This window comes from Cynocephalus volans, chromosome 10 (genome assembly GCF_027409185.1).
Source record: "Cynocephalus volans isolate mCynVol1 chromosome 10, mCynVol1.pri, whole genome shotgun sequence".
NCBI classification, from domain to species: Eukaryota; Metazoa; Chordata; class Mammalia; order Dermoptera; family Cynocephalidae; genus Cynocephalus; species Cynocephalus volans.
Genome location: NC_084469.1, coordinates 106794453 through 106866541, shown reverse-complemented (window position 1 = coordinate 106866541; position 72089 = coordinate 106794453). Strand labels below are relative to the sequence as shown.

At 38.6% G+C, this 72089-nt stretch overlaps 4 protein-coding genes and 2 pseudogenes across 4 annotated transcripts; 3 read left to right on the top strand and 3 right to left on the bottom strand.

Moving 5' to 3' along the window:
* Positions 1-6098: 6098 nt before the first annotated feature.
* LOC134387629 (olfactory receptor 7C1-like) lies at positions 6099-7037 on the bottom strand. The gene has a single exon (XM_063110042.1). It carries the CDS (start codon positions 7035-7037, stop codon positions 6099-6101), a length of 939 nt encoding a protein of 312 aa, XP_062966112.1.
* Positions 7038-22933: 15896 nt separating this feature from the next.
* On the top strand, positions 22934-23857 carry LOC134386899 (olfactory receptor 7A17-like). The gene has a single exon (XM_063109039.1). It carries the CDS (start codon positions 22934-22936, stop codon positions 23855-23857), a length of 924 nt encoding a protein of 307 aa, XP_062965109.1.
* An 11474-nt stretch (positions 23858-35331) lies between these two features.
* Positions 35332-36261, bottom strand: LOC134386829 (olfactory receptor 7A10-like). The gene has a single exon (XM_063108951.1). It carries the CDS (start codon positions 36259-36261, stop codon positions 35332-35334), a length of 930 nt encoding a protein of 309 aa, XP_062965021.1.
* A 686-nt stretch (positions 36262-36947) lies between these two features.
* Positions 36948-43455, top strand: LOC134387628 (olfactory receptor 7A10-like; annotated as a pseudogene).
* A 10329-nt stretch (positions 43456-53784) lies between these two features.
* On the top strand, positions 53785-54714 carry LOC134387627 (olfactory receptor 7A17-like). Its single transcript, XM_063110041.1, has one exon. It carries the CDS (start codon positions 53785-53787, stop codon positions 54712-54714), a length of 930 nt encoding a protein of 309 aa, XP_062966111.1.
* Positions 54715-63019: 8305 nt separating this feature from the next.
* Positions 63020-63962, bottom strand: LOC134387626 (olfactory receptor 7A17-like; annotated as a pseudogene).
* Positions 63963-72089: the final 8127 nt, after the last annotated feature.

The following is a 72089-nucleotide window of genomic DNA, read 5'->3' as shown; positions in this document are numbered from 1 at the left end:
GCACTGTGAGTTTGGACATTGCTTGTTACTGCAGCAAATGTGATTAATACACTCTTTCATGATGTTTAAAAATATCTACAGGGTTCTGGTCAAGATGGCAGAATAAACAGTTCCCAGCATCAGTCTCTCCCACAAATCAACCAATTTACAACTATAAAAATGTAACATCAACCAAGCTGGGGCCATTGGAGCTCAGGGAAAGAGGAGGAGAGACCTACAGAGTTCAAGAAGGTAGGAGAAACCACAATGAGAGAAAGGAAAAGCTGCTCTGAGCATTTCAGGCCATGGCTGTTTTAAGGCTTGAGCTGATGAGCACATGGAGCAGGAGCTGTCAGAAGCCACAACTGTGCCCTTCAGATGGAGTTACTTGGAGGCAGCAAGAGAGAAGAGAGCCTTGGTGGTCCCGAGGACAGCAAGACCACTAATAGGGTTCCCATGGACCCATGCAGGAGCGAGGAGCCAGAACAACTGAGAAAAGGGAGCCATTCAGAGACCAATGAGTCATTGCAAGGGACCAGCACAAGGCCCATCCCATGGGAAGTGTTTGGAGCATGGGCAGTGGGCAAGATGGGAACACCAGGAGGACACTGGGACACAGCAAGGACAGACAACCTGCCCCCAGTCAACACAGGACCACTCAGAGGAGAATGGTCAGGAATGCAGAAATGCATGGGGTTCAGTTTGATTAAAAAAACTCAGGCCCAGATCAGAGATTCTACAGAACACAGATCCACTGGGTCTCTGGAGAGCTGGAAGTACCTATAAGATCAACCATTAAACCCTAAGCTGCACAAAAAGTCTTCCCTAGGGAAACAGCAGCAAAGCAGCAATTTAGCTCAACCACACAGCTCAAGTACTGGTTCCCACAGGAAGTTCCCCCATGTTAGAAGCAAAGGACAAAAAATTAGTTCCAGCCAAAGGCAAACCACCAGCACATTGGGGCCTGCCTGGGAACTAGAGGCTTGGATCTGGGGACTGGACCCCATTCCCACTTCCAGGCAAACTGTGCCAGTGCCTCGGGTCCAGCATGGGGACCTGAGGCATGGAGAAAGGGACTGGACCCTCCTCCCACAACCAGGCACACCACACCAGCACCTTGGGACCCACCCAGTGACCCAAGGCATGGAGAAGGGTACTAGACCTCTCTCCCACAACCAAGCACACAATGCCCACACCTCAAGGCCTGCCCATGGACCTGAGGTATGGAGAAGGGGACCAGACCCTCTTTCCACAACCAGGCACACCACACCAGCACCTCGGGGCCTGCCCAGGGTCCTGAAGCATGAAGAAGGGAACTGGACCTCTGTCCCACGAGTAGGCACACCAGGCCAGTGCCTCAGGGCCTGCCTGGGGACCCGGGGCATGGAGAAGGGGACCATACCACCCTCCCACAACCAGGCACACTGTGCCAGTGCTTCACGGCCCACCCAGTGACTTGAGGCATGGAGAAGGGGAATGGACCTCTCTCTCACAACCAGGCACACTGTTCCAGTGCCTTGGAGACCACCCAGGGACCCGAGGCATGGAGAAGGGGACTAGACTGCCCTTCCACAATGAGGCACACCATGCCAGTGCCTCAGGTCCAACCTAGGGCATGGAGAAGGGAACTGGACCCTCCTCCCACAACCAGGCACACCAAGCCAGCTCCTTGGGTCTCACCCAGTGGCCCAAGGCATGGAGAAGGGGAATGGACACACCTCTCACAACCAGGCACATGGCACCAGTGACTTGCAGCCTGTTCAGGGACCAAAGGCATGGAGAAGGGGACCAGACACACCCCACAACCAGGCATATCACCAATGCCAAGGAGCATACCAAAAACAGCACCTCCATGTGGGTGGCCCACCACAGCCACCACAATAACCATGGCTGCCGTGAAAGTGACTAGACACCACAACCAGCAGGCAAATGGTCCTCCAACCACGGGAGTGCATTCACACAAGGAGAGTCACCAGCAGAGACAAAGAAAAGAAGAGGATGTCTCTTTCCACAAAACCCATTTCAGAGTGACAGAAGCAGCATCTGCTCTATGATAATATTGGGGGACCCAATCACATCTCTCAGCATTGAACAGATCACCTGGGCAACAAGTTAACACAGTAACCGTCATTCTTTCAGAAGGAGAGAAGAAATCTAGGGAAATTAGAGGGGGGAGAGGGAGGGAATGGGTGAAGGGGAGAGATTGGACAGGTGGCATAAAGGATAATTGTGATTTGTAACAATATATATGCTAGTAATATTGATTTAATCAACATATCTCAATGTTCACCCTCCAAAATATGTATAATCGATTTTGATTCAATAAATAAAATAAATTTTAAAAAATATCAATAAGTAACTACCAGCTGGTCCGATACTGCAGGATAGAAATGTGTTCAAATCTCTATTCCCAGATGACTTATACATGGGAATTAAAAACTCTAAAATAAACACTAAAGCTTGAGTCTTTAAATATATATCTTTAAGTTCTGGTGTTCTAGATTGACAATAGCTATTAACACTGTATAGTATATTTCAAAGGGATACCTGTGCCCCAATGTTTTTTGCAGCACTATTTACAATAGCCAAGAGTTAAAATCAGCCAAAATGTCCATCACCAGATGAATGGATATGGAAAATGTGGTGTATCTACACAATGGAATACTACTCCGCTATAAAAAAGAATGAAATACTACCATTTTCAGTAACATGGATGGACTTAGAAAAAATTATATTAAGTGAAATAAGTCAAGCACATAAAGAGAAATACTACATGTTCTCACTTATTTGTGGGAGCTAAAAATAAATAAATAAATACACAGACAAATGGGGGGTGGGGAAGAAGACACAACAATCACAATTCCTTGAACTTGTTAAGATAAGTGAATAGATACAATGTTGATGGGTGGGAGGGGGGAGGGAGAGGGAGGAATCAGTAAAGGGACACAAAAATCATCTACATTGTATATTGATAAAATAATAAAATGTGGATCTAGAATGTTATAACCACAAAGAAATGATAAATAATAAGGTGACAGCTATACTAACTATTCTGATTGGATCATTATAAAATATATGCATGTATTGAAGTAACAAACTGTATCCCATAGATATGTACAATGAATATATATATATTTATATATATATTTAAATAAATAAATAAATAGATAGATAGATATAGATATAGATATAGATATTAATGTAGCCATGACCACTACCTTCTATTTTTCACTGGTTTGTTTACAAATTCTTGAGAATGAAAATCAAAATAATTACATATTACTTGCTTTCTGAACTCAAATGTTTCTTTCTATCCAAAATTCAGGAGTGAATTAGATTTGGATAGTAAAGAGTTATGCATAATATTTTTTCTACTAGAAATTAGGGAAATCTTCATTCTCTCTCTGTCTCTGTCTCTGTTTCTCCTCACAAATCACATTGAAGAAAGTTGTAAATACCAGTTTCTGCATAGAATGTTAAATGCTGAAAAGCATATCACTACCACCCTAACAAGAAAAAGCCAGATAATCTACAAAGTCATAAATTTTCTTAAACCTATCACAAAGTTGAGGTTACAGAACAAACAAATAACCTGAAATCCAAGGAGAGTCAGATGTCTCCCGAAGGAGACTGAGTTGTGAGCAATAGCTGTCCTGGTGCTGAGCATGGGAGGGCAGAAGGGGCAGTGTTCAAGCAGACAATATTTACGCTAAAATACTAATGAATTCCTAAAGGCTAAGCATAGACTGGCTACCAGGAGCACATAGAATTCCTGGGGAGTGGGGGGAGTATTATTTTATACAACTCACAGATAAACATGCAAGTGAGCAGAGAGGGTTCCGTTGGCCAAATGATGCTCTCAGGTGGAAAGCCAGAAGCTGGCATTGGATATTGAGCTGGGAAAGCTCAAAAATGGTAATAGTTAGGAGATATGGATGGGAAACAAATAGCATCTAATATAGATATGAATCTGGCATTTCTTCCCCTGGGGATGTTGTTGTAAGCCTACTATTCCTGAATTTATTGATGTGGGAAGAGCACATTTGGATGGTATGAGCATTGTGGGTGAGATGAGCACACGATAGCCAATTTGAACAATATCAGAGATTGTTATCAAGGAAGAAAAGGCACAATTAGGGACATTAGGTAGTCACCAAAGTGACCAATAGAGTCAATCAGTGCGTGGACTTTCTGTTATACCTGATTAAAAATCATTTAAGTTGTTTATTCCTTAGCATATCACAATTACATTCACATGTAAGATCCAGTTTAATTCACTTCATGTATTGTGTGATATAAGAGTACGGTTTTAACTATAACTATTTTTTCATATAAATATTTAGTTATTGCACCTTTCACTGGATAGACTTTCATCCTCTTTAAATTGCCTTGGTGACTTCATCAAAAATCTATTAACCATATATATATACATATATATATGTATATGGGTTCATTTCTGGACTCAGTTCTGTTTCATTGATCTCTGTCTATATTTACACTACTAACATAATTCATTGGCTATTGTACCTTTAGACTAAGTCTTGAAATCAGGTAGTGTGAGACTTCCAACTTCATTGTCTTTCAAAACTCTTCGGGCTATTGTAGGTTCTTTGCATTTCCATGAAATATTACAAATGGTTGTCAATTTATATCAAAAGATAAACCTTGTGGGAATTTTTGGTTGGGTTTCAGTGCATCACATCACATCAGTTTAAGGAGAATTGGCATTTTAACAATCGTGTAGTTCATTAACACACGGTGAAGCAGAATTCTGAGAGGACCCCACGACTCCTATTCCTGTTATATGCATCCTGGATACACCTCCCCTTGAATGTGGGTTTTTGGATTTAACTCTCATAAAGAGTGTACATTATGTTCAAAAAAGGAAGCAACTCCACAGATGTAATTAAAGTCTCAATTTAATCCCTTTGAGTTAATAAAAATGGGGTTCACCCTGGTTGACCTGACCTCATCAGGTGAGCACTTACAAGAGACCACACTCTCCATCCGGGAAGAGATTCACAGTGTGGGAGAGATTCTGCTGCTGTTTTTACAAAGTTTTTTTTTTTTTTTCCACATAGTTGAAGTTTTCATGTTGTGAGAGATCCCATGTCCTACTTATCTCAGGCTTCTATAAAAAAAATACTGTAGGCTGGGTAGTTCATCAACTACAGAAATTGATTTCTCACAGATCTGGAGGCTGGAAGTCTGAAATCCTATTGCTAGCATGGGTGGGTTCTGGTGAGGACCCTTTTCTGAGTTGCAGACAACTGACTTCTTGTATCAACCTATGGTTGAAAAGGAGCAAGCTATCTTTAAGGCCTTTATTATTAGGATCACTAACCCCATCATGGGGTCTCCACCCTCATGACATAGCTGCCTCCCAAAGGCCCCAACTCTAAACATCTACACATTGGGAATTAGATTTCAACATATGATTTTGGGGGGAGGGACACAAACACTCAGTTCATAACCACACGTGTAGAACCTGACGTAGCCCCTGGGATCTGAGAATGAGCCTCATCCAACAGCTGGCAAGATAATGGGGACTCATTCCTCCAAATACAAAGAACTAAATCCTGCCAAAACCTGAGTGTGGACAAGAATCCTGAGCTGTCACTGAGGACACAGCCTGGGTGACCACTTGATTTCAGCCTCGTGAGACCCCGAGCAGAGAACCTGGTGACACCATGGCTAGACTTCTATTCTACAGAAAGGAATGATAATAATAAGAAGAAAGAAAAATTGTATGCCATCTAAATTTTAAATGATCTATTTATCAAAAGACCCCATGAATAAAATGGAAAGGAAAGACAATGATTATTTAAAAAAAAAAATATATATATATATATATATATATAAAGTACAGCTCTCATATATATGTAACAGACATATCTGAAAAATAATTTAATTTCTCCAAAAAATAAAAAAATTAAAAGTACAAAATGGGCAATAGACTTGAAGATACTCCTAATAAAATGATATTTACTAATTGCCAATAAGCACGATTATGAAAACAGCAGCATTGAACCCAGTCACAGAAACCTCAGCATCTACACGAAGTGCTCTATTCCACTGTCCTTGATCACACTTGTCCAGGCACAGAGTCAATGTTGCTGTCACTGAGAGGTCAACACGCTGCATACAATGTTTCTCAGGGCCCTCTTCATGTCCCTGTTCCTCAGGCTGTAGATGAAGGGGTTCATCATGGGAGTGATCACAGTGTATAGGACAGAGGTAAACACTGCTGTCTGAGAGGTATGTGTCCCTGTGGAACTGAGGTAGACTCCCAGGCAGGTTCCATAGAACAAGGAGACAACTGAGAGGTGAGACCCACAGGTGGAAAACACTTTATACTTCCCTCCTGCTGCTGAGATCCTCAGGACAGAAGCCACTATTTGAGAATAAGAGAAGAGGATCCCAGCAAGAGGGAAAAAGCCCATAACACCTGTCACAATATATAATACAATGGTATTGATGAAGGTATCAGAGCAGGCGAGCTTGAGAACCTCAGGGAGTTCACAGAAATACTGTGGGATTTCAGTGACCGCACAGAAGGAAACCCGCATCATGGTCAAACTCTCAGGAAGGGCCCCCAGCACACTGAAGAGCCAGGTCAGGAGAAGTAACTGGGCACAGAACCTGGGGTTCATGATGACTGTGTAATGCAGAGGGTGACAGATGGCCACAAACCTGTCATAGGCCATCACCGTCAGAAGTAAATTGTCCAAAAGTCCAAAAACAGTGAAAAAGTACATTTGGGTGACGCAGCCTGAGTAGGTAATGACTTTTCTCTGTGTCTGGATGTTCAGCAGCATCTTTGGGACGGTGGTGGAGGTGAAGCAGATGTCTGAGAAGGACAGGTTGGAGAGGAAGAAGTACATGGGTGTTTGGAGGTGGGAGTCAGAGCTGATGGCCAGGATGATGAACAGGTTCCCAAAGACAGTCACCAGGTACATGGACAGGAACAGCCCATAGAGAACAGACTGAATCTCTAGCTTCTCAGAAATTCCCAGGAGGAGAAATACTGGAAGTCCCGTGTGGTTTTCTGGTTCCATGTATGTAAAGGAAATATCTGCAAGAGAGAGGCAGAAGCAAGAATAATCATTCACCAACAGGCATCTCAGAAATGTGGTCACCTTTAGCTCAAACCCAATGTATTGATGAGATGATGCGTTTGTTTAGTGGTCTCTTCTCTTCTGTCTGTCAATCTGGGGTTTCCAAATTGTGCCATCTTCTCCTGGGTTGCCTCCACTAGATGGAAACCTACACCCCAATCCTAATTTAGCTCCCAAAGCTGGTTTTATCTGTTCAACTCCCCTGACACCTGGTCAGCCAGAAGTTGTCATCTCAGACATCTTTTGAATTACTTCTGTAACTTACTTTTTAAAAAAGAATGTAATTCTGCCATTCGTGGGAACATGGATGAGCTTGGAGAAAATTACATTAAGTGAAATAAGCCAGGCAGAGAAAGGGAAATACAGTATGTGCCTTCTCATAAGTGGGAGGTAGAAAAGAAAGAAAGAAAGAAAGAAAGAAAGAAAGAAAGAAAGAAAGAAAGAAAGAAAGAAAGAAAGAAAGAAAGAAAGAAAGAAAGAAAGAAAGAAAGAAAGAAAGAAAGAAAGAAAGAAAGAAAGAAAGCAGGAAGGAAGGAAGGAAGGAAGGAAGGAAGGAAGGAAGGAAGGAAGAAAGAAAGAAAGAAAGAAAGAAAGAAAGAAAGAAAGAAAGAAAGAAAGAAAGAAAGAAAGAAAGAAAGAAAGAAAGAAAGAAGATAGTAAAATGAACTTTCAGAAGGAAAGAGCAGACCTATCTACTAGAGATGAGAGGGGGGGAGGGGGAGAGGGCTTAGGGAGTAACTGGGTAAGGGACACAAGGAGAAATTAAGACTTGTATTGAACATGCTATTAATATTGATTTGATCATCATATACTGTACACCAATACTGATAGTCAACTCTGTACCCCATAGTATAATCAATTACGTTTCCCTCAAAAATGCTTTTATAATAATAATAATAATATTAATTTTAATAATAATTGCAACAGTCATGGGTCCATGTTTAATCTCCATAAATGATGAGAATGCCATGATATTATCTACACACTTGATAAAATTTTAATTAAAGAGAATGATGGGCCAATCGTTGAAGAAAAAAATTGCATCATTAACAAAATTTATCTCCCATGAAAGGAAAAATGTCAAATTATTAATTTGAAATCTCACCTATTTGTAATATTTTTTTGCAAAATAATGTATTTATTTTCATAATTCATTTTCATAATTGTATATAATACAATAATTATATAATTGATAACATATGTATTTCGTAGTCTTTAAATATATTTGCAAAAATTATTTGGAGCAAGATGAAAATAAATATCCCAGTGAATGTTCTGAATTTATTATAACCCTGATCCCAAAAGACAGCAGCCTGCTACCTAGTAGCAGCATTTAAAAAACCCACTCATTACTTTCATTAATTAGCTAAATGGAAAAAACTCAAAGTACCTATAAAGTATATTTATCAATTTGTCAAGCATATTAAAGATAAGACCAGGTAGCATTCAACACATAAAGCAATGAACATTTCGTATTGGTAATTCCTTTATTATGGTACAGCAAATGAATAGAAAAAATCCTCTCTATATAATTGGATCATCTTAATGATGCAAAAGATACTGCATGGAAATAGCTCTGTGAAAATGTAAATAGAAGAGTACTTAAGTGTAATAAAAATAGCTTCGTTGGTTATCAGCTAATATCAGCTTTGACACCAAATCGTTTGACAAATCTCCATGATGCTTACACAGAAAACAAACATACCTGCCCTGCCTGCCTCTACCCAATACTGTTCTGAAATTTCAAAGCAATGTTACTAAAGAAGAAGCAATCACAGCTTCCCACCTTGGGTAAGAGCATATTGATCACATTTGATAAAACTGATAAAATTTTACATACGTATTGTATATTTCATATTTAGATTGATAAAATTGCCAATCTAAAGTTAGTTTGAAAGCTCATCTTGGTAAGGCTAAGGAGAAAATAATCAAACGTCGTTTTCTTTCCTATTTCCAGGAATCAACAAATGCATCATATAGGAAAAATATCCTGTTCAAAATGTTACAAAAATGTAACATACATGGACCAGGGTCTGGCTCATTAAAGGTGATCAGGAGATGATATGAACAGGAAATCACATTTATTAATACGGTTGCAGAAACTGTGCTTGTCTTTTCTGTTGAATGGCCTTATTTTGTCTCCCTAGAAGCCCATGGGATGAGAGCGCACATCCACACACATTGCAGAGACAGCTCAAGGTGGCCATGGATGCCTGTTGCATGTGTAAGTAAATGAGGAGCCAGGTCCCCTGATGTGCAAGGGCCAGACGGTGAGCAGGAGACTCGGGCACTGGCTAAGATGCTAGGGAAAGCCCAACATCACCTGGGAGAGAAGCAGGAAAGAAACAGCTCCTGATGAAGAAGGAGGCGGCTGGAGGAATGATGTCAGAATGAACAGAAGACAAGAGAAATGAGGAGAAAGAAAAGGCTGCAGTTAAATCTGAGGCTTCATTCTTGGTTATACACAAACTATTTTGAAATATTTTTTGAATCAATAGACGTTTTTGCATTTCCTCTCCCCATGCTGTACCTCTAGGGGAATGGCCTCTCTGTCCTCTAATTTAATTTTCCGCAAAATTACTGTGCTCTTATTGCTCACTCAGGTGTGGTCATCAACAGGATGTGTCTTGTGATTCTTCTCTTCATGGGCAGATGAACAGTGGGGGTGACAGCTGTGTCCTCGATATCAGGAAGATGGTGTCAGGCATAGATTCCTGGACCATGGTGATGTTTGAGAAGCAAGAGTCTCCTACTTTTCTTGGATTGGTGAACTGAGAGTGAGGGCAAGAGGTGTAATGTCTATTAAGTTATAGAACAGGAATTCTCATAGCTTCTCATAAAAATAGAATTTCCTAATCTCTATGCAACATAACTGCTAGGAATCTGGGGACCATAAATGAATAGAAGCATTTCATTCAATTTTGTCCTCTTGGGCATGTCACTGATGTCAGAAAATATGTCCCCTCCCACTGGGACCATTAAAAACCTCTTTATTATGGAAAACCCAAACATATGCAAAAGTAGAGAGAAGTCTGCTGATCTCTTTTCCATGGGTTCAACAATTACAGATTATTACCCATCTTGCTTCATCTACACCTTGGCCAGTTTCTCTCCTCCCCACAAGTGAAAAATTTTTAAGCAAATCTCTGAAATGATATCATTTTATCCACAAATATTTCAACAACTTTAGGATATGCATTTTTCAAAGGATGCCCCTTTTGAAAAGCATGACCACATTACCACACACACACACAGCTGCCAAATTAAAACAATCCTGGAATACCATGAATACCCCAAGTCTATGAGGCACCTTAAAAGACAATGCCCTGTCTGCAGTGTCTCTTCCACTATGAATCGTGGCTTCTGAGGAGCATTACATTTGCCCGTAAGTGAGGTTTTCTCCCTCCTCGGGTACATGATGGACCATTTGATCCTCCTCATTCCGGTCCTTAGTTCCTGACTGACAGATGTGGGGGGTCCCCTGAAAACACCAACTGCAAAGTTGACCACCCCAGTGTCTTCACTGTAACTTCTCTCTTCAGCATCATTGCAGGAACCTGTAGACAACTAAAGTCATTGTGTTGAGAGGACTTAGAGATCAGCTGTCCACACAGAATCCTGGGGTAGATGCACACTCATGGTAGATGCACCCCTGCTCCAGGGCATGGTCCCAAGTCTCAGGGAGCAATAATATTCTCAATCTGATGAGACTGGCTGATAAAGCAGAAGAATCATTATTGCCCAAGTGTCTTAAAAACCAGGCGAGTGTAAAAAGGTACCTCTATAAGTGCATTCGTGGTGAAGGAAACCAGGTAAAAGAAAATGTTGTCAAAGTGACGATTGTTTGTGACCTACTGCTTTAAATTAAGTAAAAAGTAGTGGGGTCAGTGTGCACTAGACACTCAGTGAAGTATCGCATATTTCATCATGTCCAGAGTTTGACTCCACCACACATATCAGGGGCACGGTGTGTTGGGTTGCACGGCTGTTTGAATTCGGAAGTGCGCTGGGAAATATCTCTTTAGTGCTCGACACACTCACAACCCGAGCATTGTTGAGGACATTTTTCATCACCGCCCTTAGTAATCCTCCTGTAGGAATCATGGGGATATATGTATTATTTTTGCCTTTCCATTAGGAATGAGTGGTAGTTCTGTGGCGCTGCTGAGACATTGTTTTAGGTGTGAATGTTATGATAAATTTCAATTTTATACATTATTGTCCTAATGCCTCACACAATTATAGGATGCATAGATGCAAAATTGTCCCCAAATTTTAGGAATAATGATAAGAGCTGTAAGCATAATTCCTGGCTCCATTTTATTTTTTTCCCCATATTTTTCTTTGCTATTATTTTTCTCCAGCTCCGGTTTTTACCTATTGTTGGGAAAATGGAATAGTTTGGTCAGGCTCCCCTCTCCTCGGAGCCAGTTCAGGGTCCTTTGGTAACATTGTGTGTGTGTGGGTGGAGTACCTGCGCCTGCAAGGCGGGGCTACTTTGGCTGGTATTTTACTGCCTTGGGCCCCCGCCCTGCATGGCCACGTTTTTCCAGACGTGCAGCTTCCAAGGACTGTGTGGCTGGCTGCCTAACTCATAGACCTGCGTGAAGGGGTCTGGTTACCCAGCCTGGCGTGGAGGGGTCTGGTGACCCAGCCTGACATGTGAAGGGTTTGTGACCCAGTCTGTGAATGGGTTTGAGGGGTCTGGGAGCTCCAGACCCAGCCCTACCTCAGCCATTGGCCCAGTTGGGGCAGTATTACCGGCAGGTAAAAAAGCCCGACAGTTAGCATGGTCACCTAGCTTTACAATTGGCATCAGGAACAGGATTAAGAGCTAGACAATTGGTGCTGTGCGCAGGATACACGACATCAGCCTTAGCCTTGCAGTAGCCCTTGTCGTAGCCAGAAAGCTATGCACACATTTCTACAAATTGTTAGAAGTATTTACTGGCTTTGGGTAATTAGAATATATATTCAACGCACACGCTGCTGATGAATAATGTCCAAAGCAGAGTTCGAGAGTAACAGACATACGTGTATGTGTGTTTGTATGACCTCCTGCATTTTATGATGTTAGTTTCATTTATGTTCTCATCTTTTATGTTTAAAGGGAATTTCAGAAAAAGTTCGAGAGGCTAACATGAAAGGAATGGTCGTTTGAATTAAAATGAGATTGAAAGAATGTAGAATTTCGGGCATGAAGATTTTAAAGTAGAATGGGTGACTTTCATCTTACTAAAAATCGACTTTTCCTTTTCTAGTACTTTATGGAGGTTTTTCAAACAACTACAGATAGATCTTCCATACGATCCAGCTATCCCATTTCTGAGTATACACCAAGAGGGATAGAAATCATCATGTCAAAGGGATACCTGCACTTCCATGTTCATTGCAGCTCTGTTCACAATAGACAAAACACTCTTAACCCACAGAAGCTAACTGCATAAAGTGAGACACTTAATTTCAGGTCTCTTGTATAAGATGTTATTGAATAAATGTCTGTATTAGTTTCCTGTTGCTTTGACAAATTTCTACAAACTAGCATAAAGCAATTTATTCTCTTACATTTCTGTAGGTCAGAAGTCCAGAGTAGGTCTCACTGGGCTAGAATAAAAATGTCTGCAGAGATAGGTTCCTTCCAGAGGCTCTAGGGGAGAATCCATTTCCCTGCCTATTCCAGCTTCTACAGGTCATCTGCATTCCTGGACTCATGGACATGCTTCCATCCTCAAATCGAGCATAGCATCTTCAAATCTCTTTGACTCCTACTCTTCCTCTTCTCTCTCACACATTTAGGGGATCCTTATGATTACACTTGGCCCACCTGGATCACCCAGGATGGTCTTACTATAAGGTCAGCTGATTAACAACCTGAATTTTATCTTCCTCCTCAATTCCTCCCTTGTCATGTAACAAAACATATTCAAAGGTTCTGGGAATTAGGATATGAACACATTTGGGGGGTCATTATGCTGCATACTGCAAAGTCATTTTCAGAAATATATTATTTGATGTCACCTGTGTCAGTGAAGTTCTCGAGAGAGACTGAACCAATAGCACATGTACATAAATATATGACAGAAGATTTATTACAGGGATTAGCTCATGTGATTGTGAAGGCTGAAGAGTTCCATGACAGGCCATCTGCATACTGGGTGCTGGAAGCATGGCTCAGTCCAAGCCTGAAAGCCAAAGGTGTGATTCTCCAGAAGCTTCAGAACCAGGGAAGCCAATGGTGTGATTCTCAGTCCAAGGCCAAGGGCCTGAGAGCAAGAAATGCAGCAGGTATAAATCCTGGAACTGAAAGGCTGAAGATTCTTGAGTTTGGACACCCATGGACAGGAGAGAAGAGTATATCCCAGCTCCAGCGGATAGAAAGAGAGATTCACTTTTTCCTCTGTTTTTATCCTCTCCAGGCCCTCAGTGGATTAGATGGTGCCTGCCCATATTGAGGGCGGATCTTTCCCACTGACTCCACTCAGGCCCACGTGCTAATCTCCTCCAGAAACACCCTCATAGACACACCTGAAAAGATAGCTTTACCAGGTTTCTAGGTATTCCTTAATCTAATCGACACCTGAAATTAACCATCACATCAACTGAGGGCTCTTATATTAAAGAATCAAACACGGTATTTATCAGACTCTTCAGTGAGTGAGTACACATTTCTTTCTGACTTATGTACAAAAAGGATCACATGGATTTTTCATTAAACTCAATTTTCAGCTATCCATGATAAAGTAAAACTTCAATTGAGCCAACTCACCTTACCAGGAATCTCAAATTACAGGACTTCTCCTGTCCTAAACTTCTGAAACCCCCTAGAATGTGGTTTCAAAACCTTCTCACTGTTTACATTTACACCAGATAATTCTTTTTGGTGGAGGTTGTCCTTGCATTGGAGAATATTGATAAGCATCCGTGGTCTCAGCCCACAAGATGCCAGAAGCACCTCCCTAGTTGTGACAATCAAAATTCTCCAGATATTTCCATGTGTCCACTAGAGGCAACATTTTCTTAGGATGAGGACCATTCTTATCTAGAATGTGAGAACTGGAGTTATCTTGACAGAGTTTCAGTCAAAGCCCATGCCTTACATGGTTTATAAATTTGGCCAGATCACTTAATCCTTCTGGGCTCCATTTCTGCAAATGTAGAATGAGAGTCATAACAGTAGAGACTACAAAGAATGGACTTTTATAAAAATTAAATAAGATAATATTTATAAGTTGCTAATTTCAGGGCAATGTGCTTTTTTAAAAATCCAAACATATCTCTTTTACTTAACAAACAGGACTCAATGATAGCTCTTAACATGTGTTACAATTATAAAATTTCTACTTGTTTTGGTAAAAGCATCATAAACCCTAGAAATGTAATACCTGTGGTTTTATATCAAGGGAACTCAGTTCTCCTTGCTGAAGAGGGGAATAGCAATTTTCTTGAGATATCAAGGGTTGTGTTCCCACCATAAGTCAGGATGTTGGAGATCTAAGGGACATAGTCATGATAGAGTCCTTAGTCTTAGACTTTCGAGAAAACTTTATCTCAGGGTTAGGATAAAGTATTAGGATGTTAGATCTCTGGAAGTCAGGGGATTTCATGTTGAAGGAGTAATAAAGACTGGGTTTCTCTGAAGTTTAACTTCATGTCTTGGGAACAGAGAATCTGACAGAAAAATTCCCTTTTGGTGCAGAGCAGTGTCCCACAGGAAAATGATGTGCTCAGAGCTGGAAAAACAAGGGAAAGATGCCTAATAAGCAGACACACAAAGCTGTAAATATCTCCTCTGCTGTTGTCCCTCAGTCTGTACAACCTTGTCCTGAACAGGACATGGTTGTTTCTTCTGGAGTCCTAAGTCTGTCTCAGGGACTGATGCTTGACTATTTTCTGCTGTCTTGTCTGGGACAGAGGTTCAGTCTCCATCACCAACCATCTGGGAAAAACTTCAGACTTCTACACAGAGACCTTCCTTTTAGAAAACCCATGTAGGTGAGTCCCAGAGCCCAGCAGGTACTGCGGGAAAGTTACGGAGAGAATGGAAGTTGTGAACATATACCCGAGGTCACTTGAGAGCCAACCCTACCTAGCCTGGAGCTGAGAGATGGCTGTGGTTGTTTATTCTATTGCTTGATTAGTTGATGTATTTCTTTATGATGCTAAAAATAGAACTGAAGATTGAACTCAACAATGTGGATTTATTGTTGACCATTAAATGATGGTCATGTAAGAAGGAGTGGGAGGTGTGAGGTGGTTTCAGTAAAAGTAGAATACATGGCCATGGATCTTTGCAGTTAGGTGGAGAGAAGAAATGGGGCTTTAGCTATGGGAGGATATACAGTCAAGTGTGGGAATTTCTTTCTTATTTCATATCTAATATGTTTCTTTGTTGATGAGAAAGAAAGCATTGGTTGCAAACACAGCCTTGCAACAACAGTTCACGAGGCTTACATTTTGCAATGTTGTCTCTCACTGTGGGTATTCACGTGAAAAATAAATCAATAGATTAAAAGTGGTTATACTAACAAGCTTTAGTATGCAATTATTTCCTGACTCATGAGCCTGAATATATTTGTTACTCTATTATAAATTGTGCAATATATTTGCTTTTTTAATAGTGAGTATCTGTATTTTTATTCCCATTTCTGATCACATTCTTTTAAAAAAATGTAACAATTGAGCTTTAAAAAAATTGAGCTCATAGAGAAGTAGAGAGTAGAATTGTGGCTATTGGAGTCTGAGAAGGGGAGGGGGGAGAAGGGGATAGTGACAGGTTGGTTAATGGATACAAAATTACAGTTAGAAAGGAAAGATAAGTTCTAGTGCTCTACAGTAGTGCTGTTTATGCACAATTAACAACAATGTATTATAAATTCTTAAAGGCTAGAAGGGAGGAGCTCAAATGTCCACATCACATAGAAATGGTATGTTTTTCTGAGAGGAATGTGCTAATTACCCTATCTGGGTCAGAAAATATTGTGTATGTGTATTGAAATATGACCCTGTACCCCACAAATATATATAATTAACACATGTCAATTAAAAATCATACAAGCTTTAAAAAAGAAGTTGGAGTTTTTCACTCACTTTAATGTTTGTCTTTTTTAAAAAAATGTAAGTATGAATGTATTTGGAAGGAATGTGTGAAAGTTTATATATTTTGTGTAGCCAAATCCACCAGTTGGTCATATTGTGTTCCTGTCATATCTCTTAAAATGTGGAAAAGTCTTCTGCATGACTTGAGTAAATAGATCACCCTTTGAATACATTTCCAATGTTATTTCATACCTCCGTTATTCCTTATTGTGCCTTTTACCTTTTTTTATTAGATCTATTTCTGGACGTCCCAACACCTTTAGCCATCATGTGAAAAGAATTCTTCACCATGTGACTAAAGATCACATCTATTGTTCATAAACATATTTGAATCCTTGCATCTTTAGCTAAGATTAAATGGTAAGTTTAGATACTGCTCCCTCCCCACATTTAAAATAAATGTCCTGTTATATTTTATTATTCCGAAGCTTTTGGCAATTTAATCTTGAATTAGTGACCCTTGCTGATGTCATGAAGTTCTTACTATTGTATATCATTATATAAAGTAAGTTTCATATTTTCATTCTGTTCCATTTCATACGGTGGTATTGAAACCATACTACGTGATCTAACTGCATTCAAACCGCCATTCTCTGTTCCCTAAGTTCTTAGCTTCTTTTAAAGATTCTCTTTCTATATTATGCACACGTACATACTCATACAACTTTATACAAATGCATGAATAGATTACTGCGCACATCGCAAATGCTCTTTATATTTTAGTGATGTCTCCTTTTCTAACACACCCCCTCCCCTTTTTTTCTCACTGACTTGTACCTTAAGGAAGTTACTAAAATCATCTTCTGTAACACTGATTCATTATTCCAATTGCTACATGATATCTCATGGTGTCTCTGTGCCATTTACAGTATTGATGGTCTTTCATATTTTTTCTTAATAAACTGCTGTTATATCAATGCTACAAACTTTTGAATTATTATACTAAAATGCCATGCTCAATCAGGATTGATTTTGTCCTCCAGGGCATGTTGAGTAAGGCCCAGAGACATTTTTGGTTTTCATACTGGGGAGGGGTTTTTAGAGGTCAAGTTGCTTCTTAACTTAATACAGTGCACAGGACAGACCCCACCACATAGAATGATCTGGCCCAGGATTTCAGTAGTGCCACGGCTAAGAAACTCTGTGTTTCAGATGATGTGCATTTTTTTATATTTGTAGCCGTCTGCAGATTTTTTTCCCCCAAGGCCTTGTAACACTGCACATTCCTCCCAGCAAAATTGGAGAATACCCCTTTGGCTACCAATTTAAAAGTTCCAAACCTAATGATGTGACACTGTTTACTTTTTCTCCCCATGCTGATGAGTTTGAAAGAGGTTTCTTGTTTTCTTACACTGTCTCTGGGTTTGAGAAAATATTCATATATTGATCATCATTTTGATTTGCTTATTGTTATTATAAGCACATGTTCTATACTTATCAGCATTTCAATGCACTTTGACAGATTGTTGTTTCTGTATTGACTTTTGGAGTTATTTTATGGCCATAAAAAGTTTTAAATTTTATTCAGTTAAATGTGTCTGTCTTTTTACTGCAGTGTTGCATTACTCTTAGTCTTGTCCGCATGTGGATTTTACATGAAGTTTTCCTGATGTTCATCTTAAGTGTATTGTTTCCTTTTATACTAAGTTCTTTAATTACTCTGTTATTTGTAACACATATGAGGTAGGGGACCAACTTCATTTTCTTCCCAACAGAAATGTACTAACAAAAGCTTTTATTTAAGTACTGAAGCTTTCACAACTAATTTAATACACAACCTTGTCATATGGTAAATGCCCATATATCCTGAGACTTTATTCCTGATTCCATTCAACAAATAATAATGGAACGTTTGCCTAGAATGTGCCAGAACATTCTATGAACATTCTTTATTATATTCTTTTATGTCTATGTTTTTGCCAATTTAATTATTAATCCATTCTGATATCCTTCAGTTACTGGCATTTTACATCTTGCTTCAGTTAATGTTTGATGCTTCATTCAATTTTGTTTAATACATTTGTTTTGAAACTTCTCTGATGAACCTGGTTTAATTTCCCTGACATTCTTTTTATTTCTCGTGATACTTAAATTTTTTTTTTTTTGCTATATAATGCACACACATGCACACACCTTTGTGAAACATAAAGGTGGACAAAACAGGTGAAACCCCTGCTCACATGGATCTTGCAATAGAATGGTAAAGATGGAGTGCAATGAAATAAATGTGTGTATAATGTAATATCTTGAGGGATACATCACATGCAGGATGCTATTCCGTGGGAAAGAATACAACAGTCATGGTGTGTGTAGGATTTTATAGAAAATGGTCTGGGGAGGACTTTGCATGTTGGTTGAAGACCAGAACCAGGACTACGGTGTGCTCATTGGATTTGTCAAAAGGGAGATCAAAACTGAAAGCCTGAGAAAAACAAAGAAAAGATGCCAAATAAGAAAAGCTGAGGAAAGGATTTTCTCATCTCCTATCAATCCATATCAAACCTAATTGGCCAAATCAATATTGATGCATACACATAGAAAAAGCAGGTCTTCTAATATTTCATATAAAATATTTCAAATATCATTCTTGGCATATTTTCTTTTTAGAATTTTTGGTTTATTCCATTTGCTTTTTTTTTTCTATGACAATTTATAATCTGTATTTTTAGTCTAAGTGTCTTGGCACCAAAAAGACATCATTACTTGTGTCTTTTAAGAAAAAGTGTTTTGATTTTTTTAAGATTATTTTTTCTGGGGCTCAAGGAAACATAACAGAGTTGGATTCTTTCTAAAACCAAGGAAGCTTTTTACTTCCTTGTACTCTCTCAGGGACCACTTAAGCTTATTAGATCTTTTTCTCCCTCAGGGCCATTAATAATTCTCCCTCTCTGTCCCTGTTCATTGAGCAGATTTTCTGTAAGTTTTAAAAATACAGGGCAAAAAATGTCTATTTTAAAAAAGAGCCCTAAGTTTATATGCATATGGGAGATTTACAGACAGGAATTTCTGGGTCTCATTTCTATCTATTTTTGGAGAAAGATCATTTAATATTGACAGCTTTACATATCCATTTTTTTCTATTAGTGTGATTGGGGTGAGAAGAACTTGATATTAACAGAGCTCCATGATTAAGTGTGTACGTGTGTGTGTGTGTGTGTGTGTGTGTGTGTGTGTGTGTGTGTGTGTGTGTGTACCTTTAGGGATGAAAGCAAGTTTCAGAGAAAGGGGACCTAGGCTCAGTATATTCCAAAAGGTAAATCATAATACAGTGGTCAGAACATAAGGTAATGGACAGAAATGAAGATGGATACATTTCAATTCTCAGGGCACCTTTGCAGTCAACTTACTAAATTGCAGATACAACATTTGAACAGAGGGACTCCTTGTGTTTTAAAGTTTCAGCAGCAACGAGGCCACCTCACTCTGCAACATCCTCTGACACCAACTAAACACTCTCCTCTTGCAAATTCACCTGCCACATGGCTTCCTTGTTGTCCCTGAATATCTGAAAAAAGCACCTTCTTCAGAGCCTTTGCAATGGCCATTCCTCCTGCCAGGCATCCATTTCTGCAGATAACTTTTTGGCTCCCCGTCCTGTTTTCCTGGAGTTCTCTTTTCAAGTGTCACCTAATATGGCTGAACACCCAGTAAAAATAACACTCCCTATCAACATTATCCATTATATCTGCTTTCATTTTCTTTATAGTATATGTCACCATCTGACGTTACACAATTATTTCTTTACCTACTTATATTTGCTTGTATTATTTGTCCATTATTAGATGTTAGTGACATTTGTTTTTCAGCACTGATTAATCATTGCCTAGTGACTGGAACATGATCCACAGTCAATTTATATTCCTTAAAAGCATGAAAAAATCTGTCAATAATTTTTTTTTGTGGTAAAATATGTGTAACATAAAATTTGCCATTCTAACCATTTTTAAACATGCAATACTACAGAATTAATTGCATTCCTAATGCTGTGTAAACATCATCTCTATTTATTCCAGAACTTTTATGTCATTCTAACCATAAACTTCTTACCCATTAAGCATTAACTTCTATGTTATTCCTTTCTTCCGGCTTCAGATAACCTCTAATCTACATCTGTGTCTGAATTTTTTCTTCTTAATTTGTTTTTTCTGAATTGACCCAGGATAATTGTATACATTTATGGAGTACAATGTGATATTTGGTATATTTATAATGTGTGAAATGATCATATCAAGATAATTTGCATAGCCATAACCTAAATCATTTGTCATTATTTTGTGTTGGAAACATTCAAAATCCTCTGTACTAGCTATTTGTAATTATACAATAAATCGTTGTTAACTGTAATTTCCCTTTAGTGTTGTGAACACTAGATCTTATTCTTCCTATCTAGCTACAAATCTGTATCCACTGAACACCGTCTCCCTGGGTAAGAATAACTAACCCTGCTTGCTCTTTTTTCCCATTTATGTGAAATATCTTCTTTTATCCCTTCACTTTTAGTCTATGTGTGTCTCTATAGGTAAAGCATGTTTCTTGTAGGCAGCATATGGATGGGTTGTGTTTTTAAAAATCTATTCAGCTAGTCTGTGTCTTTTAATTGGGGCATTTAATTTGTTTATATTCAGTTATTATTTATACATGAGGTCTTACTCCTGTCATTTTGTTGGTTGTTTTCTGATTGTTTTGCATATTTTTTGTTCCTTTCTTCCTCTCTTATTGTTTATCTTTGCAGTTTGGTGGTTTTATGTATTGATAAGTGTTGATTCCTTTCTCTTTCTAATTTGTGTATCTGCTGTACCAGTAAGTTTTATATTTTTTGTGTGTTTTTATGATGATTGTTATTAGTCTTTTACTTCTAGTTGTAGGACTCCCCTAAACATTGCTTGTAAGGCTGGTCTGGTGATAATGAATTCCCTTAATTTTGCTAGTCTGAGAAAGACTTTATTTCTCCTTCATTTTTGATCTCTGGGTATAATATTCTTGACTGGAAATGTTTTTCTTTAAGAACTTTGAATGTATCATGCCATTCTCTCCTGGCCTGTTGAGTTTCTACTGAGAAGTCTGCACTCAGTGTAATGGGGATACTCTTATATGTGACTTGACACCTTTGCTATTTTTAGAAGTCTTTCTTCACATGTAACTTTGACAGTCTTACTATAATATGTCTTGGAGTGAGCCACTTTGGGTTGAATCTATTTGTAGTCCTTTGAGATTCCTGGATATGTAAGTTCACATTTTTTAAGACTCAGGATGTTTTCACTTGTCATTTTATCAAATAAGTGTTTAATATCTTTTTTGTCTTCTTCTGGAAAGCCCATATTTTGAATATTGTTCACTTAATGGGATCCCAGAAATATTTTAGCCTTTCCTCATTCTTTTTTATTTTTATTTTTTGGCTTTCTGGTTTATTTCAAAAGAACCATCTTCAAAATTAGAAATTCTTTCTTCCTGATTTAGCCCGTTGTTGAGACTCTCTGGTGTGGATTTTATTTTATTCAATGATTTCTTCAGTTCCAGGATTCATGTTTGATTTTTTTTAATGATATCTATGTCTTTGCTAAATTTCTTGATCAGATCATTTGCTTTTTCTGATTTGGGTGAATTGTTTCTTTGTATTCTCTTATATCTCAGTGAGTTTCCTTATGATATTAATAAGATTTCCTTTAACTCTGCTGTCTTGGGGTCAAATTTATTAAGGTAGTGCTCCCTGAGCTGTGTTATTGGATTGGGGTGCAGGCATACAGTACTCAGTTGTCTAGCAGGGGTGGGCAGTGCACCAGAGGTGAGATTGCCTGTCTGATATTTGGCCGGTTGTGTGGAGATGCAGCAGTTTGATATGGAGATGTGGCAGTTTGATGTGGAGATGGGTCTAGCTTCCCAGATGTGTAAGTAAAGAGTCTTAGCCACTCCCGGGACTGGGCATAAGTCCCTGAGATCATGACATTGTAGCCACTTGCATGACTGCATTGGGGTAACAGTAGAGCATTAAGGTTGGGAAAGTGTAGTGGCTGCTGGTCCCCAGGGCAGGGTGTCCTCTTGAAGTGTCTCTGGTTTAAGTATGACACTGTACTGCATCATCTTGTGTCTTTAGGGTGTGGTGTGGGCGGTGCATAATGTGTGCTTCTGTTATGGAGCAACATAATGCTTGGGTTCTCTACAGTCTGCTCCAGGCTTGCAAGGGCTTTAGGATTTTCCTGTAGTAGTAATTATAGGTTATTGTGGTGAGAATGAGGGCTGATACAGAGCTTGTACTTAACTTTTACAAGCAAGGGAATGTCACTCCAGTGCAGATCCTGGTGGCAGGGACATGGTGGCTCAGGCGGCATGATTTCTCCCCTCCCTATACAGCCATGCTGGACTTCTGTGCTCCACTTGTATCTCACCAGTCTTTTGCTGCAGTCCGGCACTCTTCCACAGACATTGCCATCACTATGTAGCTGTTTATTAATTATTTTGATCCTTTTTTGTGGGAGGGATACATACCAGGCACCTCTACTCAGGCATCTTTCCTGCTCCCCTTGTTAAATTTTGAGCATGTGACCTCTTGGTAAAGGTGGAGAGTGGGACAGGATTCCTAATGAAAAATGACACATGGGGTTCCCAGAAACAAAACAGATTTATGCACAAAGTATAGGAATTAGTGTCTTGACTGCAAGATTTAAATGACAGCATTTCTGACAGGTTCATAATGTATACTTGTGTCATGTTCTTTTTCTCTTTTTTTGAGTCACATCAACCATATGGAGCCAGAGAATGAAACACAAATTATAGAGTTTCTTCTTCTGGGACTTTCAGAGGACTTGCAGCCCTTCCTCTTTGGGCTGTTTCTGTTTATGTACCTGGTCTCCGTGCTCGGAAACACACTCATCATTTCAGCCATGATCTCAGACTCCCACCTGCACACACCCATGTACTTCTTCCTCTCCAACCTGTCCTTCGTGGACATCTGTTTCACCTCCACCACTGTCCCAAAGATGCTGCTGAACATCCAGACACACAGCAAGGTCATAACCTATGCAGGCTGCATCACCCAGATGCACTTTTTCATTCTCTTTGGAGTTTTGGAGAACTTCCTTCTCAGCGTGATGGCCTACGACCGGTATGTGGCCATCTGTCACCCCCTGCACTACACAGTCATCATGAACCCCCAGCTCTGTGTGTTGCTGGTTCTGGTGTCCTGGGTCATGAGTGCCCTGAATTCCTTGTTACAAAGCTTAATGGTGTTGTTGCTGTCCTTTTGTACAAACTTTGAAATTCCCCACTTTTTCTGTGAAATTAATCAAGTGGTCCTAATTGCCTGCTCTGACACTTTTCTTAATGATCTGGTGATGTATTTTGCAGCAGGGCTGCTGGGTGGTGGAACCCTCTCTGGTATCCTTTACTCTTATTCTAAGATAGTTTCCTCCATACGTAAGATCTCATCAGCTCAAGGGAAGTATAAAGCATTTTCCACCTGTGCATCTCACCTCTCAGTTGTCTCCTTATTTTATTGTACAATGCTAGGAGTGTACTTTAGTTCCGCTGCCACACACAACTCACACTCAAGTGCAACAGCCTCAGTGATGTACACTGTGGTCACACCCATGCTGAACCCCTTCATCTACAGTCTGAGGAATAAAGACATAAAGAGGGCTCTGAAAAGACTTTTCAGAAGGAAGCCGTGAAAGAGCCAATTTTCAGGAAGTACCTGTGATTGCAGGGTTCTAAGTCTTAGAGCCAGACACTGTTGTTATTTGACCAGATTATGAAAGTAGAACTTGCTCTATTTATTGCCTGAATTTTCCATGTTTAAAATTTCAACTGCTTTATCTAATTTAAGCAGCTCCCTTTAGTAAGCTTTCTGTTCTATCTGATAGCCAATGTTTCCCCTTTCACATTTTTCAACTTTCCAAAGGTATTCACAACTGTTTATCAGAAGCAATTTGGAGGTTCATATTAGTTTCACGTGGTGATAAGTTTGTACTACTTTTGTGATATAAATGACACTTGACAACTGAAGCCATTATATACTTAAATTATAGACAAAATTAGGATACCACAGATTTTCTTTTTTGTGTCTGTCACTCCTTAATGACTATGTTAATGTCTTTCCTTATATTATAAACTATGATACAATGAATAAAATTACATGATTTTACAGCTGATTATGCAATTTAATTCTCATATAGATATTGTTCTCTTAGTCATCACACTGTTCACAGTGGCTACTATATTTCATTGCACAGAGCAGTAATGAAATATTGCTTATCAAGTATATGTTAAAAGGGTAGTCTACATATTTACAATATGGTCATAGAGTCAGAGATGACCTTAATATTTAAAATTTTCAACAACATTGAATATTCAATCATACGTCTTCTATGGAATAATTATTTTTGTAGATGTACATCTACTCAAGCAAATGTGTCTAAGTGTAAGGAAGTAAGTTTATTCAGGAGACTGAAGGATTTGGTGTCATGTTCTATATGATTCATTGTATCATCTGCTCTTTGTTTCTTGTTTTGTTTTTTTTACTTTTCCAGCTTATTGGGGTCTATTTGACATACAAAAATTGAATATAATTAATATACATAATTGGGGGAATTTGGACCTATGTACAAATTCATGTTACCATCATCACAATCAAGGTAATAAATATTTCCTTTCCCTCTACCAGTTCCCTTGTGTCTCTTTGTGTGTTTGTTTTAAATTAACAGATAAAATTGTGTTTATCTGTACAACATAATGTCTTGAAGTGTTAAGTCTAGCTATTTGTTACTTTACATAGTCATTATTTTGTGGTGAAGACACTAAAATCCACTCTTTTTGCATTTTTTTCAGGATACAATATCATCATTAGCTATAGTCACCATGCAGTACAATACATGTATTTAACTTATTTCTCCTATCTGACTGTAATTATGTATCCTTTGGCCAACATCTCTGCAAGCCCTCTTCCCCATAACCACACCAGCCTCTAGTAACAACCATTCTACTTTACTATGAGGTCAACTTTTTTAGATTCCATATATAAGTGAGAACATGTTGTATTTTTGTTTCTGTGCCTGCTTTATTTAACATAATGTTCTCCAGGTTCATCCAAATTGTTGTAAATGACAGGATTTTCTACATTTTTAATGGCTGAATGGAATACTATTTAGCTATCTTTTTTTTCCTGCTTAAACTTTATATTGCTGTCTACAAATATGACTCCTGCTGTTACCCTAAACAAAATACCTTCTCCTTTTAAAAATTTTGTCACAAAAATTAATGTTCAGGTGAATGAACGCGAGGTGTGTATACGCTCATAAATTTTATGTTTTCTTTTATGTTCTAAACTCTCTCCAATGCTCATGAGCAAAGGATGACTCACACAAGAGCTGGAATTCTGCCCATTCATGCTTCTGGGAATGAGGACTTGTGAATGAGGGGCATGAGTTTTTCCTGCATAAACATACATGTTCTTCCAAACTTACCCAGTTACCTGGAATGGAATTTCAGTGATACACACTATTTAATGTAGTTATCTGAAATAAATGTGAATAACCAGGCAATCATGAACATTTCCTTCCATTTTGGGAACAAATGCCCAAAATAAAAAGCTCCAGAATATTGTGAATGTCCTCAGTTCTGTTTACATTGATTATTGTGTTAGCAGGTATTGTTACATAAAAAGCCATTTGAAAAGTAAATGGTTTGATGTAATGCCTTTTTTTTCTATTGTGTGGAAATCTATCTCATAAGTCTGTAGTCATCTGTGACTCATCTGGACATGCTCTGCTACCTTGGCTGGGTTCTCCCCCATCTGGGGGCTTGCTCGCTGTAGGCAGGTCAAGGTGTTCATGGCTGGGACACTTTGGCTCTGCCCCTCATGTCCTCTCTCCTACTGCAGCAGGCTAGCCTGGACTTGTTCACATGACAAGGGCATGGTTACAGAAGGGAGAATCAGAAACATGCGAAGTCACCTTGAGGGACACTGTCACTTCCACCATATACTATTGGCTAAAGCAAATATAAAATCCTAAGTCCAACCCAGATCCAAAGTGTATAAATACACTCCACCTGCAGATGGGAGGAATCTTCACAGTCACATTGCACGAGTCATGAATACAGAGAAAAATGGTGAATTGGGGCCATCTCTGCAAACAGTCTATACAGTATAATTTTCAATTCAATAAAGTTTTTTGGCGGGGTTACTTCAAGTCCCAAACCTTGAAGGATGACTCCTTTTACCTTCACCCTCAGCAGGTGAATAAATTTCTTGGAGTAGACAGTGAGAATTAAACGATATGTTTAATGAGAAGTTATGGAAATTCTATTTCAGATTGTCAAGACTCCTCACATATAAATGCTCCCCTCCTGCTTTTCCCATCCACCTGGCCAGATTAAAAAGAAATAAACTGTTTTCCTCCTAAATGCCTCACCAAGTCCAGGAAGCTTATATCGTGACACACTGATGAACGGAGATTGGGGAACGTTGATTCACTGATGCATCTTGATGCCCCAGGAGAGCCCCATAAGTGATGTAGGGAAGTAGGAATGAGAGAAGCATGGATTTTACCTGCAGAAATGCTGGAGACACAAAGACGGACATATAAAGAGCAAGGTCTCCAAGTAGAACCTTCTGTAATGTTCATCTGTGGAGGGTCTTTGGGTTTCTCTCACCCCCACTCTGTTCCCCCTTCTCTCTCCAAGTCTCAATTTCTTGGACTTCAATTTCCCTAGCAGGAACTTTCCTCCTGTAGGTCTGATACTTGTTCTGTCCCACCATTCCCAAACACTCTGACATTAATATTTTCACCAGAGACATGCATACAGTCCTTGTCAAATAAAATGATTGTTTTATTCAAAAGTAATATTCACACTAAAAGTACATTATAAACATTCAGCTCAATGATTTTTTTTTTTACAAAATAAATAAACCTGTACAACCAGCACCCTAGAATTTTTCTCACCTGTGCTACCTTCTAGACACACACTCTCACCACACAGGTAACCACTGTTCTGACCCTAACACCATTAATTAGTTTGAACTGGTTTTGTGCTTCATATAAGTTAATAATTTAGTATATCTTAGCTAAGGTTAAGCTTATTTCAAATGTTGATCCATATTGCTGAATGTGGTTGTAGATCAACTATTTTAATCAATTTATAGTATTCCATTGTGTGACTGTACCCATTTTTATGCATCTCATTAAAAAGCACAAGCAACAAAAGAAAAAAATAAATAAGTGGGATTGTATCAAACTAAAAAGCTTCTGCACAACAAAGGAAACAATCAACAGAGTGAAAAGACATCTTACTGAATGGGAGAAAATATTTGCAAACCATACATCCAACAAGTGATTAATATCCAGAATATATAAAGAACTCAAACAACTTCACAGTAAAAAAAAAAAATCCAATTAAAAAATGGGCAAAGGAGCTGAATAGACATTTTTCAAAGGAAGACATAAAAATGGCCAATAGGTACATGAAAAAAATGCTCAACATCACTAACTATCAGGGTGATGCAAATACAAACCACATTGTGATATCATCTCACTCCAGCTAGACTGGCTACTATCAAAAATCACAAATGCTGGTGAGGACATGGAGAAAAGGGAACTTTTCTACACTGTTGGTGGGATCGTAAATTAGTACAGCCATGATGGATAACAGTATGGAGGTTTCTCATACAACTACAGATAGAACTACCATATGATCCATAATCCCACTTCTGGGTATATACCCAAAGGGATGGAAATTATCATGTCAAAGGGATTCCTGCTCTCTCATGATAATCCCAGTTCTACATGGAATAGCCAAGATATAAAGCCAACCTAAATTTCCATCAGGAAATTATGGTACATATACACAATGGAATACTACTCAGCCATAAAAAAAGAATGAAATTCTGCCATTTGCAGCAACATGGATGAGCTTGGAGAAAATTATGTTAAATGAAATAAGCCAGACACAGAAAGAGAGATACTGCATATCCTCACTCATAAGTGGAAGCTAAGAAACAAAAAAAGACCATAATAAATTGTTGAACTTTCAGAAGGAAACAACAGACCTGTAGTTACTAGAGATGGAGAAGGGGGAAGGGTAGGAGAGATAGGGAGTAATTTGTAAGGGACAAAAAAATAATTACAATTTTTAATGATGAGCATACTAATAATACTGATTTGATCATCACGTACTGTACACAAATACGGGTAGTCAACTCTGTACCCCATAAATATGTACAAAAATAATAATAAAAGAATAAATTAATTAATTAAGACATTTTCTTTTTGAGCAGTTTTAGATTTACCAATAACGTGAGTGGAGAGTAGAGACTCCCCCTGCACCTCCTCAACCAGTCTATTCTTAACAACTTGCATTAGTGTGGTACATTTGTTACAACTGATGAGGCAATACTGATACATCATCATTATAATTATTAGCTAAGATCTATAGCTTACATTAAATTTCACTCTCTGTGTTGCACATTCTATGGCTTTTGACAGACATATAATGTACATGCATCCACCATTGCAGTATCACACAAAATAGTTTCATTGCCCTAAAATCCTTTGTGTTCAGATATTTATCTGTATCTACCCTTTTGTGAATCCCAGGCAACTGTTGATGTTTTTTCTAACTCCCTAGTTTCCTCTTTTCCAGAATGTCATATAGTTAGAATCACACAGTAGACAGCCTTTTCAAATTGGCTTCATTCACTTATCAATATGCATTCAAGTTTCTTCCATATCATTTCACAGTTTGATAGCTCGTTTTTCATTACTGGATAATATTCCATTGTAAAGACGTACCTCAGTTGGATAATCAGTGTACCTATTGAAGGACGACATCATGATTGCATCAAAGTTTTGGCAATTATGAATAAAGCTGTTATAAATATTTCTGAGAAGGTTGTACGTGTGTGGGCACAGCATGTGTGTAAGTGTTTATAATCTTCTGCAGTAAAGGCAAGTAAAGCTTTAAAAGAAGGCCAATTTCTGCTAATGAAGGAAAAGTGCATGGATGAAGAGTCCAACAGCAGAGCCAGAGTGTTGGAGAACAGGTGGCCAGTGTGGTGCTGATGTGACCTTCTGACTCCAGGGCCACACGCTGAGCAGACTCTTATTGCCCCACCTGCTTCATCATGGAATCCACAGCAGGGTCCTGACCTAGTTGTTATTCCTGTGCCTGTTCCACATTTATTTGACCACACTTGTTTTCATATGGTCCAGTAGAGGATGAGTCAGGTCTTCCTCTCACTTTTCTTTGTGGCATCTTATTTTAGGGCTTTGGATTTTGATCTTTTCTGACAAATCCAATGGGTACTGTCCTGGTTCTCTTTCTGGTCCAATGTGCAGAGACTTCCCCAAAGCATAATGTATGAAACCCTGCACCTGCCATGACAACCTATCCTCTTTCTTTTATGATTCATCTATGGGGACATTATGTCATGTGCATCTATTTCACTATACTCCGCATTTTCCATTATCCTGTAACATCCCATTTAGTAGGAACTACATCTGCTTAGTTCACTTTTGTAGTCTCACAACAGTGTGTGTTTATCTAGGAACAAATTGTAAGAAAATTAGCATTTATAAAATAAATTGAATGGCAGAAAAAATTAAACCAGGTTAGAGTGAATTCAAAACAACTGTCATAAACAAAATTGAATTTAAATTTTTAAAAATTTATAACAAAGTCGATTGTACATATCTTGGGTACAGAGTTGGACATCAACACACACATGCAATCTGTGACGTTCACATCAGAATAATTATTATATTCAATAATATATATTATCATTGATATTCATAGTTCTTTGCCCATTCCTACCTCCCCTCTCCCTTCCCACTTCTAATAACCTCAGTTGTCCTGTTGAAAGTTTGATGTATTATTGGGAATTGTAGTGGACTGAATTATGCCCCCCCAAAACTCATTGAAGGTTGAATTCTGTTCCCTAAGTTTTATGATTTAGAAACTTAGCCCCCACTGTGACTGTTAAGAGGGTGGGAAATCCTATTATGATCATTGAAAGGTGGAGCCTTGAAGAGGTATTGTATTGTAAGACCATGCAGTAGTGAATGGATTAAAAATGGTGGTTGGGGCATGGTTCTGAGGGCTTTAAAAGGAGAGGAGAGTCTCTCTCTCTCTCTCTCTCTCTCTCTCTCTCTCTCTCTGCTCTCTCTGCTTCCACCATCTTGGCATGTGAGAGTCCTGAGTCACTGTCACCACCACCAGATGGACTTTGGACTTTTCAGCCTCAGAAACTGTCAGCAATAAATTTCATTTTCTTTATAAATTACCCAGTTCCAAGTATTCTGTTATAGCAACACAAAATGGACTAATACAGGAATGTTGTATCTTTCTTTCTTTTATTTATATGTTTATAACTTTAATCATATTAAGTGAAATAAGCTAGGCACAGAAAGTGAATTTAAATCTTAATGTAACTTCTGAAATAAAGACAGTAACCATTTATTGACATCGATATGAGTCACTACTTCAAGATTGATTTAGCAGACTTGGAAATAAAATAATATAAAAATATACTTTTTTGGAAGCATCAAGGGAAGTGGTATCTAAAATTATAATTTCATGCTATGTAAACATAAATGGATTAAAATATGCTTATAGAAATGGTATAGGTAATCTTAGCTTGAAAGCAAAAGAAAGCATAACATAAGATGGCAGGTGATATTTAAAAATATAGATCCATTCATGTAGAAGGCTAAAAATTTTGATTGCTATTTGATTATTAGATAGGGTTTTTAGATAATGCATGTATGGGACAAAAGTCCTCCTATAGGAGGCAAGAGCCTACAGCTAGCGGGCAAGAGCCCAGGAAATCAACTCTAATCACTGTTTAGGAAAGGGATTGTATATAGTGATTATTGATATAATGGGTTCACTGGAAGATTTTGTGAGAAGGAAACTTAAACAGGTCTAAAGCCTTTAATGTGAACAAAAGAACTGAAACAAAACAGGGGTTGTTCTAAGGGCAATAACCCTTAATACAATAAAACCTAAGTGATGAGAAAATATGTCAGTTAAGGTTTCCAAGGACATTCTGCTAGATTAGTTAGTGCATGGGGGTTGTTCCACATTTTGCTTTGAGCTGTTTTTTGAGTTTCTTAAGAAGTCAGGCACTTTAATGATAATCTTATTATTTTTTTGCATGTCACATAGCTTAGATTTTTGACCATTTTGATGGTGTATTGTTTAAACTATTTTGAACTATGAATGCTTGGATAAAGATTGTTACATAGGCAAGTTCTTTATGTTCTTACCATGATTGATTAACTATCTGTTCCTTTCCTGTAATTTCCTTATCTTTACAATAAATACTGAAGCAAAAACTGACTTGGGGCTGCACCTAGTTTCTCCTTCTAATAGAGGAGCTGCTGAGGGGCAGTCCCTTCAGGCTTCTCATTGCATTCGTGTTGCTTTGAGTGATCTTTTCTATGTCTCTGTTACACAGGGAGAGAGGTAACACAGTCAGAAAGCCAAAAAGGTAGAAATAAGGAAAAACATGAAGAGGGCAACAGGTATAAAAGGTGATTTATTTCTCTTGGCGATGCAGAAAAACTTTCAAAGTTAAAAAATCATACCCCATGAATATTCATAACCAACAAAAACAAAACAAAACATTAAAAAAAAATCAGTGGTGGGGTAGAGGCAATATGACCCGCTTATAGACTTGACCACACAACATTTATAAAATTTCATACATTCCTCCTACATATATCCATCCACACATAAGATAATTAAATGGCAAAATTCATCATTGGTGAAAAAATGTCAATACTTTGTTGCAATAAAAAGAGTAAACACCCCCATTCCCCAGTATATAAAACAGAAGAACATGCACAATGATTTTGAATAGAGAAACTAAATGGCTTATACACCCACAAATATATTCAGTACAGTAATGAAATATTTGCAAAGTAAAACTCTTTAGTATTCAACTTTGGCCTATTAAATAAAATTTATTTTTTGATGTGAAGAGCCAGCCTAAGAGAAGATATTACAGAATGTTTATGCGTCATGAACTGCTGTGGCAAGACAGTATTTGCATGCCCAGAAATAAACCCATGCATTTGTTGTTAATTGATTTTCGGCAAAGATGTCAAGAACACACAATTGGGAAGGAACAGTCTCTTCAATCAATCATGTTAGGAAAACTGGATGTCCACTTCCAGAAGAATGAAATTAGATTCTCATCTCAAACAACATGCAAAAATCAACTCAAAACAGATTAAGGACTTCAACATAGGACTTGAAACTGCAAAACTCCTAGAAGGAAACATAGGGTAAAACCTCCATGGCATTGGTCTGGGAAGTGACATCCTGGATATAAACCCTAAAGCACAGGCAACAGAAGCAAAAAATAGATAAGTGGGATTACATCAAGCTACTAAAAAGCTTTTGCACAGCCCAGACAATGATCAACACAGTAAAAGGATAAACTAAGCCATGGGAGGAAATATTGCAAACCATACATATTTTAATGGGGTTAATAATGAAAATATATATGGAACTCAAGCAACCAATAGCAAGAGAACAAATAATCTGATTTTAAGATGGGCAAATAACCCAAATAGACATTTCTCAAAGGAAGACATAGAAATTGTTGATAGGTATATGAAAAAAAATGCTAATCACCACAACTCAGAAGGGAAATGCAACGTGAGACCACAATGAGATACCATCTTACACTTAAAAGGATGACCTATCAAAATGATGAGACATAAAGTATTGTCCTTGGTGTGAGGAAAAGAGAACCCATGTATAATCCTAGTGGAAATGTAAATTGGAACAACTATTATGGGAAACAGCATGAAAGTTCTTCAAAATATTTAAAATAGAACTACCATAGAATCCAGCAATCCCTCTTCTGGGTGTATACCCAACATAAATGAAATCAGCACATTGTAGAGATATCTGTGCTCCCATGACCATTTCACGTTCTTCACGGTATCCAAGATACGTAAATAAGCAAAGTGTGCATGGATGGATGAAACGACAGATAAATTTTGGTATATCTATATGCAATGTAATTTCATTCAGCATTAAAAAGGAAGATCTTCCTTTATGGACAACGTGGACAAACCTGGATGATATTTTGTTCGTGAACTAAGCCAGACACTGAAGTAAAAATACTGCATGATCTCACTTATATGTGGAATCTAAAAAAAGTCAAATACATAAAAACAAAAAGTAGAATCCTGGTTACCAGGGGCAGGAATGGGGGTGCAAGGAATCAGGGGAGTAGGTAGAAGGTACTCAGTTGCAGTTATGTAGGACGGGTAAGTCTAGATATCTAATGTACAGCATGAGGACAGTTAATTATATTGTACTGCATACTGTAAATTTGCTAAGAGAGTAGAGTTTGGGTGCTCTTGCCACCAAAAAAAAAAAGTAACCATTTGAGGTGATTCACTTAAGTTTTCTTTATTCACATTGGCCAAAAGAATATGAATGTGGGATTGTCCCACAAGAGGCGTTGGCATGTTTATTCTGCTCTCTCCTGTAAACCTGCTTCTGCCTTGTGAACAAATCCAGGACAGCCTGCTGTTGGAAGAGAGGACATGGAGAGCAGAGCCCAGGTATCCCAGGCATGCCACCCTGGAGCAGCCTAAAGCCAGCAAACCCCCAAATGTGAGAGAACCCAGCCAAGATTAGCAGAGCTCCTCCAGCTGACTCACAGCTGACCACAGACACATGAGGAGAGAGAAGAGACCAGAAGACTTCTCTGACATAGAATCCCATGTAAAAAAAATAGAGTGTTATCATGAGCCTTTTTAAATTAGGGAATGACTTGTTACGCAGCAATAGCTTACTGATACATAACCAAAGCAAACAGAACCGAGGACATGGAGAATTATCTGCATCTTCATATTTTTGAACTTTGTTCTGATATTTGAGGCAGCATTCATGATGAAGTGGACATTCAAGTTTGTTTCAGATAACTGTACTAAAAAGAGACTACCATTGAGATTCACTTGTAAGCAATCAGGAGAGGTTGGAAGGACACATATATTTTTGCAGGAGCAATTTGTGACCTTGGATCACAAATTACCATTTCCAGAGGCATAACTGTGCAGAAATTCAAGGTCTTTTGTAAACTGTCCTTTGATCATGAGAATTTAAGAGAATTTAGAGCATAAATAAGATAATGAAATTGATGATAGAATAATGTATATGTTATTCACTTTCTTGTACTTTAATGTTTATGACAAAAATTTTTAAAGGGGCAGGTATTTTGTTTATGGCAATGAAAGGACTCATATTTATTAGTAGCACTGAAAAATTTTAAATGAAAACAGAAAGATGATCCAATGAAATATACAGAACAGGACAAATCCCTCATCCCAATGAATCAACTTACACCTGGATACTAAACCTCCACATTTCAATGACTAGAGGTACACCACCAAAAATCAATTCTCCATAGTCATTCAATGAATGATTGAAAATTTTACCTCATCATATTTAAGGGCATCACTGACTCTAAGGCTGTATTAAGTCAATCAAAATATTAAAACTTGCCTACAACACTTGGAACATGTATACGATAAGCAATTTTTGCTTATCTACACTGTGCTAGGAATATAGTAGGCACTGCAGAACCAGAGCTGAATAAGAATCAGGATCATGAGTAATAACTTGTGACCTCAAATCACAAGGAGAATAAAATCCCATGACAAACTGTAAAATACACTATGTTAAGTACACATTAGCAGAAAGAGCAGTTAAGGTAGAGACAGAGAAAGGATACAAAAGTGAAAAACTGTGATCTCAGATGGTCCTCTACTATAAAGTTATATAAATGGCTTCAGTTGCCAAGTGTAGTTTATTTCACAGGATGAGTACAGCTCCTCACTATGTGAGACAAAATGGAACCTCCAAATTGTTTCCGATACAAATTTGGGAATAACTTTGAGAAAGTAGTAAAATGACAAAGGGAAAAGAACTGTTGTATCAGAGAGGGCAGAAAGCTTAAAAAAGAGAACTGCTTAAATTCTACAAAGCGGTTAATAAAACTTTTTGAAACTCCCAGAAAGAAATATAAGGAGAAAGTTTTAGTTTCATATCTGATTAAGTAATTACAATTACTTGCTCTGAAGCTTAGAGCCCTGCAATCATAGATACTTCTTGAAAAATGGTGCTTTTATAGTTTCCATCCCAAATATCTTTTCAGAGCCCCCTTTATGTCCTTATTTCTCAGACTGTAGATGAAGGGGTTCAGCATGGGTGTGACCATGCTGTACATCACTGAGGTTGTTGCACTTAAGCGTGGATTTGGTGTGGCTGCAGAACTAAAGTACACTCCTAGGCTTGTACCGTAAAATAAGGAGACCACTGAGAGGTGAGATGCACAGGTGGAAAAGGCTTTATACTTCCCCTGAGCTGATGAGATTCCACGTATGGAGGAAACTATCTTACAATAAGAGTAAAGGATACCAGTGAGGGGACCACCACCCAGCAGCACAGATGCAAAATACATCACCATGTCATTAGAAAATGTGTCAGAGCAGGCAAGGTGGACCACCTCACGAAGTTCACAGAAAAAGTGGGGGATTTCCAAGTCCATACAGAAGGACAGCCGCAACACCATTAAGCTATGTAACAAGGAGTTCAGGGCACTGATGATCCAGGACACCAGAACCAGTAGTCCACAGAGCCAGGGTTTCATGATGACCGTGTAGTGCAGGGGGTGACAGATGGCCACAAACCTGTCATAGGCCATCACAGTCAGGAGAAAATTGTCCAACCCTGCAAAGAATAGGAAAAAGTGCATCTGGGTGATACAGTCTTCGTAGATGATGACCTTGCTGTGTGTCTGGATGTTCAGCAGCATCTTTGGGACTGTGGTGGAGGTGAAACAGATGTCCACGAAGGACAGGTTGGAGAGGAGGAAGTACATGGGCGTGTGCAGGTGGGAGTCTGAGATGACGGCCAGGATGATGAGCAGGTTCCCGAGCACAGTGACCAGGTACATGGACAGGAACAGACCAAAGAGGAAGGGCTTCAGTCCAGGTTCCTCCGAGAATCCCATTAGAAGAAATTCTGAAATTCTTGTGTAATTCCCAGATTCCATGTGGGTGACATAACTAATGGGGGAGGGGGAGGACAAGACACGGGAATGCATTACTAATCTTTCGGAAATGTTATCATTTATATTTTAAAGTCAAGAAATTATTTTTATATTTTGTGCATGATGGTAGTCCCCATTAGGGGATCCTCCTGCCATCTCTGATAAGGAAATCCTTCCCGCTTTCAGACATTCCTGGAGATGTCATGAATTCTACAATTATAATGAGAAATTCTTTCATGCATTGGAGGAATAGAAGTTGAATGTTGACCATCTTTCAGGCACTGTCTAGACACTGAGTGAAGAGACCTGAAAAGCAAAAGTCCCTACAATCTAATAACAGAGATAGAAAATAAGTAAATAAAAAAATCATAAAACATGTCAGTTGGTGGCAGGTGTTTGGAAGAATAACGAAACAAGTAAAAAGGAGAGAACGGATGAGGTGTATTTTTTTTTTTTTTTTTTTACTGGTGGTTAGTGAAGATTGCAAACAAGATGACATCTGAAGAAAGATCTTAAGGAGGACAGGACAAGAGCCACATGGTCATCTGTGGAAGTGTGTACCTGGCAGGAGGCACAGACAGTGCAAAGACCTTGAGGAAGGTGCTCGTTCCAGGTATTCAAGGGAAACAAGGAAGCCAGTGTGGCAGGGGAGTGATCAGGAAGAGAGTGACGAGAGATGGTGTGAGAGAATGGTGAAGAATGAGGTGGCCTCATTGCTGCTGAAACTTCAAGACACAAGGAGTCCCTCTGTCCAGATGTTCTTGCAGCTTCAGTTTGGTAAGATGACTGCAAAGGTGCTCTGTGAGTTGAAATGCATCTCCCCTTTATTTCTATCTGTTGCCTTATGTTCTGGCCTCTGCATTATAAGTTTCCTTTTGGAATATAATGAGCTCACTTCCCCTTTCTCTGAAACCTGCTGTCACCCCTACACACATACACACATACACACATATATACACGCGCGCGCACACACACACACACAGCCCCTATCCACATGCAGCACACTGGGCCTCCTGGGGCCATGCAGACATACCCACATGTAGACACTCACAGCCAACTATTAGAAAGGAATGAATATAAGGTGAACTGTCAAGATCAGATTGTCTTTTCCCTAAACAGTACAAAATTGGTACCCAGAAATCACAGTTCATATGTTCGCTATATACCTGTACACTTGGGCCTCTTTTTTATATGGCCATCATCTGCCTTATGCGTGCGTGCGCGTGTGTGTGTGTGTTTATGTGCATGTTTAATACAATCTGTTCAATAAACAGAGTGAGAGCAGTTAAATGGGCCTGAGGTGGAATGAGTCTAATAAGCTCAGGTGGTTCCTGAGAGACTTCAAGGAAAGAAAAGCTTCCTTAGTTCTGGTGATATTTCAACTCCCATTACATCTCTTTGATGCCCAGCAAATATATAATAAAAGATCAAAAATAAAGAATTCTGACATTGTTATATAGTCCCTTCAAGTTCTTTAATTTAGGAAGAGTGTTTAATTGTGTTGGTTTTAATGATTACTAAAATCTTTGTTTACTTTTCAAAACTAAAAAAGGAAAGTTATCCACGATTTTATTATTTTATTTTATTATTTATTTTATTTTTTTTATTTTTTGATGGTTGGCTGGTCTCCAAAAGACAATTTTAATAATATCTTCTTGGTAACAGCACACACACAGATTTAAACACCAATTTAAAAAATGGAGCAAAGAGAAAAAATTAACAATTTATAAAAGGAATATGAAAACAACAGCAAAATTTTGGCTTTTTTATATGTAACAATAAAAGACTCATGCCTGTTCCATGTTCATTTGACTAATTTATTGTTACAAAATCTGAGGGCAAATGAGGGAGGTTCATTTCTCACTTTCCTTGTGTGGTATTCATTGTTTGCTACTTGTGGGCTTTGGATTTTGATCTCTTTTTTGACAAATCCAATGAGCACACTCTAGTTCTGGCTCTGTTTCTCACCCAACATGCAAAGGCCTCCCAGAGCATATAAAATCCTGCACACATCATGACAATTGTATTATTTTACAATGAAAAGCATTCTCTAAATGATTTATCCCTGAGGACATTACCTGATACAGACATTTATTTCTATTTACTTCATTATATTCTGTTTTCTCCACTATAAGGCAAGATCCAGGTCAGCAGGGATGCTACCTTGTATATTCACCTTTGTATTTTAAAAAGGTATGTGAATATGGATGCATTAAGAAGAAACAAATTTGAAGAAACAGACAAGTTATGAAAACAAACAAACAAAACAACAGGGGAATAAAACTAAGTTAAATATAGCACCTTCAAAACATCTGCAGGAAACAAAATTAACGGATCATCAAACATTTATCAGAACAAGATATAAAATAACATTAGTTTAATATTAACATGGATTAAGAGCTAAATTGGCAAAAACTTACATACTGAAGAATATATAATGTTCAGATAATGTTCTGACATGTAGCAGATACTCAGTAATTATTTGTTACATGAACCAAGAATTAGGTCTCTTTATATATGGACATTTAATATAAGTGTTTATATTTTAATTTAGTTGAAAAGGTTAAAATTTAAAATAAAAGCTCGCATAAATGGCTATGTATCTGGAAGAAACATAGCTGGTTCTCTATGACAAAAGTAATAACAACAACAACAACAACAAAACCCAGAGAGATTAAAACCTCAATGTAAAAGTAAACAATTCATTTTAGACTAAGATTAGGAAAACTACACATAAAATCTGTGAGTGGGTAAATGATGTCAACTAAGGCAAAAAAATGCAAAAATAAGAAGATAGACATATTTAACTAAATAAGATGTAACATTTTATAGCCCCCCCAAAATCATCCCCAAAAGTCAACTCAAAAAGAATAATTGGTTGAAATCATTTGAAATGCTGATAACTATATAAATAAGGACACATAATAAACATAGGTACATCAAAATCTAGATATATGAGAGCCAATACACGAATATTTCCATATTTGTTCAAAGTCAGGATATTTTTTATAAAATAACAAGAAACCTCTTTCATACTCATCATCTTGAAAAAAAAATTTTAAAAGCTGTTGCACTGATTTTTGTTGAAATTTTTAAACAGAGAGCAAAGATGTACTCTCTAATATTGCTGGCAGAAGTGAGTATTGTAACATCTTGGGGAAATGATCTCAAGATGGACAAAATATGAAAAATACAGATATTCTTTATCACAGGATTTCTCAATCTCAGCACGACTGACGTTCTGGACCAGGTCACTATTTGTGGTGGAGTCTGTGCTCTGCATTGTGGAATGTTCAGCAGCATCACTGGTCTAACCAACACAAATATATTCTGCTGCATGAGTGAGGAAATTACTGCAAAGTAGAGCTTCTTAATATACCCCTTTTCACCTAATAAGTATTTTATGTTATCTGAATAATTAACAGAAGAAAGACACAGTAAAATGTATGTCTCATGGAATGCTATTACAAGGTAGTACGAGCAAACAATATATTGATTTGGATGTTTCTCATCAATATGGGAACACACTCAAATATGCCCCATTGAGAGAACATACCTTGGGATACAAAGTGGAATGGGGGAGAATGGGGGAGGGAGAGGGAGGTGGGGGACATGGGGTACAGACACAATTTGTGGTAAGGTGTATGCTGCCAGTATGGATCTGGCCTTCACATCTTGGGCATGAGGGGTGACAATCAGCTTTGTATCTCATTAATATTCATAACCAATAAAAAATAAATAAAAATAAAGGCCCCAAACACCTCCCAAAACAAACAAAAAAGCCAAATATGCCCCATCTTACAAATAAAAATGAAATGCCCTCACTTGACTGCATATCCCTCCACAGCTAAAGCAGTATTTTCCACTCCCCCTAATTGCAAAGGTCCTTGGAAACATGCTTTACTTTTACTGAAACCATTTTATTCCTCCTGTTCCTCCTTCTAATTGTGCCTCCATAACATTTATTTCATTGTAAACAGTTATCCTGTGATGCTGAGTTCAATAGACAATTCCCTTTTAGCATCATAAATAAATGCATTAATTAATTAACTAATCAAGAAAGCAAACAACCTTGGGACTTGCAATCTGTCACTGAACTAGCCTGGTTTGGCTCTCAGGTGACCTCAGATAAAGGTTCTCAACTAACATTACCTACATATTTCCTGTATTACCTGTTGGGCTTTCCGACTGACCTCGATGGGATCTCTGAGAGAAAGGTTTCCATGCGGAAAAGTTAATTCCTGACTGAATGGTTGATGATGGAGACAAATTCTCTCCCTAAACAGAAGAGCAGGAAGGAGTCAAGCATCAGTCCCTGAGCCAGACTTGGGACTCCAAAAGAGACAAACATGTCCTATCCAGACAAGTTGGCACACTCTGAGTGACAGCAGCAGAAGGGATATATACAATTCCCTATACCTGCTCATTAGGCACATTTCCCTCTAGTTACACCCGCTCATTTCCCCATGGGACACAAGCTGTACAAAAAGAAAATTTTTGCCATAGATTCTCTGTTCCCAAGAGACCAGGTTCAAAGTCAGGGGAATCCAGTCTTTAGTATTCCTCCTTCATCAGCTCTACTGCCTTCCAGAGAGTTCATCTACTAACAGTTTATCCCAATCCTAAGTTAAGGTTTTCTTCCAAGTTTAACACTGAAGAATCTGTCTTGATTATGCTCCTGGTATCTCCAAAGCCTTGACTTGCACTGGGGACACAGTCCTTGATATCTCCAGAAAATTGCTATCCCCTTCCTCCACAAGGGGGAGAACTGTGTCACAGGTGCTAAACCCCTTGGCTTATTTGTCAAAACAATTAGAATATTCACACTTATAATACACATTAAGAACTGTCATTGAGTCCTTCATTTATGACACTTTGGTAATTATAAATTATACATTTAGACCTTATTATACACACTACCCTGAGATTAGTACCTTATAAACATTCCCTTCTTTATTGTTTGCAAAAGTCCACTCTATGTGGTCAATACTGTTATGACCGCATTGCATGTTTGCAGAACGTGGATGATAATATATTCAATGTCTAAGAGGAAGCTGAAATTTACATCGTGAGATTCCACCATTTCTCATGATCTACCTCTATAAAATCGTTCTTGCTGTCATAAAAAACTACCTAGATTTGGACAGTGATATGAACTGAATGCTTGTGTTCTCAAAATTAATCTGTTAAATCCCTAATTCCCAATGTGTTGATATTTGAAGGTTGAGCCTGTGGAAAATAATTTGGTCATGAGAGAGGAGCCCTCCTAAATGAGATCACTGTCTTCATGGAAGAGACACGAGGGAGATGGTCTCTCTCTCTCAGCCATGTGAAGACAGAGCAAGAAAGTTTCCATCTACAAACCAGAAACAAGGTCCTCAGGAGGAGCTGAATCACCCAAACCTTGAACTTGGACTTCCCAAGGAGGATGCATTTCAATTCACAGGGAACCTCTGCATCCAGCTTTGCAAACGCAACAACATCTCGACAGAGGGACTCCTTGTGCTTTGAAGTTTCAGCAGCCACAAGGCCACTTTGGTTTTCAGCATCCTCTGACACCAGCTTTCATCTCACTCCTCTTGATAATTCTTCTACCACACTGGCTTCTTTGTTGGCCTTGAACATCTGAAAAAATCGCCTTTCTCAGGGCCTTTGCACTGGCTGTTCTACCCAACAGGCACATGCTGCCACAGATAACACTGTCACTCTCATTCTGTCAGTCTTTTCAAATGTCACCTAGTTTGTCTGTGCTTCCAGTGATGAACAATACTGCCTACTTTCTCCTTTATATCTGCTTTCTTTTTCTTCATAGTACCTTTTACCATCTGAAGGTTATACAATCATTTCTTTACCTACTTGTGTCTGCTTGTATTAATTATCCATCTTAAGAATTTAGTGGTATTTGTTTTTAGCACTGATCAATCACTGCCTAGATAATAACAGGGTCATGATTGTCACCCAATTTATATTACTCAAAAGCATAAAATAATTTGTCATTAAAATTTTTGAATACATGACTTCATGGAGCAAGTGATTCCTAATCAGAGTGGGACAGAATTCTTAATCAGAGATGGCACAGGGTTCTCCTAACAGGTACCAGATTCATACACATAATGTAGGAATTAGTGTCTTGACTGTAGAATATAAATGATAGCATTTCTAACAGGTGCATAATTCATGCTTGGTGATGTTCTTTTTTTCTCTTTTTGCGATAGTCACATCAACCATATGGAACCATGGGAATGACACACAAATTTCAAAATTTCTTCTTTTGGGACTTTCAGAAGAACCTGGACTGCAGCCCTTGCTCTTTGGGCCCTTCCTGTTCATGAACCTGGTCACTGTGCTTGGGAACCTGCTCATTATTCTGGCCACCATCTCAGACTCCCACCTCCACATGCCCATGTGCTTCTTCCTTTCCAACCTGTCCTTTATGGACATCTGTTTCACCTCCACCACTGTCTCAAAGGTGCTGCCAAACATCTAGACACACAGCAATGTCATAACCTATGAAGGCCGCATCACCCAGATTTCTTAACTCTTTGGAATGTCGGACAACTTTCTCCTGAGACTGATGGCCTAGGACCAGTTTGTGGCCATCTGTCACCCCCTGTACTACACAGTCATCATGAACTCTCCACTCTGCAGGTGGCTGGTTCTGGTGTCCTGGATCATGAGTTCCCTGAATTTCCTCTTACAAAGCTTCATGGTGTTGCTGCTGTCCTTTTGTATAGACTTGGAAATTCCTCACCTTTTCTGTGAACTTAATCAGGTGGTCCCTCTTGCCTGTTCTGATGTATTTCTTAATGACGTGATGATGTATTTTGCAGCAGGACTGCTGGGTGGGGGATCCCTCTGTGGGATCCTTTACTCTTATTCAAAAATAGTTTTCTTCATCTGTGGAGTCTCATCAGCTCGAAGGAAGTATAAAGCATTTTTCTACCTGTGCATCTCACCTCTCAGTAGTCTTCCTTATTTTATGGTACAAACCTAGGAGTGTACCTTAGTTCTGCTGCTACACACAACTCACTCTCAAGTGCAACAGCCTCGGTGATGTGCACTGTGGTCACACCCATGCTGAACCCCTTCATCTGCAGTCTGAGGAATAAAGACATAAAGGGTGCTCTGAGAAGACTCTTCAGATGGAGGCCACAAAAGAGACATTTTCAAGAAGTGCCTGTGATTTCAGGACTTTAAGCTCAAAGCCAGACACTGTAATTCTTTATCAGATCATGGAAATAGAACTTGCTCCTTCTATTTTTTTCCCGGAGTTTAAATTTCCTTAATTTCAACTGCTTTATAAAATGTAAGCCCTCTCTTTAGTAAGCTCTGATTTTTCGGCTATCCAACATTTTTCCATTTTTCATTTGTCTACTTTCCCAAAGTTATTCCCAACCTTGGGTAAGAAACAATATGGAGATTGCCATGTGTCTCATATACTGATGAGTTGTTACTAGTTTTATGGAATAAACGACACATGGAAACCGAGGCTATTTGTATAATTTAGTAGAAGAAATACTAATACCACAGTTTTTCACTTTTCTGTTCAACATTCCTCACTACATCACTATCTTATCTGTTTTTTCTTATAACATAGACTTAAACATACTAGTGGTTTTACAGTTGATCATAGGATTTTATTCTTTCATAAGGACACTGTTCTCTTAGTCATCACAGTGTTCATAGTGGCTACCATATTTTGTGGCACAGAGTAGTAATGAAATATTGCTTATTAAATATATGTTAAAAGTGTAGTCTACACAGAAAGACAGATTTGCATAAACCAATTGAGTTAATATGAACTTAATGCCAGAGATGTCCTTAAATATGGACAGTGTTCAATGATACATAATTCTCAATCATACATCTTCTCTGGAAGATATTTTTTCCATGATGTACATCCATATATTGCAATGTGGAATCTTGGTATCCATGTGTAAAGGGGTTTATTCAGTGGACTGAAGGATTTGGTGTCATGTTCTATATTATTCATTACATTATCTTGCTCATTCTTTCTTTCCCCCAGCCTTTTTGAGGTATAATTAATACACAAAACTGAATATAATTTACACAATCTGGTAAGTTTGAACCCATGTGTACATTTATGTTACCATCACCACAATCAAGGTAGTAAACATCCATCACCTCCCACAGCTCCCTTGTGTCTGTGTTTTTTAATTGACAGATAAAATTGTACATATTTATCAAATTTTTGACAAGCAATCCAAAAATAGATGGTTAAAATAATGCTTTTACAAAAATCTCATAGGAGTCTATGTTAGAGAAAGTCTTTTGATCTCTTCCGGTCTCCTCATGAGTCTGTGGTCAGCTGTGTGTCAGCTGGAGGTGTTCTGCTAATCCTGGCTGGGTTCTCTCCCATCCTAGGGCTTGCTGGCTATAGGCTGGTCTAGGCTGGCTATGGGTGGGATGCCTGGGCTCTGCTCCTCATGTTTTGGATTTGTCCACACAGCAATGACAGGGTTAGAGGAGAGAGGAGCAGAAACATGCCAAGGACCCCTGAGGCACACTGACACTTCCACCATATTCTATTTGTCAAAGCAAATAAAAAATCTTAGGTCCAGTCCAGATTCAAAGGTGGAGAAGTAAACCTCACCTGTTCGTGGAAGGAACCTCACAGTCACATTGAAAAATTCTTGGATACAGAGAAAAGTGGTGAATTGGGGCCATATCTGCGAATGGTCTACACAAGTGTAATTTTCCTATCAATCAATTTTTATGGGCATTCTTCAAGGCCTAAATCTTGGATAGTTCCTTCCTTCTCCACCCTCAGTAGCTGAATGAGTTTCCTGGGGAAGAAAGTAAGAATCAAAGTACATCTTTAATGGGATGCTATGGAACTTCTGTTTCAGAAGGTCAAGACTCCTCAGATATAATTGTCCTTTCAGTAAATGGTACTGGAACAACTGGATATCACACACACACACACACACACACACACACACACACACACACACACACACACACACACACACACACACTGAATCTAGACACAGAATTTAAACCTTTTACAGAAACTAACTCAAAATGAACCACAGACCTAAGTGTCAAATGCAAATCTATAAAATGCCTTGGAAATAACATAGGAGAAAATCTAAGTGGCCTGGGGTTTGGTGATGACCAAGAGACAACAGAGAGGTGAGACACTATTGTGAAAAATGCTTATGCTCCCCCAACATGACAAAGTTACGTGCATGGAGGAAACAATCTTACAGTAAGGGTAAAGGAGCCCAGCGAGAGATCTTCCACCCAGCACGCACAGCAGTAAAGTCCATCACCATGTTATTTAAAAAGGTGTCAGAACAGGCACTGTGGATGACCTGATTAAGTTCACAGAAAAAGTGGGGGATTTCCAAATCTGTGCAAAATAACAGTGGTAACATGAGTAAGCTTTGTAACATGGAATTCAGTACATTCATGATCCAGGACACCAGAACCAGCAAACACAGACCTGGGGGTTCATGATGACCATGTAGTGTAGGGGGTGACAGATAGCTACAAACTGGTCATAGACCATCAGAATCAAGAGAAAATTGTCCACCCCGACAAATGGGATAAAAAAGTACATCTGGGTACAGATACAGCCTTTACAGGTTATGACTTTGTTCTGTGTCTAGGTGTTCACCAACATCTTTGGAACGGGGGTGGAGGTGAAACAGATGCCTACAGAGGACAGGCTGGAGAGGAAGAAGTAGATGGGCATGTGGAGGCGGGAATCTGAGATGATGGCCAGGATGATGAGCAAGTTTCCAAACACTGTGATCAGGTTCAAGGAGGAGAAAACCCTAAATATGAGGATCTACAATTCTGATGTCTCTGAAAATCCTAGAAGAAGAAATTCTGAAATTCATGTATCATTTCCTGGTTCCATGTTGACTGAAACATGTGTTGCTAACCTGGTATAAATTGCCATATGATTCAACATTTCCACTTCTGGATTTGTACCCAGAAGAACTGAAAGCAGGGTTATGAAGAGATGTGTGTTCATAGAAGCACTCTTCATAGTATCTAAAGTGTGGAAGCAACACAGGTGTCTATAGAAAGGAATGGATAAGCAAAATGTGGTATATCCATTCAATGGAATATTACTCAGCCTCAAAAAGGAAGGATGTTCTGCTATATGCTACAACATGAATGAACCTCGAGGATATTATGCTAAATTAAATAAACTAGTGACAAAACGATCAATACCATATGATTCCACTTATATGAAATACTTAAAGTAGTCAAAATCATAGAGACAGAAAGTAGAATGATGGTTGCCAGTGCCGGAAGCACAGGAGACACACAGACCTAGACTGGCAGCACCAACACCACCCTGGATGTTGTCAGAAATGCAGTTTCTGGGCCCAAAGGAGACCTGTTGAATCAGAATTTGCATATGCACTAGGATCCCTGATGACTTTTATGCACATTGAAGCTGAAGGAATGATGATCTAGAATTGCTGTTTTTATTTTTATTTATTTCCCACCTTCTCACTATTGATAGATGGGTGAGATGATTATCTTGTTGGGTGCTGTCCTGTGCATTTCAGGTGTTTAGCAGCATCCCTTCACACATCATCAAATATCCCAGAGGGAAAATGATCGCTGGTTGAAAAGCACTGGCTTGAATTTGAAAACTGGAAACATCCTGAACAAATTCTATCAAAGTTCCATCTGCTACTCAGTTAATAACCTTGAGCAGAATATTAAACCCATCTGAGCTACATATCTGCTGTGGAGAACAGAATTCATAACAGTACTACCTTATTGAATGGACTTTACAAAAAATTAAATCATAAATCTCTATAAAGTGCCATGCTTAGGTTGTGATGCATAGAAAGATTTAAATATATATCTTATATTTAATATTATTTAATAACGAGGCACTAAATGAGAGCTCTTAACTTGTTATGAGTATGAAATTCCTGTATTAGCAAAAGTGTCATGAAGCCAAGTACTGTAGTACCCATGGTTTTATATCAGAGGAACACAGGTTTCCCTTGTTGAAGAGGGAAAAAAGCAATTTTCTGTAGATATCAGGGTACGTGTCCCCACTACAAGCCAATGCTTTGAACATCCCATGGACCTAGTCAAGGCAGTCTCCTCAGTCCTACACTTTGGAGAAAACTTTAAGTGAGAGGAATTATAAGGCATTAGGAGATTACATATCTGGAGGTCAGGTTAGTTATTGGAGAAAGAATAAACAAACAAACAAACAAACAAACAAAAAGCAATTGGATTCACCTAACTTATAAACTGGTCTCTTGGGAACAGAAAAAGAACAGAAAAAAACTTCCTTTCTGTCCAGACCAGTGTCCACAGGGAAATCAGGTGTTTACTGGCTGCAGTAACAAGAGGAAAACACATCTAATGAGCAAATACAGAGAACTGTAAATATCTCCTCTCCTGTTGTCCCTTCAGAGTGTACAACCTTGGGCTGCAGTGGACGTGGTTGTTTCTTCTGGAGTTCTGAATTTGGCTAGAGGACCTATGCCTCACTCTTTTCTACTGTCTTGCATTGGGATAGAGCTTCAGTCTCCATCGTCAACCATCCAGAGAGAATTCAGACTTCCACATGGAAACCTTCTTCTCAGGGACCCCATCTAGGTGAGTCTGAGAGCCCTGTAGGTACTGCATGAAAGGGTCAGTGAGAATAGAAGCTGAGAATGTTTACTTGAGGGCACCTGAGATTCAATCCTACTTAGCCAAGAGCCAAGAGATCACTGTGTTTGTGCACTTGAATGACAAATTTATTAATTTAATACATTAAAAAGAGAAGTGTCTGATAGATTCAGCAATGCAGGAATCATTGTGAAAATACCTGGTGGGAATGGAAGTCCAAGTGGTGAGACTGAAGAAGAAATGGGAGGCATAAAGTGGTTCCAGTAACATTACATACTATCCAAAGAGTTTTGCAGCTAATGGAGCGGACAAAATGAGTATTAAGTGTGGAGGGATGTGCAATGTAGTGAGGGCTTTTATTACTATTATTTTAAAAATTTTTAACATTGGGTGTGTTTGAGTGTGTTCCTATAGTCTTTAAAAAGACCCAGATGAGTGCATTGCTTGCGAATACTGTCTTGCAACAGCAATTCGTGAGCCATGCATTTTGTAGTATCTTTTCTCCTTCTCCATACTCAGATGAAAAATAAACTGTCTGATATGTGAAAAAGAGTATTATAACAAGCTTCACTTTGCAACAGTTGCCTTACTATTGAGGCTGAATATATTTGTGGGTTTTTTAGACATTTATGTTCTCTATTGCAAATAGTCTGTGTGAGGTCTTTGCTTTTGCATGGTGGGTTTTTCTTCCTGCTTTTGATTGCAGTCTTTCAAACATAAGAACTGGAGTTTTTAACAAACTTTAATGTTTGCCCTTTAGTTCTCCTTTGTATTTATAGGTGATTTGGGGAGGATTAGCTGAAAGTTTATCAATTTTGTGCAGTCAGATCTATCCGTGGGTTGTATTGTGTACCTTCCCCCATTGTTTTTTCATAGGTAGTTTGAGAAGGTTTCTACATTCTTAGTGATAATTAATCACTACATTTAATAATTTAAATGTATTGGCATCATATTTTATGCGTTTTTTTTCCATATTGCTACTCTTTTTTCTTCCTGTGATCAGATCTATTTTTTAAAAAGCCATCATCTTCTGCCACTGTGTGAAATATATTTTGCATTCCTATAAAGACTTCTTATATTATCATTTTTTATTGAAACATATTGTCTATAAATATTTGTGAGGAAGAGAGTTATATTTCAATACATGTGTACAATGTGTGTTGAACAAATCAGGGTAATTAGCATATTCATCATTGCAAAACTTAATCATTTCTTTGTGATGTGGACATTTGATCTCTCTTCTAATCATTTGATAACATGCAGTAAATTACTGATAAGTATAGATGCCTAGTTTGAGTGTATACTAATAGAATTTATTTTTACAAACATATTTTAATCCATTTATGTTTGCATAGGATCAAATTACAACTTTATATACTTTCCTTCCACTGTTTTAAAAAGTATATTTTTATATTCTTTTATTTCCAATCTTTGCAAATGTAAGCTTGAATTAGAGACCCACATTGTTTGATTGCTATTTTATATATTTTTTGATAATTTATTTAACATTTTTATTCAATTTCATTTCATACCCATAAAGATGTTTCGAATTCACTATATTTAAGCAGGTTTTGTTCTTTCCTGCCATTCTCGTAAATGCTTAATTTCTTAAATTTGTTTCCATATAAATGCAGAACTCTGTGAAACCGCAACAGTGAACAAAGCAGGTAAGGTCTCTACTCATTCTGGGTCTCACATTACAATGAAAAATAGTACAGTGAAATAAGTGGGTATATGAGGTAATGTGCCAGGGATAAATCATATTTTTAAAAAGGGGTACATTTTCATGGCATTTGCAGGATTATATGGATTACACTGTGGCGAGGTCTCTGCATATTGGATGAGGAACAGAAACAGGACAGAGTGTGCCTATTGGATTTGTCAGAAAAGACATTGAAACCCAAAACCCAAGAATAATAAAGAAAAGATGCTACAGAGAAAAGTGAGAGAAGGGCCTGCCTCATCCTCTATGGGACTGTATAAAAACAAGTGTGGTCATATACATGTGGAACAGGCACAGGAATAACAATGAGGTCCGGTCCCTGATGTGGATTCCATGATGAGGCAGGTGTAGCAATAAGAGTCTGCTGAGCGTGTGGCCCTGGAGTCAGGAGGTCACGTCAGCACCACGCTGGCCACCTGTTCTCCAACACCCTGGTTCTTCTGTTGGGCTCTTCATCCATGAGATTTGCCCTCATGAGCAGTCACTGGCCTCCTTTTTAAGCTGAAGTAGTACCCACTGACCCCATGGCTGGATAAGTTCCAAGACCTCCAAGCCGATGCCTGAAACCATGGATAGTACCCAACCCTATGTATACTACTTTTTTCTATATAGACATGCTTATGATTAAGCTTAATTTATATATTAGGCACAGTAAGATATTAACAAGGATACCTAATAAAATAGTACAATTATAACAATATATTGTAATAAAAGTTACATGAATGTGTGCACTCTCTCTCTCTTTTTCTCCCAAGATATGTTAATATTTTCAGACCGTGCTTGACCAAAGCTAACTGAAACAGCAGAAAGCAAAACAATGGATTAAGGAAGACTACCATATTCCTGCCTTTACTGCAGTGGGTTCCAAACTTTTTGACTGTGTCCTAGAGTAAGAAATACCTTTTACAAGGTGATCCAGCATGTACTCATGTCCACACACAGACAAACAAGGTTGAAGATAGTGTACCATGAAACAATTTTGTATGATGCACTCTAATATTTTCTTTTTTGTGTTATTTATTCTATTTATTTAATTCTTACAAACCATAGTCTGACTCTCAGTGGGTCTTGATCTCAGAATATGGAAAACACTCCGCTGCTGTGTCCTCCACACATATTTAGCATCTCTCTGCTTCTTTTCTTTCTCTCATCATCAGAAATTACTGTGAGGCCACATTGTCTCATTCATTCATACAATAAAAATTTATTCAGCCCCTCTTCCCAATTAATTTGCCAGGAGTGGGAAGGAGTATGAACAACATTTCTACATGCACCTTGGAACTTGGTCTAGCAGGAAAAAAACATAAGGAAATAAGTAACATTAACACCATTATAGTCCCCATATCTAAATTAAATGTAGGGAGGAAGTGTCATTTAAACAAGGGAATGTTAAAAGAAAAAAAAAGTATTCATGAAGGAGATGCCTCCAAGGAGTCTTGAAAGAGTAAGTGAGGTTTTTCAGATGGAAAAGAGGTGAAATTTTTCAAATAGACCAGGGGACCAGACTCAGTAAATGGAAATGAGTGTATGAATGCACTGAGCACTGAAGCTCTGGAGTCTGGTGAATCTGAAGTCAAGTTCAAGTTCAGGAGATCTGTGTTGGCAGGTGCAGGGCGGTGTGAAGGTCAAGCTCGCAGGCTCATCAAAGACAGTCCAGCCTCATGTTTGAAGCTGTGCAATTTTAGATTCATCCTCCAGTGGGGAATCAAGGGGGATTTTAAGTCTGGGATTTGGTTGATCTTTTTGCAATACAGAAAAATCTGTCTGAGTCAATGTGAATATCAGAGTAGAGAGGTGCCAGGCTGGGATAACTAGGAGAGATGAGAAGAAACTGAAATAGGGCCATGGATTTGGAGGCTGGGAGGTGGGGAAGGAACCCACCTTTATTTTTTTGAGAGACAGTAGCCAAAAACCACCTTCATCTTATCACCAGTGATAACTGTTCATTTACTAACAGAAAGGAATTATGCTAAGGGTTTTACATGTATTGACTGAGTCTGTCGACCAGGTTAAGAGGATGGACACCACTATCCCCAGTATATGGGGGAGAGTATTAACATTTAGAATAGTTGTTGACTCTCCAAGTTCAAATAACTAATATTTGGTACATCTAAGATTCAAAACCTAGTTTTGTGATTCCATAAATTCTGCATTTAATATTATTTGTTACAGTCTTTTACCATTTTATATTTTGACATTCTCTCCTTCGGTTGTACTTTGTCTATTTCCTTCTGTGAATTTTGGGTTTATTCTCTGCTCATTTTTTGGTGGGGGGAAGGTGTTCAACCTATAAGGTGTCTTGACATTGCATAGATATCTCTCTTTTTTACTTCAGATAAATTTTTTGTTGTTGTTGCTCTATTAGTTATTCTGCACATAGGGAATAATGCTGGAGCTGGAATGCCTCCAGAATCAAAGAACCTTTCTCATCATGACAATTTTTCACGGATCACCTGAGTGCATTAAGTATTTTTCCTCCCTTGTGCTCCCTCAGCTCTCATTTTCTCTCTCTCCCTCCCCCCCCCTTTCTCTGTATTGAGCAGATTTCTTAAAAATGTTTTTTTAAATCCATAGTCCCAAATAGTCATATCATAACTGAGCCCAGAGTATACGCATCCATGGGAGTCTTACCACGTGGGATCTGGACACTCTGTCTTCATTCTTTTGGGGAAAAACAATCTGATGTTGACAGCTTGCTTGTGTCCGTTCTTTTCTTAAGAAGTGTAGCTGGAAGTGAAGGGAGCATAGTAGCAACCTGGGCCCAAGAGGCCATAGCACGCTGTGTGCATGCATGTGTGTGTGTGCATGTGTGTGTGTGTGCATGTGTGCATGTGCGTGTGTTGTGGGGAGTGAGCAGTCCTCAGAGCAGGGGCACCTGAGCTCATATATTCCACAGTGTGACTCAGTACAGATAGCTCAGTGCTAACCACAGATAGAAATAGGGAGGGGATCCATTTAGTCTGAAAGGCTGCCTTTGAAATGAAATAAGTAAAGTGGAAGGGAGAACATGTGAATGAGGGACTCCCTGTAGGTTGAAGTTTCAGCAGAAACAGGGAGGCCGGCGCCTCATTCCTCCACATTCCCTGACACCATCATTTTCTCTCTTGCTCATTCCCCTGACACCCTGGCTTCCTTTTTGGACTTGGGCATCTGAAACAAGCACCTTCCTCTGGGCTGTTGCACTGTCTGAACCTCCTGTCAGGCACATGCTTCCCCAAATAACACTGTGGACCCCAACCTTTCTTATTTGACATCTCTGTTCAAATGTCACTTTGTCTAATGCTCTCTTGGAGCTCCATGAAAATAGCCCTCCTTTGTGTCCATTAACCAGTTTCTCGCAAGCCCCCTCCCCTCACCCTTTCCCACCTCTAGTAACCACAGTTCTGATCCCTCTTTCTGAAAGCTCAACCTGTTATTGTGATCCTTCTTTCCTTGCTTCCTTCTTTCCTTCCTTCCTTATCTCTCTCTTTCTCTCCCTTCCTCCTTTCTTCCCTCCTTCCTTCTTGTTCATTTATTAATTTAATTTTAGTTCCCACTTAAAAGTGAGGACATGCGGTATTTCTCTTTTTGTGGCTGGTTTATTTCACTTAACATATGCTCACATTTTGTAATGATGAATAAGCTAATTATCCTGACTGATCATCACATATTGTACCCTCCTATGATATTCAACTCGGTACCCCACAAACGTGTAGAATTAATTACGTGTCAATAAAAAAGCACTCCTATTCATTCTTTCATTTTTCTCAGCTGCTGTTTTCTTTAGCACACTTATCACCATCTGACATGTCACATGATTACCTCTTTATGCACTGATAGTCTTTTTCCATCATCAGGCTGTGGGGACTTCTGTTTTTCACCACTCTGCACACACTTCCTAGACAGTGCCTAGACTGTGGTTGGTGCTAAATACGTATTCCTAAAAAGCAAGAAAGAATTTCTCCGTAAACTCTAGGAAAATAACCTCATCAGAAAGTGGCTGAGGGTGGACCAGAATAAATAATTAGAAAAGGAACAGAGGAATCTTCGAAAGAGGACAAGATACATACACAAAATACATAAACTCATTTTTTTTATCACAAAATATAAATTTTGGCATTTCAATTAAGTGAGTAATACCCTTCTGTGTGGAATTTAGTCACGCTATTTTTCTCTTCTTTAGTAGTCATGTCAACCCCATGGAACCAGGGAATGATACACGAATTTCAGAATTTCTTCTTCTGGGATTTTCAGAGACACCAGAATTGCAGCCCCTCTTATTTGGACTTTTCCTCTCCATGTACCTGATCACTGTGTTTGGAAACCTGCTCATCATCCTGGCCATCATCTCAGACTCCCACCTCCATACACCCATGTACTTCTTTCTCTCCAACCTGTCCTTTGTGGACATCTGTTTCACCTCTGCAAGCATCCCCAAAATGCTGGTGAACATCTGGACTCAGAGCAAAGTCATTACATATGCAGGCTGCATTTCCCAGATGTACTTTTTATTGCTTTTTGCAGGGTTAGATGACCTTCTCCTGAGTGTGATGGCTTATGACCGATTTGTGGCCATCTGTCACCCCCTGCACTACATGGTTATCATGAACCCCCGGCTCTGTGGGTTGCTCGTTCTGGTATCTACCATCACCAGTGTCCTGCATTCCCTGTTACAAAGCTTAATGGTGTTGCGGCTGTCATTCTATACACATGCAGAAATCCCCCACTTTTTCTGTGAACTTAATCAGGTGGTCCACCATGCCTGTTCTGATACCTTTCTTAATGACATGGTCATATATTTTGCAGCAGGTCTGCTGGCAGGTTGTCCCCTTGCTGGTATCGTTTACTCTTATTCTAAGATAGTTTCCTCCGTTAAGGGAATGTCATCAGCTCGAGGGAAGTATAAAGCATTTTCCACCTGTGCATCTCACCTCTCAGTTGTCTCCTTATTTTATGGTACAAGCCTAGGAGTGTACCTTACTTCTGCTGCTACACACAACTCACAATCGAGTGCTGCAGCGTCAGTGATGTACATGGTAGTCACACCCATGCTGAACCCCTTCATCTACAGCCTGAGGAATAAAGACATGAAGAGGGCTCTGAAAAAATCTTTGGGAGGGAAACCATAAAAAAGAAAAAGAAAAACCAATTATACTGCAGCTGACGAAGTGACCATGACTCCAGTGCTCAAAACCTTGGAGCCGGAAATTGTGACTCTTTGGTTATATTGTGGAAACAGAACTTGCTCCTTCTTCTTATTTCCTGTAGTTTCCATTTCTTTGACATCAACTTCTTTATATAATTTAAGTATCTTACTTTATTTGGCTTTCTGCTCTTTCTGATAGCTAACACTGTTTTTTTCTTTTTTTCATTTCCTACGTTTATTCCCAAACTTGGATCAGAAATACTTGGAAATGCCCACTCATGTCATAGGACGATATGAATTTCTTGAGTATTACTTCTCAAATGGCATATGTCATACCAAGTTTTGGGGTTTTTTAAAAAATTGTATTAAAGGAAAATTTATGAATTGCACTATTCCTATGGAAAAAACTACACCTGGCAACTAAGGACATTTATATTTTATAGTATAAGAAAATCTGAGACTACAGTTTTTAACCTGTGCTCCATTATTATTTTCCGTACCACTATGTTGACTGCTCTTCCTGAAATGTAGACTTTATAAACACACGAGTGTATTTTAAAACTGGTCATTGAGTTTATTTCATCATTAGGGACCTATTATTGAGCTTGGTGTCTATAGTGCTTACCACAGTCACTGGCAAAAACTGATTATCAGCTACATATTTCCAAGTGGAACTTATTAAAGATAAATTTGAACAAGTAGATTCACCTAATACAGCCTTAAAGTGACAGATGACCTTAAATATGATGAAGTAAATTTTTAAATCACATATTTCATTATTATGATAAATATTTCTTTTTCAAGCTGTACACATACTCATTATAGTTTGAAAGATTGGTGTTCATGTGTGAACAGTGTATTCATTAGTGTGCAGGTTTGGCCAGGGTGTTTAATGTTGCAAAACAGGTTTTTTTTAAATTAAATGATCTTCTTGTTTCTGCTTGAAAAATTCCCAGTGCCACCTATAAATAAGTCCTCTTGTATTGGTTTCAATGAAAGATCACCCTTTTACTTTTTTCTTTATTTAAAAATTATTTATTTTATTTAAATAAAAATGGACCACATGCTTTAGAGGCACAATTGTTCTTTTTAAAAAAGGTTTGATTTTATTTGTTAATTGACACAATAGTTGCATATATTTATGGGGAACAATGTGATGTTTAGGTACATGTATACACAGCATAATGATCAAATCCAAGTAATTAGCATGTCCATTCAAAATCCTCTCTTCTAGCCATTTGAAAATATACAGTACATTATTGTACGAGATAAGTACGAGATATTATTCCTCCTGTGCTTTTCTAAACTTTGTCGTAATAACTAAAGAAATGGTGAATGATCAATATCAATAAAGGACATCATATTTTTCTTTTATCCTCAGGAATCTTTTCAGTCTTCGTGATCACAGGATGACTCACAAGAGATTTCAAATTCCTGGCCAGCCCTGTGGTTCAATGTCATGGTTTGTCTGCATAGACATGTATGTTCTTCCATCCTCTCCTTGGTACCTGGAAGGGAAAATCAGTGTAGCCATTTATGAATGCACTTATCTGAAATAAAATTGAATAACAGAGTAATTATGCATGCTGTCTTCAGATATTAGAACAGATGCAAAAAATAAAAAGTAGATTTCTACAATTGCCCTCAATACTGTTCACTTTATTATTATATCAGTTAGCTATTGCTGCCTATAAAGCCTTCCTAAAATCACAAACATGGAAATCCCACAGTTATTTTGTGATCTTCTTGCAGCCAGTAAGGGAAGGTTGAATCCTCCTCACATGGTATAATTCTGACACAAACTTACTGCTTCTTTCTGGATTTAAGGAACTTTGTGATAACTTTGGGCCCATTCAGATAATCCAGGACAATATTTTTATCAATGGTCAGTTTATTTGGAACTTAATTCCATCTACTACCTAATTTTTCCTCTGTCATATAGCCTAACATATTCACAGGTTCTGGAGAATAAGATGTGAACACCCTTGGGAGAGGCCATTACTTTCCCTACCATGTCACACAATTTTAGGCAAAGTGGAGTAAACTGAACTTCTTTAGGTGGGTTCTTGAAAACATTTATTATCCTAATTATAAAAATGCAGACTCAGAAACTTAATGTTAAGTAAAACTAGGCAGACACAAAAAATACACATTTTATGAATCTATTCATATAAAGCTTAAAAAGGGCAAAAAATAATCTGTGCCATTAGAATTCTAGATAGTGGATACTATGGTGGTGGGGGTGTCTGAATTTGAGCACAAAAGAAGATTCTATGTGACTGGGCATGTTCTGTTTATTGGTTGGGGTTCTGACTACTTAGAGTATATTTGGTTTGTAGAAATTGACCATGTTTGAACGTGGCACTTTTCCATATATATTTTGTACTACATTAAAAGGTTTATTTATTTATTTATCTTTTACAAAAACCCATCTGGCACTCCCCTTCATACTTCACGATTGATTTATCTCAAAATCTTCATGCATGGGATATGGATTCAATGACTGGAGATGTAGCAGCTATTCTGTGACTGTGAGGATGAAAAAAAAACACACCTTGGGGAATATGAGATGGAAAAATAAATGTAGACTAAGTCCTTAACGATGTCATGGAGCTGTCAGAGTAGTGATGAACTCCCTAACTCCAGATGTGATAAATCCTTAATTTATTTTAGCCAGTATTATGGTTCAGCTTTCTTTCATTTGCACCTGGATGCCATTTATAACTTGATAAACTGTTCAAAATACATTTTAGAATTTTTATAACAGTTATAAACTTAAAGTTCTGCATGGGGATCATAATGGTTATATTCCATTTGTACTTTGTAATAAGCAGAACAATTACAGTGTACACTTGTTCTTTGATGGCTCCTGAACACAGATATGCTTTGACAAAATAGAAAATGCCTAGAGAAAAGCTTATTAAATAAAGAAAAATTTTTAAATGCCATGTGTCTATAATCAAAAAGATGGTGAATAACAAAAGCTGGCGAGGGTGTGGAGAGAAGGGAATACTCCTACACTGTTGGTGGGACTGTAAATTAGTACAACCACTATGGAAAACAGTATGGAGGTGTCTCAAACAACTACAGATGGATCTTCCACATGACCCAGCAATCCCACTTCTGGGTATATTCCCAGAGGAATGGAAATCATCGTGTTGAAGGGATACCTGCACTCCCATGTTCATCGCAGCTTTGTTTACAATAGCCAAGATATGGAACCAATCTAAATGGCCATTGATGGATGATTGGATAAGGAAACTGTGGTATATATATACCATGGAATACTACTTTGCCATAAAAAAGAATGAAATACTCCCATTTGCAGCAACATGGATGAGCCTGGAGCAACTCATGTTGAATGAAATAAAGCACAGAGGGATAAATACCACATGTACTCACTCATATGGGGGAGCTAAGAGAGAAAGTATGAAGGAAAGAAAGACCACGGTAGTGCATTGGTCTTGCAGAGGGAGAGAACATTCTTTGGGCTACAAAGTGGAGTGGGGGAGAAGGGGTAGGAGGTGGGAGGTTGGGGATAATTGGGTGGGGGACACTGCATACAAAAGCAATTTGTGGTAATGGGTATGCTGCCAGTATGAATCTGGGCCTCACATCATGGGTACAAGGGGTGACAAACAGCTTTGTATCTCATGAGTATTCATAATATAAATAAATAAATAAATAAATAACAATAAAAAATGCAATATGGAGATCAGATGCAAAAAAACAGTAAAAAAAATTAATGACTAAGTGTTTTATCTTTAATTAACAAGTAATAAATGTGTATATTTATGGGATACAATGTAATGTTTCAGTTTATGTATACATTGTAGGAATTAGGCTAATTAACACATCCATCACCTCACCAATTTACCTTTTTTTGTGGTGAGAACATTGAAAATCCAGTCTTTCTGAAATTTGGAAATATGAAAATATGGAATCAACCTAAGTGTCCATCAATGGATGAATGGATAAGGAAACTGTGATAAATGTACACCATGACTACTAGATAGCCTTATAAAATAAGTAAATTCTGTCATTTGTGACAATGTGGATGGAACTGGAGGACATTGTGCTAAGTGAAATAAGCCAGGCACAGAAAAATACAAATACTGTATGTTCTAATTATCTGTGAAGTCTAAAATGTCACTTTCATAGAAACAGTAGAATGGTGGTTACCAGTAGATAGGGTGAGGGATGGGAAAAGGGGAATTGTTGATCAAAGGGGTACTAAGTTTTGGGTTTTTTTTTCTGACTGGTAAGAGGATCGTAACCCTTGGCTTCGTATTGTTTGCACCACGCTCAGCCAGTGAGCACACCGGCCATCCCTATACAGGATCTGAACCCACAGCATTGGCGCTATCAGCACCTCACTCTCCCGAGTGAGCCATGGGGCCAGCCCAAAGGGTACTAAGTTTCAGTTAGACTGGAGCAATAAGCTTTAGTGGTCTATTGCACTGCATGTTGACTACAGTTAATAATAATGTATCATATATTTGAAAATTAATAGTTCTGCATAAGTAGAGACTCATGAAACCTGATTGCCACTGAAATGGAAACTTCATGCTGTCCCTTCTGATGACCTTGGAGTTTCCAGTTACTTCTGTCTCTCCTCAAACCTCACCTTCAGGACATTCATAATGGAAATTATGCCTCAACTCTCCCTCCCCTCTCAAATTCCTGTGTCTCTCTTTTTATTTGTATTTCAAAGGCCACCTCTTTCTAGCAATACCTCCCCCAAACCTCCAACAATTACCAGTAGCAGGATTAAAGCCCTTATGAATATGTTAAAGAGTAGGTCAATCAAAAGAAAAGGGATATATCTGTGAGGATCTGATCAGTGTTGTAAGTGGAGTAACATTTCTCTAGCTTTGTTAATCAATGAATTAGACATGTAGTCTGTAGACTGTATGAGGTATATAGAAGGAAATATGCTTATTTATTGCTTAGAAAGGTGGGCTGGAGATGTTGCTTTGCCTCACACGGGATGACAGAGATTCAAAAAGGATTACTCAGAGCCCATTTCTTCTGAGCAGTGAGAGACCCCAAAGGGGTTAATTTCCTGGAACCCTCAAGAGAGAGGCATTCCTTCCTTGGGAAATTAACCACAAAGTGGGGTTCTCTCCCTGCATTTATTCTCCAGACCAGGAAGTTACTGAAAAGGAACACTGGTGGGATTATGGCTAAGTATAGTTTAACAGTAGAAGCTGGTAACATCAGTGAAATAACAAAGTGACATTCCATACTGCAATTTGCAAAAGGTTAAGTTGATCCACCAACAAAAGCTTAATCTTAGCAAACACTGTTTTTCCCTACAGCAATTTCCCCAGTATTTTATATATCAATCAAGTAACTTGTCTGTCCTTGAGCCAGCAATTTTGCTGTGTGTTCTATATCAGAGATATTGGCCAGGGGAAAGTATCCTGCCTTTTGCAAGGTTAACATTTCTATATGTAATTCCAAAAGGTTAGGCTAAACCTGAAACTACAGGGCTTTGGAAACTAGGCCCTGTGAAATACATTTGCTTTATAAATGTTAGTTCTCTCTACAGGAGGCAAGGGGCAGAGAAGGAATATTTACATTGGGGTGGTTGTGGCTTGGCCATATGGAGTAGGATTCCCACACATGTTCATTAAACATACACTATCACTGTCACTCCCTTTTCTAAGATTGTTCAGTTGTTGAGGATGGATGTGGAAGAGTCATCCTTCAAGTCTTGAGTGGGATTTAGCATTTTACATTTGTTTTGCCAGTAGAATACAGTGGACTTGACTGTGGGCCTCCAGGGGCCTTGGTCATTTCTGCAGCTGTCTCTTGGAACCCTGTCTCAGCCACCTGAGCAACTCTAGGCTAGCCAGCTGGAATAGAAGACATGTGAAGTAGAGGGTAGTTGTGCTACTCAATGCCACCCTAGGACAGACAAGTCCCAATTATATTAGAAACCTCATCCAGTAGCAGCACAGCCCCATGTCTGACCCACAGCAGACAACAGATTCATGAGGAGACCAGCAGAGCTCTCCACCATACAATCCCATTTGGCAATAAGTCATTATTTTAAGCCATTTGCTTTCAGGATGGCTTGTTATGCAGCAATAGCTAACAAATACAGTAATCGAAGTGAGCAGAACTGAGGGCAAAGATAACAATGTACTCTTTTTTCTTTCTTTTTTTCTTAAGAAAAAAAATTTTTTTAATTGAAACATTGATTGTACATACTTATGGAGTACAGAGTTAAATTTCAATACACGTATATGATGTGCAATGATCAAATCAGGGTGGATAGCAAATTCATATCACAATAATTTATCATTTCTTTGTGATGAGAACATTTGAGCTCCTCTCTTCTAGCCACTTGAGAACATACAATAAATTATTATTAATTATCAATTGACATTTGTTTGATATTTGAAGGCAGCATTCATGAGAACCCTGTTATTCAAGTTTATTTCAGATACCTGTCATAAAAAGGGACTATGCTGATGTTTCCTTCCAGGGAACCAGGAAAGATTGTAAGGACATACAGGTTTCTGTAGGTTTCTGCTATGAATCACACAGCATAAACAGAACCATAATATAAGGTCTCTTGCTAGGCATCTTTCTATCATGAACGTTGAAGAGAATCCTGAGTGAGACACCTAATAGATGATATTGATATTGTTCATTGACTGCCCCTTTCATGGGTATGAGAAAGTTTGGAAAATGGAAGGATAATTTGTTTAGAGCAAAGGAAAGACTGATATTTACAGGGAGAATTGGAAGTTTTCAAGAAGAAAGAGAAAGATAATTCAATAAAACAACATAACCACATCAACCACTCCTTCACCCCATGACTAAATGCCCTTATACAGGGACATCAATCTTCCCTACTTCAATGAGTAGATGTACAACATGAAAAAGAAATATTTTTGGGCCGAGCCCGTGGCACACTCGGGAGTGCGGTGCTGGGAGCACAGCGATGCTCCCGCCGTGGGTTCGGATCCTATATAGGAATGGCCGGTGCACTCACTGGCTGAGTACCGGTCACGAAAAAGACAAAAAAAAAAAAAAGAAAGAAAGAAAAAGAAATATTTTTGCATAGTAATACAATGTATGGTTTAAAGTCTTGCTTCAACATATTCTCTGACTTTACGACAATATTAAGTCAACTATTTATTCAAACCTGTCTTTCCATGTAGACTGCACTTGGCGTCAAGTAATTGATTGTCAACTTTTTCCAGTGATTATGATAGACTTTGTAGACATTGAGCTGAGTATGAAAACAGGATCCTAACAAGCAGAATAAAACCCAATTACCAGTTATAAAACATGCTGTATGTTACAATCTACATTTTTAGATAGTGATATACAAAGCAATAACAAACAGAAGTGGAAAACTGTGGTCTCAGATTTTCCTCTCCTGTAACATTGTATTAAAAATATTAGAGCCAACTGGAGTTTTGTTGTTGTTTGTTTGCTTAGGTCTTTTTAGCTGTTTTTTTTATTTTTTTCCTTTTTTTCCCCCCATATGAGTAATACAACTCATGACTGTTATTTCAGTAACACAAAAGAAAAATTACTTGGTACGATATGTCATTTGAGAAGAAATTATTTTTTTCACTATTGTGCCCATTTTTGAAATTAAATTTTTAAATTTATTATTAGCATATTCATTCTTACAAATCATATTTCTTTATGCCCTTTACCCGATCTATCACTTCCCAATCCCTCTCTCTCCCTCCCCCCATCTCTAGCATCCTTAGGTTTGTTCCCTCCTTCTGAAAGTTCAACATATTGTTGTGGTCTTTTCTTTCCTTCCCTCATTCCCTTCTTCTTTCCTCCTCCCACCCCTCCTTCCTTCCTAGCAGCCAGTTATGAGTGAGAACATGCGGTATTTCTGTTTCTTTGTCTGGCTTATTTCACTTAACAAAATTTTCTCCAGACTCATCCATGTTGTTGCAAATGGCAGCATTTCATTCTTTTTTATGGCTGAGTAGTATTCCAGTGAAACTATTCTGAAGAATTCCATGTTTTCCAATGAGAAAAATGGAATTTCTAAATACTTCTGAACAAGATTGGGAATACCCTTGGGGAGGTAGGAAGATGACAAGGGGAAAATTTGTAGGATATTAGAGAGCAAAATGCTTACAAAAGTGTGTGACCTGAATTGCATAAAATGATATTAAAGCTCAGGAAATAAATAGAACGAGCACGCTCTACTTCACAATATGATCAAAGAATCACAATTTTTGTCACTGAGGTTCTGATCCCTGCAATCAGGGGAACATCTTCACCCATAGTGTAAAGGGTCATAAAGTTGGCCCTTTTCTAGTTTCCCTCCAAAAGAATTTTTTCAGAGTCCTCTTAATATCCTTATTCCTCAGACTGTAGATGAAGGGGTTCAGCATGGGTGTGACAAGAATGTACATCACTGAGGCTGTTGCACCTGAGTGTGAGTTGTGGATAACAACAAAATGGAGGTGTAACACTAGGCTTGTACCATAAAATAAGGAGACAACTGAGAGGTGAGATGCACAAGTGAAAAATGCTTTATACTTTCCTCTAGCTGAGTAGATTTTACATATGGAGGAAACTATCCTAGAGTAAGAGTAAAGCATACCAGTGAGGGGTCTACTACCCAGCAGCCCTGCTGGAAAATACATCACTATGTCATTAAGAAAGGTGTCAGAACCGGTAAGGTGGACCCCTGATAAAGTTCACAGAAAAAGTGGGGGATTTCTAAGACTGTTCCGAAGGGCAGCCACAGCACCATTAAGCTTTGTAACAAGGAATTCAGAACACTTATGACTCAGGACACCAGAACCAGCATCCCACAGTGCCAGGGGTTCATGATGACTGTGCAGTGCAGGGGATGACAGATGGCCACAAACTGGTCATAGGCCTAAAGCTCAGGAGAAAGTCATCCAACCCTGCAAAGAGTATAAGAAAGTGCACCCGGGTGATGCAGTCTGAATAGGTTATGACTTTTCTGAGTCTCTGCATATCCACCAGCCCCTTTGGGATGGCGGTGGAAGTAAAACAGATGTCAGAAAAGAACAGGTTGGAGAGGAAGAAGTACGTGGGCATGTGCAGGTGGGAGTCTGAGATGATGGCCAGGATGATGAGCAGGTTTCCAAGCACAGTGACCAGGTACCTGGACAGGAAAAGCCAGAATATGAGGGGCTGCAATTCTTGTTTCTGTGAACATCCCAGAAGAAATTCTGAAATTTGTGTATCATTTCCTGGTTCCATGAAGTGGAGAGGACTACCAGGATAAACAAAAATAACGACTACTTTTCCAACAAATGGGCATCACTCAAGGTGTAGAAATGTTACAATTTGTATTTTTCAGTCAAGAAATGATTTTCTGTATTTTGTGTTTGTATCTGATCCCTGTTGGGGCATTCATAGTGCTTTTCTGATCAGGAAGTCCTATCCAACTTTGTATTCTACAATTTTAATGACAAATTCTTTTATACTTTTATGAAAATAAATTGAGCTCTGACCATGATACAGGCATTGCCTAGACAATGACTATTGGATGCTGAAAAATATAAGTTTGATGAAGAAAGAATATAAACAGATAAAGGAATCATAAAAGATGTCAGATGGTAATAATTACTATGAAGAAAATGAAAGCAGGTAAAAAGATAGATTGGATGATGGTGCTATTTTTCTAAATTCATAATTGACACAATAATTGTACATATTTACGGGACTGCTATTTTTATGTGTGTCCAGTCAAGGTGACATTTGAACAGAGACCACAAGGAAGACTGGGCTATGAAGCCACAAAATTACCTGCAGAAGTGTGGTCCTTGCAAGTGAATTACCAGTGCAAAGGCCCTGGGGACTTTGCTTGTTTCAGAAAATCAAGACTCAAAAGGAAGCTAGTGTGGTGAGCAGGTGAGCAAGACAGTGATGAGAGAAAGTGTCAGAGGATGTGAGGAGCAAGGTGTCCTCCCTGCTGCTGCTCAAACTTCAAGACCCAGAGGTCTTTTGTGCACGTTCCTCGCACTTTTGTTGTAAGCAGCTTTACTGAGGTATAATTGATATGCAAAGAACTGCACAAATTGAATACGTACAATTATCTGAGTTGGATACCAGCACCACAATCAATGTAATAGACATATTCATCACTTCCCAGATTTTGCCTGCACCCTTTGTTTTGTTCTGTGTTTGCAGAGAGGACACTTAACATGAGATCAACCTTATAACAAATTTGAAGTGCACGGTACTGTTTTGTTAACTGTAAGCACTACGTTGTATAGCAGATCTCTAGAACTTGTTCATCTTGTATAACCATAACTTTAAACCTGCTGAAAATCAAATCTTCATTTCCCCCTCTGCCAATCACCCGAGAACCACCCCTCTATCTTCTGCTTCTATGAATTTGACTATTACAGGTACCTCACTTAAGTGGAATCGTGCAGTATTTTAATTGTAAAGGCATCCCATGGATCACAATGGATACCTCCTTATTTTGATGTTTGTTAGCATCAGGCAACTTCATGAAATGTCACAACTTGGAATATATGAGCTCAGGTGCCCCGGATCAAGCACTGCTCACTCCCCACAACACGCACACACACGCACACTCTGATCTCCTGAGGACATGTTACTACCATGCCCTTCTCACTTCTAGCCACACTCACTAGGAAATAACGGATACAAGGCAAGTCATCAACATCAAATTATATTTCCCCTAAAAAATGTACCCAAATTCCACTTGGTAAGCCTTTCATAAACACGTAAAGTTGGGGCTCCATTTTTACATGATTGTTTTGTGCTCCGTATTCAAAGAAATAAAAAAAAAATCTGCTCAAAAAAGAGAGAGGAATGAAATGTGCATGAGGTGGAAAGAGATCTAATAAACTCAGGTGGCCCTTGAGAGACGGTGATGAAGAGAAAGATTTTTTGGTCCCGAGGCGTGACAAGCCTGGTTACATGCCCCTGGATGCCCAGCAGCTAATGCAATTGATTCAAAATGGAAATGAGTGGTATCTCTACAGTGTCAAAGCATCTTACATTTTGAACACCTGAGATAAAAGTGAGCAAAGTGAATAAACCCACAATATACAAAGGAAATGTACAAAGAACACTGAAAGTTGAAGACTTTTAAAGATGAACAGGTAAAAGCTTTAAACACAAGGCTCAACTTTCTGTGAAAGACCCACAAGCTTGACTGTCACACTGACCTGCCCCTGCCCATGTAGAACTTCCAAACATTGAACTTGACTTCCAGCTTCGCCAGTTGTCCGAGTGTCAATCCTTGGTGCCTTTATACACTTGCTTCCCTCTGCTTGGAGTCCTACTTACTGGTCTATCTGCAGTTTTTCACCCCTTCTCTGTCTGGACAACTTCATCTACTTTTTCAGGACTGCCTGGAGTCATCTCCATGAATCTTTTTTTTTTTTTTTCTCCTTTTTCTGTAACATTTTCACATAAACAAATACACTTCCTACATGCACTTATTTTAGATGTGGGACTATCATTGTGTGGATTTTATTTAAATCTTTCTATTTTTCCCCAGCTAGACTGTGAATGCCTTGAAGGATGTAGCAATGCCATACATACTTCTCTCTGACTTAGTTTAGCTGGGAAATGTACCTGAATAAATATTGTGTGAACAGATGAGAGAATGAGGTGTCACAATAATTACTGATTCTGAGAGAAAGAAATGAAACAGGAAGATGCTTAAATAGGTATGAAGGATGTGCTGGAGAATTGTTTTCCATAGTCTGAGATCTGAACTCATTAGGGAGTCAGACTAGGTTTTGAATAGAATAGAATAAATAAAACAAATATGAAAATATCAGACTAAGTCATAATTAGTAAGGGTACACATATAATTGTTTCCTGATATACTCTACTCAGCTGTGCGTGTGTGTGTATTTATGTCTAAACAAAACACTCAGACTATTACATAAGAGCAGACAATTTGCACAGATAATCTGCAATACAGAAAGCCAAAGGCTAACAAAAAAATATAGTCAGCCTCCCTGGTTACAAAATCATTGCAAAGTAAATCTCTTTAATATTCCCCTTTTACCTATTATTTTTTTTCCCCCGTGGGAATGCTCAATGTGAGAGAAGATACTGTAAAATCTATGTCTCATGAACTGCTGTTACTAGGCAGTATTTGCATGTAGTCCCTTGCGGTAATCTTTCTAATAAATATAGAAATATACTCAAATACATCCCATCTTAATTTTTAAAAATGCCTTAACTTCAGTGCACGTCCCTCCACGTGTAATATTTATATCCTACTCCCTTAACCGCAACACTCCTTGGTTATGTTCTAATGTTACCAGAACCATTTTCTGACTCCCATTCCTTCACCAGTCTCTTCCATTTGGACTGTCATTCTCATCTCTTAATTGCCAACAGATGCTGGCATTTCTGCCTCTAACAGGCACAGGCACTTCTCTTCTGAAGATATTAAATAAATTAATTATAAAATTTTCAACCAGTACACAAACAAATGATCTCTTGGCTCTGGGCTAAGTAGGATCATATATCAGGCCACCTCACATAAACGTTCTAGGCTTCCATTTTCTCTGAACTTTTCCTGCAGTACCTACTGATGTCTCTGACTCACCTGGATGAGTCTGTGAGCGGAAGGTCTCCATTTGGAAATCGAATTTCTCCCCAGATGGCTCATGATGGAGACTGAAGCTGTGTCCCCAGACAAGACAGCAGGAAAGAGTCAAGCATCAGTCCCCTAGCCAGACTTAAGATTCCAAAACAACCATGTCTGGTCCAGACCAAGGTTGTACACTGAGGGACAACAGCAGAGGAGATATTACAGCTCCCCATATCTGCTCAATTGACATATTTCCCTCTTATTACTCCAACTCCTAAACCTGATTTCCTAGTAGGACACTGGTTAGGGGAGGAAGAAAAATAAAATAAAATAAATTTTATTCTACATATTTAAGGTATATAACATGATGTTATAAGATACATACATATAGTAAATCGTTACTATAGTGAAGCAAATTTACATATCTATCATCTCAGTTACCTGTTTTTCTTCCCTGTGGCAAGAGCAGTTATAATATACTCATTTAGCAAAAATCATGAATACACTACTATTAACTATGGTCCTCATGTTGTACATTAGAGCCTTACTTGTCCATTTCACCTATTTTCTACTTTGTATCCTTTGACCTACAACTCCCCATTCCTCCCCCAACCTTTGCAACCACTGCTTCTTTTAATATTTTATATATATTTTTATATATTTGACCTTTTAAAAAGATTCTGCATGTAAGTCAGATTATGCCATGTTTTCCTTTCTGTGTCTCACTTATTTCATTTAGCATAATGTCCTCCAGGTTGTGGCATATAGCAGAACCTTTTTAGGGCTGAATAATATTCGTGTGTGTGTGTGTGTGTGTGTGTGTGTGTGTGTGTGTGTGTGTGTGTGTGTGTGTGTGTGTGTGTGTGTGTGTGTGTGTACACACCACAGTTTCTTTATCCATTCATCCATTAATAAATACTTAGGTTGTTTCCATATCTTGGCTCCTGAGATAATGCTGTAAAGATTAATTTGTATCCAGATATCACATTGTACTCCATAAATATATACAATTTCTCATAGGTCATTTAAGAAAAATAAATTTTTAAAATTCAGACACAGAAGTAGATTAGAGGCTGCCAGAAACTGGGGTGGGCAGGGAGAGGAACAATGAGAAGTTAATGCTTGATTGGTGCAGTTTACATTTAGGATGATGAAAAAGCTTAAAAACAGACAGAAGTGATGGTTACACAGCATTGTGAATGTTATTAATTCCATGGAGTTGTATGCTTAAATATGGTTAAAATGGCAAATCTTATATTGTATATATCTTACCACAATAAAAAAAAGAAAAAATGTTTCTTCATTGCCTTCCTCTGAAGAATCTTTTGAGAGCCCTCTTTATCTCTTTATTCCTCAGGCTGTAGATGAAGGGGTTCAGCATGGGTGGGACCACAGTGTAGATCACTGAGGCTGCTGCACTGGAGTGTGAGCTGTGTGCAGCAGCAGAACTAAGGTACACTCCTAGGCTTGTAGAATAAAATAAGGAGACAACTGAGAGGTGAGATGCACAGGTAGAAAACACTTTTTACTTCCCCTGAGCTCACGAGATTGCACATATGGCAGAAACTATCTTAGAAGAATAGTAAAGGATATCATCAAGGGGAACACGACCCAGTGTCCCTGTTACAAAATATATCACCATGTCATTAATAGTGTCAGAACAGGCCCGGTGGACCACGTGGTAAAGTTCACAGAAAAAGTTAGGGATTTCCAAGTCTGTACAGAATGACAGCCGTAATGCCATTCTTTGCAATGAAGAATTCAGGGCACTCATGATTCAGGACACCAGAACCAGCAACACACAGAGCCTAGGGTTCATGATGACTGTGTACTGCAAGGAGTGACAGATGGCCACAAACCTGTCACACACCATCACAGCCAAGAGAATGTTGTCTAACAGTACGAACAGCATAAAAAAGTACATCTGAATGATGCAGCCTTTATAGGTTATGATTTTGCTGTGTCTGTATATTCAGCGGCATCTTAGGAAAAGTGGTGGAGACAAGACAAATGTCAGAGAAGGACAGGCTGGAAAGGAACAAGCACATGGGCATGAAGAGGTGGTAGTCTGAGATGACGGCCAGGATGATGAGCAGGTTTCCAAAGAAGGTGACCAGGTACATGGACAGGAACAGCCCAAAGAGGAAGGGCTGAAATCTGGGTTCCACTGAAAACCTCCTAAGAAATGTTGGAATCCATGTACCTTGAAAATCTTTGTGCTATTCTCTATTTGTAGCTCTGTGTCTTGAATGTAGTTCCAGAACAGTGAGTCCTAGGTTTCCAAAATAATTTTTGATTCTAAAGTGCTGAAACTCACAAACTGTAGTTTACTTTTCTAATCAGATGCAGAATGGTAAATGCCACAAAGCATCAGGACTCCGCCTTCCAAAAGTGTGGCATTCTGGCTTATTACTGAACACACTTTGGGTCTGTTCTTCTGTCCTCTGGCTGGTGGTCCCTGGGATATTAACACCCAGGCTCTCAGCTACATCCTGGTCATCTACATGACCCTGTGCTTCCCTTGTCCCTTACCCTTCATTGGCTGTCCCAACTCAGCCACCTGCTTCCTGTGGAAAAACCACATGGAGTCAGTTTGATGGTGGTTTTTACTCTTTGGCCAATACTATGACTGTGGATTTGGCCTGAGAGAGGAGGAGGCAGTGGCTGGCATCAGAAGCACCTAGCTCTGTCATTGCTGTCTCTTCCCTGATCCAAGTGACTCTCTGTAGAATCTGACAGGGAAAGACTCCACCCTTCACTCCTGTGGACACATAACCTGAGGCTGGATATGCCATGTGCATCTACAGTGAGAGTTTGGTCACTGACTGCTACTCTGTCCTAGGATAAATGGGCTTTTGACTTTGGGGATTTTCCACTAGCCTTTTCTGGCCAGGAGCTTGCTTGACTCTGCCAAGGAAGTGATTGGACTGCGCAGTGCTAGTGGATAGATATGAAACTGACTTTTGCATATTTGCTTTTCTCTCCTGCCACTTTGCTGAATTCATTTATGAACTCTGGATATTTTGTGTGAAATCCTTTGGGTATCAACATAAAACATCATATAACCCATGAACTGGGATATGTTTATTTATGTCCAATTTGGATGACTTTTCTTTTTCTTCCCTAATAACTCTAACCAGGACATCCAGTACTATCATGAATACTAGTGAGGATAGTATTCTGAAATAATTTTTTTTTAAAGAAGAATAATAAAATAAAAATTGTAAATATACATCTTATCATAAAAATATAAATACATTGCTAAAATATTAAAATAAAAAATAAAAAGTAATCATTAATAAAGTAAAAAATAAAAATAGATATCATACAAAGTATGTCTTCTAGCCCTAAGAGAATAAACTCTAAAATATGTAAGAAAAAAACTGAAAATTCACAAATTTTTGGAAACTAAAAAACCCTTTGCTTGAACAACAGAGGGTTTAAAGAAGAATTAACAAGGACAATTAGAAAATACTTAGATGAATGAAAATGAAAACAACATTTCAAAACTCACAGGATGCTACAAAATACTGCAAAGGAGGAAACTTAGCCCTGGGACAGTTTTCAGTTGTGAAATTTGGTGTGACTTGTGCTTGTGGCTGCTGAGCTGATGACTATGTGGTTGGGACTGCAGGGGTTGTGGGTTCTGCCACTGTTTACTCCACCATCTCACTTCACAGCCACCTGTGGTTGCTCCAGAGAAGTGTTCCAAAGAAAGAGGTGGGTGTGAATACGCAAAGATGTTTCCCAGCAAGAAAGCACAGAGAAGGGGGTTTAGATGGAAAATGTAGAACTGGAAATGGCCAAAGTCTGGTCCTGAAAAGACTTGATGATGATGCCCCAAGATCAATATGCCCCCAAGGGGACTGCTCTTGTGGAAAACTATTGAAGAATTCCTTTATGTTAGAACTACAGAGATCCCAAAGATCTGAGCAGAGACACCTCGTGTAAACTCAAAAACAGACTATAGAAGGCCCTCACCTCTATTTAGATGTTTGTGATGTATGGGCAGGTGAGGTCGGAGAGAGTTTCCCAACATCAGAAGGGGTTTCCAGAGAAGCCTGTTGGGCCCTGATTCCTTCTTCCTCAGTCTTTTATCTCTTCCTAAGAATGATTCCACAGTGGTGGAAAGAAGTCTTGCACATGAAAAAATCAAGGCTTCAGAGAGTTTGACATTCTCCTAGCACATGAAAGCATTTTGTTTATTTTCAATATCTGCACATACTAAGTGTAGTTGTGAGTCTCCACAGGAGTATAGTTATGTCACCACCAAGTTGAAGAACACTCAATCACCAAGAGAAGACTCTTGTGATGCCCCCTTGTACTGAACTCTTCCACCCCAACCACTGATATGTTATGTCTCTATATCTGTTTACTAGCATATTAGATAAATGAAAACACTCTGTTGTCTTGTGGCTCCCGTTTGTCACATTTGATGCCACATTTGTAAAAGTATTAAACATGGTGACACATCCGGCCATCACAGAGAAACTTCATTATTCTGAGTTATGTGAGTTTTGGTAAGTCCCTGTGCTCCCTGTGCTTAACTTTCTTCCTTTGTAAGATGGAAGACGTGATTTGGAGGAAGGACCAAATGAGATACTAAGAACCAAGAAATTGACTAATCTCTACAGAGCAAAGACAACAGAAGAACTGAAAAAAAGAATGAGCAATGACTGGACTTCCTTTGTTCTTTAACAAAACACAAGCTGTTACTCCTCCCCCTCCCCCTTCATAACATGTGCTAACATCTGGGCATAGAATGGACACCTGTGAACAGCAAGATGAACGTG

What these genes read in the sequence shown, in the direction of transcription:
- LOC134387629 (XM_063110042.1), bottom strand. Translation starts at nt 7,037, where the DNA reads ATGGAACCAGAAAACCACACGGGACTTCCAGTATTTCTCCTCCTGGGA.
- LOC134386899 (XM_063109039.1), top strand. Translation starts at nt 22,934, where the DNA reads ATGGAGCCAGAGAATGAAACACAAATTATAGAGTTTCTTCTTCTGGGA.
- LOC134386829 (XM_063108951.1), bottom strand. Translation starts at nt 36,261, where the DNA reads ATGGAATCTGGGAATTACACAAGAATTTCAGAATTTCTTCTAATGGGA.
- LOC134387627 (XM_063110041.1), top strand. Translation starts at nt 53,785, where the DNA reads ATGGAACCAGGGAATGATACACGAATTTCAGAATTTCTTCTTCTGGGA.